General features: G+C 46.7%; 2 protein-coding genes, 1 long non-coding RNA gene and 2 pseudogenes across 6 annotated transcripts; 1 reads left to right on the top strand and 4 right to left on the bottom strand.

Annotated features, from left to right (window-relative positions):
* Nucleotides 1-502: 502 nt before the first annotated feature.
* Nucleotides 503-7,838, bottom strand: Apol9b (apolipoprotein L 9b). 3 transcript variants are annotated; one of them, XM_030248781.1, is made up of 4 exons: nt 7,737-7,838; nt 3,089-4,073; nt 2,295-2,420; nt 503-1,796 (listed from the first exon to the last, which is right to left on the bottom strand). In XM_030248781.1, the coding sequence occupies exons 3-4, from the start codon at nt 2,375-2,377 to the stop codon at nt 947-949; spliced, it is 933 nt and encodes a 310-aa protein (XP_030104641.1). In that variant the 5' UTR covers nt 2,378-2,420; nt 3,089-4,073; nt 7,737-7,838; the 3' UTR covers nt 503-946. The 3 variants fall into 3 exon arrangements, with proteins under 3 accessions (XP_030104641.1, NP_776104.1, NP_001162131.1); NM_173743.4 differs by lacking the exon at nt 3,089-4,073 and having other exon boundaries at nt 7,737-7,813; NM_001168660.1 differs by lacking the exon at nt 3,089-4,073 and having other exon boundaries at nt 7,639-7,764.
* A 6,072-nt stretch (nt 7,839-13,910) lies between these two features.
* Nucleotides 13,911-19,162, top strand: Gm36329. The gene is made up of 3 exons (XR_001781707.2): nt 13,911-14,307; nt 15,223-15,354; nt 18,926-19,162. It is a non-coding gene; the product is annotated as a predicted gene, 36329 (long non-coding RNA).
* Nucleotides 17,597-41,179, bottom strand: Apol7e (apolipoprotein L 7e). Of its 2 annotated transcripts, none has more exons than NM_001134802.1 (5): nt 37,916-37,996; nt 24,555-24,628; nt 22,409-22,535; nt 21,614-21,718; nt 17,597-19,436 (listed from the first exon to the last, which is right to left on the bottom strand). In NM_001134802.1, exons 2-5 carry the CDS (start codon nt 24,565-24,567, stop codon nt 18,572-18,574), a joined length of 1,110 nt encoding a protein of 369 aa, NP_001128274.1. In that variant the 5' UTR covers nt 24,568-24,628; nt 37,916-37,996; the 3' UTR covers nt 17,597-18,571. The 2 variants fall into 2 exon arrangements, with proteins under 2 accessions (NP_001128274.1, XP_011244013.1); XM_011245711.3 differs by lacking the exon at nt 37,916-37,996 and adding an exon at nt 40,963-41,179 and having other exon boundaries at nt 17,603-19,436.
* Gm18911 (predicted gene, 18911) lies at nt 33,885-34,882 on the bottom strand (annotated as a pseudogene).
* Nucleotides 35,210-35,761, bottom strand: Gm8233 (predicted gene 8233; annotated as a pseudogene).
* Nucleotides 41,180-51,339: the final 10,160 nt, after the last annotated feature.

Below are 51,339 nucleotides of genomic sequence, written 5' to 3'. Positions count from 1 at the left end.
CTATGTTGGAACACGGACTCCAGGATAACCTAATCTGCCTTCCGGGTCTGTGATCACTCCCGATTGGCTCCAGGATAAGTTCTGTCTTAGCCCCTTTGAGCTGAGAGTTGTGTTTCTGTGTTGACAGTGGTGATGAGCAGCTGGCTCCGACCCTACACTTGGGACTCGCTGTCAGTTCTTGTGTTTTTCAGTCACTGCCCCAGGGGTGGAGGAGGGGTTCAGGCACACTGTCCATCCAGGCTCCATAATCCACAAGAACAAAACACCGAAGAGAAAGGTGGGAGGGGAGGAGGGCCCATCCACACAGACATGGAACCTCCTGAGGGAGCTTTGCCATGGTGTCCTAGAGCTTCCATGGGAGGGGACAGTACCACATCTGGTGCAACTGTAAAGGCCCCAGGCTGGCTGCCAGTGGATACAGGCCATCTGAGAGTCTCAAGGACCCCTGTTGATGTTTCCAGGTTCTCATGCCCCAGGACAAAGAACCGAGTCAGACACATGGTGAGGAACAACAGAAACGGTTTATTTAGGGGACCATGACATGCCTGAGGATGGGTGTCGGCTGGGGAGCTGGGGAGAAGCACAGGCTCTAAAGCACAGGGATGGGGCTCATGATGTGTTTAAAGAGCACACACCTTTCTCTCTGGTTTGCCTTTTGTGGGGTCTTGTTTGCAGTAGCTCAGCTGGGGAGGGCTTTCTAGTCCTTCTCTTAACTGGCTTCTTCCGTGTTTAGTCCAGAGTTCAATCTTTCCAGTCCCTCTCACAGCAGCACATCCTTTGGTCTCTCGTCTCAGGCACCAGGGGGTCTCACCTGATTGTGCTGTGTTCAGCAGCAGGCCTACACACTGGGTCTCTCGGACCTGACTGCAGTCTTGCTCTCCTCTGTCCAGGTCCTCCCCCCTGACCTCTGCCTGTCTTGGGGATGGGGTGACTGACTGGGGCCTGATCAGATCGTCTTGTAGAATTCCATGAGCCCCTCTAGCTTCTCCTCCAGCTCTCGAGCCAGCTTCCTCAGTGCTTCAGCCGACTCTGACGCAGACCCTTCGTACAGATGCTTTGACTCTTTGACAAGGCTGTCCACGTCACTCCAGAGGGCGGCACCTGCGGTGGCGGCACGTTGGATCCGGGCTTCATTGCTCATTGCCAGAGGGGTTCCTTCCAGCCTGGCCCGCACCTGCATAGCCCGTTGGGCAGAGATGCTTCCTGTGGTGGCCAGGATCCTGGCATCTTCTTCTAAACGAGGGTTAGCTCTAACCAGCCTGAGGGCATTCATGTGCTGCTCAAGGGCTTCCAGGTCTCTGGTGATGTCTCTGGTAGCCTGAGGGATCTTGTTGACAATCCTAGCTACACTTGTGCCAGCCTCCCCCAGCACATGAGTGCCAGTCAGAGCAGCTTCAACTTCATCCAAAACCCTGCTTGTTTCCTCCACGATTGAGGTAGCAACATCAGTCACAGTAGCTGCTACCCCCAGCCCCAAGCCAGTTGCTGAGAGCACCAGACTTCCCTCTGCTGTCACAGGTGCCAGAAAGAGACCAAGGAGGCTCAGGATGTCAGAGGCAGCACTGAAGGAGTCAGCCACCACGTTGGAGATGGTGCAGCCCCTGTGTAGTTTCTCAGCGTGGTCAGCCAGGGCATGGAGCTGACTGATATGCTCCACCAGCTCTGCTTTCAAGCGAGGAAAGACTTTCAAAAACTTCTCCCTGCCTTTCAGACCTTTTTGAAGTCTGCCTCTGTCTGCTATGGCCAAGAGCGCTGTCAGTTCCCTCAGAGCTTTGTGGAGGGCCACTGCTCTCTCCCTGTAAGAGCAGAGGTCAACAGTGTGTGAGAGATGGCTTGTGTCTATGTAAAACAGGCTGTGTAAAAGCAATCCACCCCACAATGGTCTCTACTATCACAGCCCAGTTAGGATTCTAGAGTTGTGGGAAGTTCCCCTTTGGCGAGCGATGTTAGGTATTTTAAATAGGTTTTATGGTCTTTAATGGTGTGTCAGTCATCTTAAGACTGGGGAGACAGTCAGCTGTGGAAGTGCTCACCCATATGCATGCAAACCCGAGTGCCATCCCTCAAACCCAAGTCAAAACAGCTGGGCCCGGGTGGCATGGTTTTATAATCTCAGTGCTGGGATAGGTAGAGACAGGTGGATCCTTGGGACCCACTGACTAATGTGTTAGAATATTTTCCAAGGGCTATTGAGGAGTGCCTTTAATGCCATTAACAGGGACTGTGTGGAGTGGGTGTGCCTTCCCCAGTCATGCAGGGGTTAAGGGCCATGCTGGGCATCCCATAGCAGTGACCTGGACAACTTGGCCTTGGATACAAACGCCTGCCAGGCTCCATCTTCAGCCACCAGGCTATACAGGTATCCACTGCTTGCCATGTTCTGAGATACCCAGTGGCTCCCTGGATGGTGTGTCTGCTCTCTACAAGGAAAGAAGGATGCAGTTAGTGCCCAGGGAGCGTCAGGTTCTTAGTGTCATGTCGTGAGTGTTTATCCCATGAAGCGCTGGTGATGTGTTGGTCACCAGCTGAACTGTGTCCTTTGCTTCCTGTGTTCTGGCCGCCAGGCCTGTTATCTATATTTACAGATAAAGTCTCCTTGGAAGTGAAATAATTATGATAAACATATAAACATGGGTCCCTAATCCACAGTCCTGGTGGAGTGACTCACACTCTCTCCCCTTCCTTCTCCCTCTCGTCCCTCTTTCTTCATACAAAACCCCCAGCAGAGGTATTGGGAGGGCACAATGAGCCTGCTCCCTCTGCACACCAGGACTGTCGCCCTCACCATAACTGACTTAGTCAGGGTTTCTATTCCTGTGCACACATCATGACCAGGAGGCGAGTTGGGGAGCTAAGAGGCACTGATTACTGACTTGCTTCCCCTGGCTTGCTCAGCCTCCTTTCTTATAGAACCCAGGACCACCACGCCACAGTGGGCTGGGCCCTCTTCCATTAAACACTGATTGAGAAAATGCCTTAGAGCTGGATCTCATGGAGGCATTTCCTCAAGGGAGAGGCTCCTCTCTCTGTGATAACTGCAGCTTGTTGGCACACAAAACCAGCCGGTGCAGTAACCAACCTAACTCACCTTCCGTACGGACATCAGCATCCAGAGCTGAGGGAAAAGGCAGACCGTGTCCGAGCCCTCACCCTGTGGTGTTGTGGGATCGGAGCCAAGACGACTCATGCACTGGGAGATACCACCTCGCTTTGCAGGGAAATGAACTGTTTTCAGCTTAGAGCCAACAGAGAGTAAAGACTGAGCACAGAGAAGAGGGAAAAAACTCAGCACTGGTTTACATCTACCGCAGACATCCGGCTTCTCAGACACTGTGATCAGAACTGTGATCAGAACTGTGATCAGACACTGTGGTGCTGGGGTTTGCATCCACCACAGACATCCGGCACATCAGACACTGTGGTGCCCACACCCTCATGTGTGACTTGCAGCCTATCTAGTTCTGACCTGTGGGTTTTTTTTTTTTTTTTTTTTTTTTTTTTGCTCAAGAAGAACATTCAGAGAGGAAATTGAATTGATATCAGAGTATGTTGAGTACAGTAAGGCTGGATATTGTTTTTGTATTATAGTCACAGTGCAAGGCTCTATGTAGATTACAGAGCCCCAAATCGCTCTCTTTGGACCAGATTCCAAGAGAAGTCTTTCTTCCTCAATGGGAGCTTTACGGTCTTTAGATTCTCACAAATAACGCAGGGCAGTCATTGATCTGCGCTGACTTTGGGAGCTGTGACTAAGCCACGTGGCCTGCTGTCTTCCACGTCCTCAGGGTCTTCTGGTCACACCAAAGAGGACAAGGTAAAGGGGAAGTTGCCCCTCTTATGCCCCAGATTGGGCTATGAGGTGGATCCCTACAGACCCAGGATCAGGGCACTGGCTTTGGTCCTTGGTGGCCTCGTCCTTGTCTGCTGTGGCAGCCGCCAGGTCTATTCTGAGAGCAGCGCACAGGTAAGGAGCAGAGCTGTGGCTGCCTCGAGAGGCCGTGAAAGCTTCTGAATCCTTGGTCCAGGCACAGAGTCTTTGAGAGGTTTTCCTTAACGCTTGCCAGGTGCTCAGACTGTATGGAAGAAGAGTCACAGTGTGGGGTAAAGTGGGGACCCCTGTAGCAAAGGCAGGCAGGTGGCCATGGATCTGGTTGTTCCAAGGCTCCCTCCAGGGTGGCTGCCAAGACTCTAAAGGACTTAATTCACAGGGCTCAGTCTTTCCCTGAGCCCTGCAGCTACTCCCTAATGAGATCAATCACCCAGCTCCATTCTGTCTCCCTCATCCCAGCCAGGGCGGTGCCCCCTGTGCCCTGTGGTGTCCAAGGTGATAGTGAGAAACTGAGGATGCAGCTGTGAAAAAGAATCAAGTCAACACATGAAAGGCAGAGATGGGAAGAAGGTTCTGGGGGCTCCCTGGGGATGGGAACTGTGTGTGAGGAATGACAGCTAAGTATCAACTGAGCTCCTAGGCTGCACTCCTAGGCTGCACTCCTAGGCTGCATGCAGATGAGGTCTCTGAGAAGAGGGGGCAAGCATGAAGCCTGCTTGCTTGCTCTGTTTCGCTCTGTGAGGACATCTTGTTGTGCACAAAGAAGATCTTATCCAAAGGTAAAGTTAGCGCCTGAGCCATGCTCTGAGGCCTCCCAGTCTCCTGTGATGAGTTCTGTGAATATTTCCCTTTGCAAACTGCATCCCTGCAGGTCATGTGTTATAGCCCCAAGATCCTATGGAACCACCCTGCAACGGAGACCAAGAGTGAAGTCCCTCCCTTACTTTTCTGAAAACAGTACACCATGGTGGGGTCCTCTCTTGGCTTTCTTTCTCTTTAGACAGAAGGATAGAGAAATTCCGTGGACATGGCTAGCCCACATTTTGTGCAGCACACATCTAGACTCCCCCAGGCCTTCTTCTCATAGCCCTGATCTTTCACCAATCTGCCTCTTGCCTTGGTCTCCATGGTGAGCCTTCCCCAGCACTGAGAACATCCACCTCAGGTTCACCTTCTCAAAGGAGCCCCTCTGGAACTTTGGGCTGGCGGACACCAACAGCACAGAAACACTTTGCTTCCATGCCTTTGAAGAGAGCTATGATGCGCCCTGCCGAGACACTCAAAGGTTGGCTTCTCTATTAAGCCATTGCAGCCAGGCCGTTTCCAGGAAGATGGCATCTTGTTAACTTAGCGGCCTCATCTCAAGAGGATAATGGCTCTGATGATACCAGATGTGCAGAAGCCAGGACCACCATCCTGCCTCACTGTTCTCCACCTGGAATTTGCTTTTCTCAGACATGAGGTCACTGGTCCAGTGACTGAGGGACCCAGTCTTGACCAACAAGCACAAGAAGAAGGTTGCTGAGGCCTTTTGGGGGATGAGGCACAGTTGTGAGGAGAGCTGGCTGCACTCCCCCTCACCTCAAATCCTTACCCCCTCCCCCACTTCATCTCCCTTCCTTTTTTGCCTCACATGTCACAACCTTCAACTATCAGGTAGCCAAGCTGGTATCTCAGGCAACACTACATTTTTGTAAAGTGTCTGTGCCATAGGTCTTAGAGTTCGCTGTGAGTCTGTGCAGAGGAGAGGACTCATGGCAGGGCTCTTGCCAAGCGTACACTTGGCCATGCGTTCGATACTCAGTACCACAAAAACACAGGAGCATGTATAATTTTGTCTTTCTCTACCTTCATTGAGTCCTGCTTCTAGCTAGCTAGACAGTGGGCCTTCTTGGAGGAAGGACTCTGTGGACATGGCCCTGGAGGTGTGCAGATGATGCTGTCCTTCTCTGCTCATGGCCACCTGAAGTTCCAGGCTGGGGGCCTCCCTTCTCCATCCATGCACATGATCTCCAAACACTGCAGCACAGGGGTCCCAGCCCAGCCTCTACTGGTGGCTCCCTCACATCTCCTTCACTAGGCCAGACAGAGGTCAGGGCCCCAAGCTCCTCCCCCAGAATCTGTAATTCTCTCCCAGGTTCAGGCTCCGGACTTTGCACCCAGCACAGTGAGTCCCCCACTATTGGGGTTTGGTCTGTTGCTATGCATTGTAATGTTGAATACTGGGCCTGGTTGTGACAGGGAATGTAGAATCATCAAGTGCTATGTGACCTTGCTCCTTGATTTAAAACTATTGGTGGAATAAAGATGTCACCAGCCTATCGCTGGGCAGAAGAGAGATATGTAGGGTTTCAGTTCCCAGGCTTGGGGTCAGGAGAATCACAAGGAAGGATAGAGAAGGTGGAGAGAGGAGAAGATGCCATGGGGTAGGTGAGTCATGAAAACATTGCAATGAGGTCTGGCCAATTGGAGTGAAGAGTGGTCCGGATGGAACATGGCAGCTTGCTACTCAGGGTTATTGATAAAGAAGTAGACACAATGGCATAGAGGGTAGGTATGTGCCCTACTCTCACACTTTAAAGGATTATTATAAATATAAATGTTTTGTGTCTTTTATCTGGGGCCGGAATGATCAAAGGTGGGGTTTAATCTTAATCCCCTGATTGAGATTAATTAACCCTACAATATCCACAGCCTGCTGCAGCCCCTCTCACTTTATCCCATAACCAATGTCTTAGGCTTTGTCTGGGCTTTTCCCTCCCTACAAAAGGCCTCCCTCCTCCATCCATGTGAAATCTCACACACTGACTCTTTCTGGCTGGCTTCTACATTCCCTCCCAGGACTAAATATCGTGACTTCCTGAGACACTTTTCTCTGGGCCATCAGTGTCTTCCATGATCCCAAGAGTGACCTAGTGCCTGTGCCAGAACCAACTAAGTTGGTCTTGTCTTCTTGGGCCTTAGGTGCTCCTGATGTGGGCTCTGGGAGACATTTATTGGACATAGAATCACCAATCTCTGAGGACACAGTCTTGTTAAGGAAAAAAAAGTGATTGCTTTTTAATTTTCTTCTTTCTCACACTCTCCATCTTCTTCTCCCAAAGTTTCTAGAACATTCTTTGCTTCCTCAGGCACAGAAGACTAACACCCCCATCCACACATGCCATTGACCTCATGATTGATAAACAGGTCCTGGGCTGTTTTTATGATCGTTCACATTTCCCTCCCTGACCCCATGCTGATACCCTTCCCCTCTGAATTCACAGGGACCCCTTTCCCTCTTCTCTATCCCACACAGACTGGACAGAAGGCCAGCAGAGGCTCAAAGGAGGCAGGCCTTGGCCCACCGCTCAGCCTCTTTAACAGACTCCTCAGCCCCTAGTCTTCAATTGCCCTGGGCACGGTAAAGACACGCTCAGAGACAGTTCATGACATAATCTTTGGGCTTCTTTTATTTGCCAGTCAACATTTATTCCAACATTGTCTTGGCAGCAATAATCCTGGCCCAATGTAAGGATGCTCATAAAAACTGGTGGATTCTGAGCCTCTTTTTCTCCTCCACATCCTTCAATTTCTATATTTCCCCAAGTAGGGGACTCCCATAAATCTGTTTTCTGTCTGGGGCCTGCTGTCCAGATCATAGGCATCCTGAACCTGAGCTGAGCCCCAGAGCACTTGGTGATCCCATCGGAAGGATTGCCCATCCTGTCTTGTGTTAAGTGCAGAGGGAGAGAAACAGCCAAACACCAACTTTGCAGACAAACTGCAAGGCCAGTTCGTCTGAACTCAGGGCTGTGGAAGACACCTACCTTTCTTGAGTTGATCCCTAGAATGAGGCAGCTATCTCTCTTTCCCGAGGTAACATTGTGAGGATGAGGAGGCAGAGGAGCGAAGAGGCTCAACTTACCTAACAGGACCCAGATGGCCTTGGCTTCGCAGATGCAGTTGGCAGCTGCACCTCTGAGTCACAAGGAAAGCAGCCTCTGGCCTTATGCTCCCAACTGGGAAATGGAAACTGAAAGTCTCACCTCCCGGGCAGCCATGGACCAATCAACACACTGGAATGGGCATGTGTAGGGTGCCACCCAGAATAATACTCACTTTGCCAACTCAAAAGAGTGACCTCAGGTCAACATTCCAAATCCTGCTTGGGCCAAACCATCTTGGGTGGGGCTTCCAGTGGTGGGGAGACCCACCAGCACTAACTATGCAGTTCTCCCCTGATCACGTCCAGCATTGCCTGCTCTGCCGAGCCCCACAGTCCCCTAGCACACCTCCATCCCACCCTTCTGCACCTCAGGAGAACCTCTCTGTCTCCGTTGGTTGATGAGGCCAGAGCTGATGCTGAGGGCGGCAGACAGTGTAGACACTTGCCTATGTGCATCCTTCTGTCTCAGGTTCCTGCTCTGTGTTGAGACCCATGATGCATTAACTAACCTGAGAACCCCTGGCATCTTCCACTGGAGACTCCCCTGCTCCCTGGCTGGCTCTAGGACTCCTGGAGTTGAGCAGACAGAGGCGCTTGCTGACAAAAGTCTCAAATCTACAAACTCAGGCAACCTAGTGGCCATGGAATAGCTCAGCTTTGCTCTAGGAAGTAGGGGATTTCTGGACCTAAGTGGCCAAGTCCTCTTACATCAGGACAGGTTCCACTCCACGCATTAGTCTTGGGCTTTGGTGGCCATCCCTACTCAGCTTTTGAGAGAACAGCAGGTGACATGGGATCTTTCACACTACTGCTACCAACACACTTTAACATTTGGGAGAGGGGGCTGGTGAGATGGCTCAGTGGGTAAGAGCACCCGACTGCTCTTCCGAAGGTCTGAAGTTCAAATCCCAGCAACCACATGGTGGCTCACAACCATCTGTAACAAGATCTGACGCCCTCTTCTGGAGTGTCTGAAGACAGCTACAGTGTACTTACATATAATAAATAAATAAATCTTTAAAAAAAAAAACATTTGGGAGAGGCAATGGCTTAGACCTCAGGATTCCTGGACTTGCCAAGACTCAAAGTATGACTCAGCATTGGACCTTAGACTTGTGACCGTACTTAGTTTGATGGTGGGTAGGTAGTTCCGTTCCCAGCACCCATATCAAGTGGGTTGTAACCTCCTGTAACTTCAGCTCCAGGGGATTTGACGCCCTGCTATGATCTCTGAGGGTACTGTAAGCAACTGGAGCACACACTCTCTCTCTCTTACACACACACACACACACACACACACACACACACACACACCACTGATATTTAAAGAAACAGTAGTATTTATGAAATTTAGCATTAATGTTATTCCTGTTTTTCTGCCTCTCCAAAATCCCTTGCTCTGTCTCTTTTCTTCATGAACATGGGTTTAGTTAGACAGTGAGCAAATCCACAACAAGATGCAGAACCATTAAAATGTCCACAACATCTGAGAGGCATCCTTACAGGGGACTCAGAGAAAAGCATAGCATGAACTGGTACATTAGTGCAGTACTGAATAGACACAGGGTAGGGCATCAGGACCCTGCTGCGTCTTTACCTTAAGGAGAGAAATAAGGGTCTCAGCCTCCAGGTACACAAGTGGAGCCCATCCTAATTGGACACCCTGAAGGTCTGCTAAAGGACAGCTTGGTTGACCAGTGATATGGCAAGAAATGCCACCCCGGGTGGCTGCCACTTCGGAGGTGGGGATTCTGAAGCCTATGCAACCTTGTAATGGCTTAGGAATCAGAGGGTGAGCACCATCGCCACCTAGTGGAATTTGGGTGAGGAGGTCAGAGGCATTTTGCTACTCTGGTTTTTGTATCTGTCCAGTCCACATCATGGAGTCAAGGTATTTGGACCTAATTCACCTGATGGCAGAGCCCTGGTAGAGTGTCCTGGTGTTGGATCTGGGTCCTCACATCTGGGACCAGAGTAGATGTTGTTCTTTTCCATCCTCTAAACGTACCAGTTCCCTTCAATGGATGTTCTTCTTGTTCAAACCATCCACCATCCTCTCACTTTCCACCCAAAGATCTTCAATGCACAGTTATCATGAAGGGAGTCCAGTGGTCCAGGCACAAAGGGAAACTTCAGCACTTGATATCTGATGCACCCGGTGCCCAGGGGACATCTCAGAAAGAATGTAGTGTAAGAAACAGGTGATAATTGGCCAAGAAGTGAAACATGTTATTCAGATGAGAGGAGGCTAAAAGGTGACCATGGCTCTGGACTTCTTCAGGACACTGAGAGTCTATTGCAGGCCACCCAGGAACATGGGCCGATGGACAGGGACACAGTGAGGAGCCTTCAGCAGAGTGTCAGACACTCAAGAACTCACTGAGCACTGCCGGCTCCTTGGGAGGACAGAGGGATAGGGATCAGTTTGCAGACCGGAAGCTCTTGCTCCTGGGTAGTGAGGGCTTCCACTCAGATGCCCTGTGGGTGAATGGAGAATTGATCCTCGGTGTGGACTCACACAGAGCTTCCTCATAACTGGCCTCAGAGTCTCCATAACTGGAAACTCTGAGGACAGTCTCTGAAGGTCTCAGCAGAAGGTTCTGGCAGGACTAACCTATCACTCGAGCAGTGGAATGGAGAACGTGTCATTTTTATCCACTGTTGCTCGTCCCTCTCTCATTCCTCACAGTCAGGAAGTGTGCTCCAGACCCGTTCCTTAGTAAGCCTCATGTGAGGCCGTTACTGCTGGAGGTGCCACTGGGCATCCCTGGGTTCAGCACTCAGATTTAGCACTAAACTGTGGGACTTTGTCTAAAGGCAATGGAAGCCTTCAGGAAGCTGAAAGCAGTATTTAACCAAACCTGTACTCTCAAGGGCCAAGAAAGCCCCCGTTGGAACAGGTGCAGGGCCAGTGCCATGGGGAGAGAGTTCTGGAAGCTCTTGCATGAGTCAAGGGGAGTCCCACAGCAGAAAGGTGGAGGATCTGTCTCTCATTGTCCCTCTGCAGCTGGCCCTACATAAACCTGTATAGAGTCCCCTGGGCCTAGCCATTCCTGGCCTTGCATGATGGCTGAGGAATGCCCCTGTGCCCAGCCAGGCCAAACAGCAGGCATGGGTTGCAACCATTGTACCAGTGTGGTCTGTAGATGGCAGAGACCAAAGGGAGTGCGTGACTGAGGGAGAGAGAGTGAGCGCACAGGAGGCCATGGAGGACTTGGTTCCATCATTATATATCATTGATGCAGGTTCACAGTGAAGGGAAGTCACACATCTGGTACTCAGGGAGCCAGTCAGCTGACACAACACAGGCTCAGTGTGTCATGGCAGGGATCCAACTTGGCTTGACTGCAGGAATCTTGAGATGCAGGCTTTAGGAGTGGCAATTAGTTGTCCCTCCCTGCTCTCCCTGCCCAGGCTCCCTGTCATTTCCATGGCACATGGAACCTTTCAACAGGATCTTGTGCTGTCAGTATTAGACACACACCTGACATCCTCAGGGCCAGTGAGACAGCAGCAGCCATTTTTGGTTCTGGTGATTGTCACCCTTATCCTGCTCACCACACAACCCCTCCCTCTAACGCCTGGCAGGCCACCAGGCTTCCTGTTTCCCTTGTCCTCACTTCATCCTTAGCTCCCCATTGAAGACTGTCGTGCCGGGCATCCCTTCACTTTCCGTACATTCCTCTTGTCCCATGCCACCTTCTGTTATGTGGTTGATTGTTTCATCCATTTTCCCTGAAGAGTCAAGAGTATTTATTCAACCCAGGTCTATAGAACACCAGACAGGCAGAGCCAGGTGACCTAAGACATCATCTGGGGCAGCAACCTTGTTCCCAACTCTGGAAGGAGCTGGAAGCGCATGGGCTGTGACTCTTCCTTTCAGTTTGAAATAACTGTAGCATCTTTGAATAATGATGTTTACTTATATTTACTCTCTCAGTGTGTTCGTGCGGGTTTGGTAGGGAGCTGGGTGGCTGCCATGGCAGACTTAGGGTTGTCAGAGACCAGCTTGTGGAAGTCAGGCCTCACCTTCCACAATAGGTTCCCCAGGATCAAATCCACATCATCACGTTTGGTAGCAAGAACCTTCATCCTTTGAGCCATCCTGCCCAGGCCAAAGATGGAGCTCGTGATTGCAAATTGGTTGACATTACTCACCTCAATATGTTTGGCTTCTGATAAAGTCAGTCTGCACCCACTCTCTGGAAATGTGCTGTTGAGTAAAACCTGGCCAGCAAAGGATCAGGCCGTACACGGAGAGCTGGAGGGCCCAGGTTCATCTCATGCTCTCTGGCCTGGACCTGGCTAGTGCTTTGCAAAGTGCAGCCCCAACTTGAACTGTTCTTCCAAGCTGACAGCCATGCTGAATTTGTTTCCTACGTAGCCGCCTGCAGAGGGCGCTGCTGGGCAAAGTTCCACCGAGTTCGGTGTGCTTACAGAAGCAAGTTCCAGCAGCTTCTGTAATGTCTGCTTTAAGAGGTAGCTTTTCCCAATGTTATTATCCCTTGGCAGTTGCGGAGGGGGAGTGAGGGTGTGTGTGTGTGTGTGTGTGTGTGTGTGTGTGTGTGTGTGTGTGTGTGTGACCTGAAGCAAACAGGAATCCAGAAGCTGAAGTTAGCATTTTATCCTGAGACGATAGAGCACAATTGTAGTTCATTTTATTTCTACATGATCCTAGAGCCCCAGGGAGGAATTACAAGTTAAGCTTCCACAGTGTAGAGAGCAGTTTGACCACTAGGTGCACATTAAAAGCAATACATATATAACCAAAAATTCTTTCTCACCGTCACCACTACTGTCCCAGGGATGTACTTTAATTCCATTGGTCCTTTAGATGGCCTGACCCCTGGCAAGGGCTCCACCCACCATCCTGTCACCACCAATGCCAGCCTCAACAGCATCACCAGCTCTGTCACTACCCCGAAGTCACTTAATTGACAAAGGGTGAGTTGGTCCTTTTGCTGCAGGAGAGGAAGGGCCATGGCCACAGCCCACAGCACCCATGGGGAAGGAGAGGGAGGAGCCACTGTGTCTTCTCCATATTCAAAGCCCTCATTCTGGCTTTTACCCATGATCAGTGCCTCGGTTTCCCCAGACATCTCATTGCTGTCTCCTGCACAGTGCAGCCCGTGTGTTTCCAGGCCCCTTCCCCATCCTCTAGCCTTCTCTGCCCCTCCCTTCAGACTCTCGCTGCTGGCTTCTCTGCCCCTCCCTTCAGACTCTCGCTGCTGGCTTCTCTTTGACCCACATTAACCTCGTTCTCAGGCACAGAAACACAAACTCCTCAGTGTTTAGTTCCACACACCTGCTCTCACCTGCTTCCCCTCCCACAAAATACCCCCACTCTTGCCAACTGTGTCCATGCCATCTTCCTTGACCCCTGAGCTGCTTACGGACGGGTGTCCCTGAAGCAATCTTACTGCAGTCTTGTGGGTTTGGATGAGTTCTGCAGACACAGCTCACCTGCCGTTCTATTGCTTCAGCAACCCTGACGTTTGTCTCAATGTGTGGATGTGTTTTGAGTCTGCTACAAGGATATACATGTCCAGTGCAAGGAAGGCGACCCCAGAGGCTGCCCCTCTGACTCTGGCTTCATTGACCAAGCAGGACCTTCAACGGCTTTCCACACCTGACCAGACACCGGGCAGGGAATTTAACAGTGAAGATCCTCCTGGCCATCCTGACTGCACAGACATGTTGCCCAATTGCTTTCAGAGCCCTGTTGATACCTTTCATTGCTGTAGAGACCCTTTTAGAGGCCTTAGCTAGGGTCGCTGAAGTCACATTCATTATGTCTCTGGCTATTGAAACCAGGTGTCTGAGTTCAGCTTCGTCTGACAACTTGCTTGCTTTAGCCACAGCCACATTGGTAGCACAGATGGCAGTAGCTGCTACTCACAGCCCTGGTTCAACTCCTAAGAGCTGCAGACTGCCTCCTATGTGAAGGGGGCCCGAATTATACCAGTGATGCCAGAACCCCACAGGCAGTGCCCATAGACTGGCCACCACGTTGGAGGTGGCACAACCCTACGCTTCTTTCATCTCGTCACCCCGGGCTCAGAGCTTCCTGATGGTCACTGTGAGCTTCCTTGTTTTTGAAGGCTGTCGCTGTCGCCCACAGCCTTGTTTGCTCCGTGCTTCATGAGAGCATCATGTAGCACAGCTTCCTGCTCCTGTGATAGATGAGGCAAAGCACCTGCGCCTCGCTGAACATGTGAAAACCACACACAAAGACTCAAGAGCATGTGCGACCCAGCTGTAGTAAGTGCCAGGCCAGAAGTTGAATTACCCCTGAATTTGGATGGTGTAACAGGGGAATATCACTTGTGAATAAGGAGCCTGGCCATCCTCAGTCTCCAGTCGTGCACGCTGTCTTCTGACCACGCTGACTTTGGAAGCTGTCACACTCTTCTTCTTCAGGGAGCTCTGAGCAGAACAGAGATGAGTCCCAAATGCTACCTGAGGACTCTGCGGCAAAGACTGCGTGTGGAGCACAAACTCAAGCAAATCCCTGCCCTCCCTTGGATGATGTCAGAGCAGGGGTGACGAGGTACCCTCCTCCCCTGCTGCGCCTCTGCTTTGTGCCTTCAACCCCTCCCTGTCCTTCTAGCCCTGCTGTCATGTCTTCCATCTATGCCTCCATTCCAGGGTCACTCACTGTCTCTCCTGACCCCTGGCTGTGACCCTGGTCCTGGACTCTCTGGGCTTTGGAAAGGATGCTGGCACTTGGTTTTCCATCCCTGATGTGTTGCACATCCCAGTCTGTCACCACATCCTCTGAGAGTGAACTCCCTTTCCCATGGAATGGGGCTTAACAAGGACGCTTAGGATTAAACTCAAGCTCCGTGCAGCTGCACCACAGGCTCTCTGCCTTCTAAACCCACAGAAGGATCCTGCTGTTGTTACAGCTCCTCAGATGGGAGGAAAGTGACTGAGCCAGAACCTGGATCACAGGTTGATTTTATCTACACTTTTCTGACTTGTCCTAAAACAAGGTTCTTGAGTCCTCTCTCCTACAAGGAGAAATTTGACTCTAATTTCTTTGTACTAGGATTTCAAATGGAACTTATCGGAGTACCTACTATGTTCTCTCTCTCTCTCTCTCTCTATATATATATATATATATATATATATATATATACATATATATATATATATATAATATATATATAATTATTGCTCTCTTCAGACACACCAGAAGAGGGCATCAGATCCCATTGCAGATGGTTATGAACCACCATGTGGTTGCTGGGAATTGAACTCAGGACCTCTGGAAGAACAGTCAGTGCTCTAAACCACTGAGCCATCCTTCCAGCCTGCACTGACCATATTTTAAGCTCTCCATGTATATTATGACCCTATTTTTTTCTTATAGTAAACCTCAATGTCAATAACACTAAGTCAGGAAGTGGTAACTGACTTGCCTGTGTCACGTAACTCACAGATGTGGTCCTGCTACCTACAGGCATCGGAAGGAAGGCAGTGTCCTCCCGTCCTGTCAGAGTCCTAGTGAAAGGTGATCAGCTGAAGATGCAGCCAAGAGAAGGGATTGAATGGGCACCTGGGAGAGATAAGGAACATGTTCTGGCATCTGAAGGTGGGAACTGGGTATAGCAACAGTAACAGCTAATTTCAATTGTGAATATGGTACATGGGTATGGACTTTTGTCGAAGGCCATCTTTGACAGGTCAGGGGAAACTGAGGCAAGGGCATAGAGTTGGTGATTCCTCACTCAGTAGACTTTTCTCTGAGGGAATAAAGCCCACACTCCCTGTGCCTGGGAAGAAATCTCTGAAGTCTTTGGGGACTGGTGAGGTAGAAAAATAAAAAAGGGGAGAAAGAATCCTGCACACACACTCACACTCACACACACACACACACACACACACACACACACACACACACACACATGCAGACACACATACACGCATACACACACTTATTTACATATTCACACACATGCAGACACAAACATGCAGACACACAGAGATACAGAAATGCACATACATACATATACATACACACTCATACACACAGCACAGTTGGTAGGTGAAGCAAAACAAGCTCCAACACTTTATTTTTTCCCACATCTTATATATCCAAGCAAAATCTTCCAAACAACCTAAAAATTACAATGTGCGCTGGATGTGGTGGTGCACACCTTTAATCCCAGCACTTGGGAGGCAGAGGCAGGTGAATTTCTGAGTTCGAGGCCAGCCTGGTCTACAGAGTGAGTTCCAGGACAGCCAAGGCTACACAGAAAAACCCTGTCTCAAACCCTCCCCCCTCCAAAAAAATTAAAAAAATAAAATTACAATGTGACTATATTCTATTAATCTTTTAACAAATGATTATAAAAAAAAAACCCAGTATGTTCCCAAATACCTTTTTTGAGAAAAACATTTTATATATCACAGGTGAAGAAAAAGGCAAATTATTCCCAAGAACCTACAACATTTGTAACTAAGCAACTTGTTATAGGGTAACAAAGCGTAAGCAAGCGAGATAATTTTCTCAGGCAGTTTGTCTTTCCTGGAAGGCTCCAATTTGCAGTTAGAAAGCAAGAATCGGTTATTTTTTTATTTATCTTAAAAGACAATCTTATAAAAATCTTAACAGAATCACAAATCTAAACATTTATATTTTTAAAAAAATGAGTCATTTCTATCTTAAATTCTCAGAGTGCATTAATAATCTACTAATTATCATTTTTTAAATTAAATTATGTCAGGAAGCTGAGTGCAAAAAATGGGTATAGGAAGTCAATTATCACCTTGATCACAAGCCCAGTTGTAGCAAGCGTGGCGCGTCACTCTTGCTAAATAAAGAGTGGTACCAGCCAGTCTTTTTTTGCTCTTGTTTCCTGACATTAAAAAATCCCTAGTCAACCATTAAAAGGGTGCCTTTCTGAACTTCAAATTGTTTTCTAGGATTTTCTACATCACAGTTACTAGCAAAAACATCTTTTTAAAATTATGTATTTATTTATTCTTTGTATGTGAGTACATTGTCACTCTCCTCAGACACACCAGAAGAGGGCATTGGATCCCATTACAGATGACTGTGAGCCACTATGTGGTTGCTGGGATTTGAACTCAGGACCTCGGGAAGAGCAGTCAGTGCTCTTAACTACTGAGCTATCTCTCCAGACCCCTAACACAAACATCTTAACCTAATGTCTCAATCTCCAAACTCGAAGTGTGGTGGTCACTGCTGACAATCTACATTTCTAAGTTCTTTCTGAGGGTGGTGATTGAATCATTAATCTGCTCCAGTACCAATGTTAGAAAAAGATGAAACATTATTAATGTGAGTACCTATGATACTGCTCAGTGAGGGGCTGGAAGCCCCCTTAGAATCTTCACACAAGACATAGATTAGGAAGGACGTGAAGATTTCAAAAACAGCAAGCAGAGTGATGCTTCATAACAGCAAGAAGTCCTCAGGACTCTGCTTCTCCAAGGTACACCAATCATGGTTGTGCTAACTATTACATGAGTTCTAACACCGTTTGATGTTCCTCTAGCACTGACCTCTACAAGCTTCCATGCTAGGGTTCATGGCTCTGTGAGCAGGAGACCCAGAATCTGTGCATATGCTCTGTCTACATACAGCATCCTGCCCTGGGCTGACCAAGTGATCAATGCTTGGATCTGTTTCCTGAGGCTCTCACAACTCTTACCCCACTTGAGGTCTTCCCTGGGAGTGGCATCGCTGTCAGCCTGCGCACAGTACCCTCAGGGTGGGTGATGGGAACAGCCACTTCCCTTGGTTTTGTATTATTCTATTGTAGTTCATCAAAAGACCCTCACTCACAAAGACCACAGAGACCACCATCATCGCTGCAAACTGCATGAGGATTTTTATTGATCCAACATATTGGGGACTCCCCTCTCAGCACACAGGCCAGAGGAGAGACCCAGAACAAAGAAAGAACACAATTTTTATATCTTTGTAAGGGGCAGATTTGAGCAACAGGGCAGCTGTCTTATTTTCATTGCTACAGCAAGTAACCCTTTCAGGCATTGGTTGGTTTGTATAGTGACTAAGTAACCCTTTGGCCTAGTCCCTCACTTTGCTTGCCCCCATGGTGGGTTATTATGATTTGGTCAGCAAAGTAATAATACATTTTGAACTTATGGGTCAGCTATTAACATCACAGCTATTAACGTCAGGGGAATTCTTGCAACAAGGTCAGGGTGGTTTATGGTCTTTGTCAGAATTCAGTGTGGGGAGGGGTAGGGGGATTCCTCTGGGAGCTGCTATCTTGTTATGGTTATTTCTCTGAGAAAAGCTAATATTGTTTTGGCAGCTTGTAGGCTCAGTCATTTCGACTGCTAAAACTGTTTTTACATTTGTTTAGTCAGCCAGCTTCCTTAAATGGCTTTGCACTTAGCCTGTTAGTATAGTTTGGAAAGTCCTTTTCGAAGGGGGAAGGTACTGGGTGGTCTTGAATTAATTTTGGATATTACAATTCTTCCCTTCACCATCTTCTGGATGGCAATGGAACAAGGCCATCCCTACACTATAGCCAGTGATGGAGAAGGTTAACTCTATGAATCCACCCACAAAGTTTCCAGAGTTCTTAAAAAAAGTCTACATTTTTTCCTTGCATAGCTCTGAATGAGTCATAGGCAAAAGTAGGGCAGCAGGCAGAAGGGAGGCGTGAACGGTCACCGCGATTGTCCACTTGGCTGAACTGCAAGGCTGTATAGAGCCTAGAAGGGATACAGTCAGGGACTCCCATGTGTGCATGGCTCTGTCCAGCACATTCCCTCCCCCAGTCCTCTGCACTACACTGAAGGGGAAATGGTCACTGAATCAGGCTGTCATGGACCCGAATGAGCTCCTGTAACTTCTGTTCTGGGTCCTGAGCCTGATGCCGCAGCTCTGCAGCAGACTCAGCCTTTGCTCCTTCATGCAAATGCTTTGAGTCTCCTACAAAGCTAACTATATCCAGCAGGAGGAAGAAACCTGTGGTGGCTGCACCCATGATCCGGGCTCCTTTGGTCATTGCCAGAGCAGTACCTCCAAAGGCTTCCTTCACTTGTTTAGTGGTTTCTGTTGTTGTCTTTCCTGTGGTCATGAGGCGCTTAGCATTAGTTACTAGGCTAGGGTTGGCTTTGGTCAGTTTGATGGCATGAATATTATTCTTGATGTTTTTCAGTTTCTTGAAGGAATTCATGGATAAGAAAAGAAGTCTGGGACCACTCTGATCCAAAACTTCTTTCATGCCCTTCATTGTGTCTTTGTTGGTTGGTACCAACTTGCTGGCTTTAGCTTCAGCAGACACCACACTTACCTTTTCCACAATGCTTGTGGAAACACTAGTCACAGCCGCTGCTGCCCCCAGCCCCAAGCCAGTGGCTGACAATGCCAGACTGACTCCTGCTGTCACAGGTGCCAGAGACAGACCAAGGATGGTCAGGACTCCAGACACAGCACTGCTGGAGCTGGCCACCACCCGTGAGATGGTGCAGTCCCTGTGCACCTTGTCAACCTTGTCTGCCAGGGCGTGGAGCATCCTGATGCTCTCCTCAAGCTCCAGTTTCACCCGAGGATAAGCATCCAAGAACCGTTCCTTGTGCCACGGGTCATTTTGGATCTCTTCTTCATCTTCTGCATCAGTATCAGCTACGGTCTTACCCAGGGCTTCACTCAAGGCATCTTCCTCTTTCCTGCAAGAGGAGGGACAGCTGAGCAAGGAAGACAGCTTATAAAGTAAGATCTGTCCTGTGGGAGCACAGAGCATTCACTGTGAAGCAGAGGAGAACATTACAGCTCTGTAAGCTTTCTTACCGGGATGATTACACTTGAAAAATCACACCATCTTTAGTTCTTAAGGACAGAATGAATTGAAAATCTACCTATAATTGTCCTTTTAATTTTTTATCTTATGTGTAAGAGTGCTTCTCCTGCATGTGTGTCTGCATACCATATTCACTTCTGGGGCCCATGGAGGGCAGAGGATGGAAGGCATCAGATCCCTAGAACTGCAGTTCCACACAGTTGTGAGCTATTACAGGTTGCTAGGAACTGACTCGAGTCATCTGAAAGAACAGCCTGTGTTCCTCATCACTGAGTCCTCTAGTCCTCTAGCACACCCTTCTATTGGTAGACATTTAATAAGGGAGCCTTCCCTTCAAGGTCAATGTCATCACTACCAAAACACTTCTCCCTAGGAACTCTAAACAAAGAGAGGTGACATTAGAGAAAAGAAATAGCCCCATATTTTATAGAACGTTAGTGTTTGCTGAAGAGGGCACCTTCCTATGAACAGTCATCCCTTGGCCTAAGCTGCTGGAACATAACTTGCCTGCTCTACATTGTCCTGCTGGCCAGGAGAGTCCACATTTGCCTAGAGCCTTGTGCTATGAGACTCTGCAAATTGCACATCCCTAAGAGAGAAACTTTAGATAGGACATTCTTTGAAACTTTAGGTCTTTTTTGGTACTGCAGTGCTGTGTACTCTTGAGCTAATGGGGCAGCTCACAGCTAAGATCCATCCATTCAAAACACAGTGCACAGATTTACCCTTCAGCTGTGAGTGAAGATAAAGGAAGAGGAGTGGATTTCCCATTCACATTTGGGGAATTCCCCATTCACGTGTGGTCCCATTTCCACAAAGTGTTCCAGTAGGAGGCAAAATTCAGGAGTCAGAACACACATGTTCCTAAGCACTTCCATTAAGGAATTCTCAGCCTGATTAAGGCGATGTGTGGTGGGGATTTTACTGTCACTTCTGACCCCAGAGGAAGGAGACACTGAAGTCATGGACTTCCAGGAGGGAGGGAGACCCCAGTCACTCATGCTGATGGTGTATTTGATTAAGGCACAGAAAACTGGACACTGAAGTTAGGTTTCCATGTTCAGCTGTTGATGTGTTTGGCCTTGGCTTTCCTCAGGAGGAGTCCCATGAGGTCAGCTTCACAGTGCCCCTACTCTCTGCTCTTTACTGCCTGTCACTCAGCTCATCTGCTGTGAGTCTCCAGTTGAAGGAACTGACAGACTTGTTGTGTCTTTTGTCTTAGAGCAGCAGTCAGTCCTGAACAGTGCCTTCCTGCCTGTGGTAACGTGTATCAGATTAACTGTTCTTTCCCGTGGGCGCTTTCTTAGTGTGTGACACTCCATGTGACCTTGACCATGAGGCACTGTGTCCTGAGGACAACAGAAGATTCTGCTTAAAGCCTTAGAAGGGACCTGAGGATGTGGCTAAGTTGGTGCAGTGTTTGTCACACAAACAGGAGGACCCGAGTTCAGTCTTCCAGAGGCCACATAGGAAAGCCAGGTTCAGGGCCTGGGCCTGTCATCCCTGCTTGGGGATGCAAGGTCAGGAGGGTCCTCATGCTCTCTTGTCAGCCAATCTGGTCACTGTGATGAGTTCCAGGTAAGTAAAGGCACTTGTTATTGTAATGGGCTGGAGAGAGAGTTTCTTTATTCAGATGCATGGTTCTCTTGCAGAACAAGTGAGTTCAGGTCCCAGACCCTACACTTGCTGGCTCACAGCTGTAGGGGTCTCGAGTCCTCTTGGGCCTTGATGTACTATGGACTTGACTGTACTGTGGGTTAGGGAGCTCACACCTGCCCTCACTTAATTTCAATACTGTGTGTCCTTAAATCCTCCATCTCCAAACACAGTCACCAGAGTTAAGACATTTACCAATGAGTTTAGGGACCCAACTCCATCCCCAATATGAGTGACATCATTAATATAGGTCCTGTGGCAGGCACTCAGACACACACTTAACCAGCTTGTTTCTGAATATTCAATCTCTTACGCATGATCCTCTAACACTGTTCTTTTCCCTTCCTATCAAGAAAAAAAAAAGGCTTCATTTGGTCTTTGGCTGAGTACCTCTCGTTCTTGTCCTGCAGGTCATTTTGGAGCTCATCTTCATCTTCTCCATCAGGATCTGAAAAGATCTCTGCAAGAGCTTCTCGCAAGGCAGTTTCCTCTTCCCTGTAATAGGGGAGACTGATATAAGAAGAATGCTTGTAAAATAAACTCATCCACATGCAAAAACCACACACCCACACACTACTTTAACAGCTAACTTTTGGGGCTGGAGAGATGGCTCAGTGGGTAAGAGCCCTGACTGCCCTTCCAAAGTTCCTAAGTTCAAATCCCAGCAACCACATGGTGGCTCACAACCATCTATAATAAGATCTGACACCCTCTTTTGGTGTGTCTGAAGACAGCTGCAGTGTACTTACACACACACACACACATATATATATATATATATATATATATAAATAAATCTTTTTTTAAAAAAGATAACTTTTGATGGACACCTACTGTGTGTAAGCTGCCTACTGTGTACTGGCCATGTGCTGGGCTCTCCACATGCATTATCTTATTATTCTTACAATGCCAGTCAATAGTGACCGAATAACAAAGAAGGTAATAAACTAACTTCCCATGGTCACAGGAATGCCAATGGCAGGAATAGTTTTGTTCCCTGTGGCTGCTGCCATCTCCCCCCAGGCAGAGGATCTTTCCTGGTAGAGAATATGGTGAGGGAAATATTTGCTGAGAAGAGAAACCCTGAACCCTAACTACTTGGTCTGTCTGGGGAGAGTATTCCTGCCCAGAACAAACCAACCAGGCCTGAACCCTGGTACTGCAGGCATCCCTCGGGGAGGTGACCTGGACAAATCAACTTCTGCCACAAAGTGTTTCCAGGTTTCCTCTTCTGTCAGCAGGAGCTGCAGGTCCTCTGTGCTTATCACATCCAGGAGGTACTCAGCCACAGTCTCAATGAAGCATTCTCTGTCTAGATGAGAAGGAAACATATATGGTTTTAGGACAGTGCACAAGAGTTTGAATGGGTCAGGGACACACTGGTTAATTGTGTGTCTGAGCAATTGCCACATGGAGGATTTTAATGGTGTCACTAGTGATAGGGACTGAGTGTGTTCTTAAAAGCCCTTGTAAAAAGCCCTAACCCTGGTGACTGTATTTGGAGACAGAACCTTTAAGGACAAAATTTTGAGTGTGTGTGAGCTCCTGACCCATCCTGTCAGCACCCTTACAGAAACAGGAAGAAACTGCCGGTTCTTCCCGCTCCTTCTCTTTCTTCCCCCTGTCTGTTTTCTCTTTTCCTGCCCCCGTCCCTCTGTCCAGGCACACAGACAGGACATGGGAACTCTCTGCCAAGCAGGAAGAGAGTGCTGTCCAGGGCCAACCTGCTGCACTTTGGTTGTGAGTGTCAGAGTCCAGAGCACTGAGGGAAGAGATCTTTTCAGCCCCAGGAAGAGGGAAGTCCTAGTGATAGCTTCGTTTTACTGTGTGCCTGGTGTTGGCTCTTGAATGTGGATTCACATCTTTCTCCTTATTTTTGTTTTGTACATATGAATGTTTGCCAGAGTATATGTGTGTGCACCATATGTATGCCTGGTGCTTATGGAGGCCGTTGGATCCTGTGTAGTTGCAGTTTACAGACTGTGAGCCGGATGTAGATATTGGGAACTGAACCCAGGTCCTCTGCAGGAGCAGCAAGTGCCCTTAACCACTGAGCCATTCTCCAGCCCCAAATGTGACCTTCAGCACAGGAATGGTCAGTTTTTAATCCCGAGCACTGGATTAATAAATACCTAGGAGTTCAGTAGCCCTTATCTGGGGGCTGTGACGGGGCTTCTCCATCTAATCAGAGCGTAAAGCCTGAGCTAATGAGAGGCTCACAGACTGAGTGGAGGCACCATGGGAAGAGGGCCCTGCTCTTGTTAGGAGTGCTCTGGGGGTCTCTGGGGTTGATGGGGGTCCTCTTGTCTTGGCTGGTTTTTTTTCATTGCTTTGTCTATATTTTTGTTTGCCATGATGTGAATGGCCCATCCTTCCTTCCTGCCTCTCTGCATCCCTGGATGGAGCAATTATGTTACATAGTAAGCAAAATAAATCTGTCTTCATCAGTTACAACAGTGATAGATGTGAGTAATACAAGCTTTAAAAGGTAATTACAGTGAATGAATGAATGAATGAATGAATGATGGGTCTATAGAGCTAGTGCTGCAAGGTGGTGCATGCGTTTAATCCCAGTGCTTGGGATGCTGAGGCAGGGGGATTGCTGTGAGTTTGAAGATAGGCTGGTCATCAGAGTGAGTTTGAGGACCCAAGGATCTGGAGCAGGTTGCTTCCACTCTACACATGGTGGTTTGAATATACTTGGTTCATGGAAAGTGGTACTATTAGAAAATGTGACCTTGTTGGAGTAGGCATGGCCTTGTTGGAGGCAGTGAGTCACTGTGTAGTGGGCTCTGATGTCCTATGCTCACTCTCCAGCCTAGTATGGAAGAGAGCCTCCTCCTGGGTGGCTGTGGAAGACAGAGTCTTCTCCTGGCTGTCTTCAGATCAAGACGTAGAACTCTCAGCCCCTTCGGCACCATGTCTCTCTGGATGCTGCCATGCTTTTTGCTATGATGATAATGGACTAAAAGTCTAAAACTGTAAGTCATCCCCAGCCCCAAATAAATGTACTTTATAAGCTTGCCTTGGTCACAGTTGTCTCTTCACAGCAGTGGAAACCCTAAGACACCATCCCCCCTGCCTCTTATTCCTTCCATACTCCCTTCTTCTCCTCCTGGCTTCCATTTTTCAGGCTGGGTATTGAGGAGGTGACTCCTAAGAATTTACCCAAGACAAAGCGAGGAAGGGGAGCCACTGTAACCCAGGACTGGGAAACTCTCTGCGCTCCCCTTGGGGTTCTCATCTGTGTCTTTGACTCCCCAGCAGGCACTCAGCACAGAGGCTCTGGAAGTGCAGGCCATGTGCAGGAGTGGGGTACAAGGCTGCTTACCTGGGGTGCCCATGGCAGCTGCTAGGTCTAGGTGTCAGCTCACCAGGTGTCCAGGCTACAGGAGGAAAAGGTACCTGTGAGACAGAATGGGGACAGCTAGGTGATCAGGGATCTGGGACACACAGTACTTTCAACAGTGGCTGCTAAGGACCAAAAGAACTTGACCGGCAGTTCTTCTGTTTCCTTGGGCTCTGTCACTGCTATGTAATGGGTAAGGTCTTGTGACCTCATCCCTGCTGCTCTCTCCTTAATAAGGCAGAGGATGGCTGTCCTGTTGGGGACACTGGAGAAGGCATCAGCTGAGGACACAGCTGTGGAGAAAGAACAGAGTTTGCAGACAGAGAGATAGAGAGGAGTGTTCCGGTAGCCATCTGCAGGGGGAAACTGCATTTATTAATGGTTACTTTGTATACTTCTTGTCTCAGTAACTGTTTCATTGTTGGGAAGAGACACCATGGCCAGGGTAAGGCTTTAAAAGAAAGCATTTAACAGAGGCTTGCTTACAACTTCAGAGGTTTAGTCCATTTATTGTCATGGCAGGGAACATGGCGGCCTGGAGGCAGACAGGGGTGTTAGGGAAGTTGAGAGTTGCAATCCAGATCCACAGGCAGCAGGAAGAGAGAGACACTGGACCTGGCCTGGGCTTTTGAAAGCTCAAAGCCCACCTCTAACGAAAATCTCCAACAAGTCCACCCTTCCTAATTCCTCCCAAGTATCTCCACACCCTAATGACTAAGCATCAAATATATTAGCCCACGGTAGCCTTTCCTAGTCAAGCCACCATCCTTACTCTCAGTGATGCTCTGGGCTCCTTACTCTTAGGTAATGAAGTTCTTACATTTAGCTGATGTGAGTGACTATTCTGTGTTGACAGAGTGAGGCCTTGAACCTGGGACTTTCTAACCCATGTCCCACTTTCAGACGAGCAAGCCCCACTATCAAAAACTACTGCATATCCCCTCTCCCTGTTTGTATTACACGTGTGTGTTACAGTGTGTGTGCTATAAACGGCTCTTCTGTATCCACAGCACTGCCTTGTGCCAAGTACCAGGTCCTCAGCTTAGCAAATTCACTGGGGTCACCTGTGGCTTCCCAGGGACCACACCCTCCTTGCTTCTGTGATATCCTTGCCCCATCAGACACTGGAGTCCTGCCTGGTCCCTGCCCTGCTGTGGGCTGCCCTCGATTCCTGCTCGCCTCTATGATTTCTGGGCTTGATGTTGTTGCTAATCATATGTAAATACTAATGCAGAGAATGTCCTCATTCCTGTCAGTGCCTGCATTTGAGATTATTTCCTTATGGTATTTGTATAAGTGGATGACTGGGTTAAAGGAGGTTCACATCTAAACACAGGCCGTGTGTGAGAGTGTTCACTCCTTCATTCTCACCAGTGATCAGATGATTTTGTGTGTCTGTGTGTGATTTCATAAAGAGAGAAAGAACAACTTTACTGAGATTCCCTTGGAAGTCAAGGAAGGAAAGAAACTGCGTGCGTGCGTTTAGCAGTGTCAGGAGAAGGCACCAGCCCCTCCTCCTGGGGCCTGACTAAATTGAGTCAATGTACTTGTTGCTATGGTGAGAGCTGAAGGCAATGGCTGCTCTCCCTCAGGACCTCTCTCTATTCTTGTCACTGAGGCATTTGTTTTAAACCTTCTCAGGGTGCGCTACTCTTGTTCCTGTTCACAGGTGAGGCAAACAGACCTGAAGTGACCCACCCGGGGTCACATATTTAGAAAGGGGTGAAGACTGGTTCACACACAACCTCTGAGACACAAGATCTTGCTCGCTTCTACTCCCTGACTGCTAAGGTAACCTGGGAAGCCCGATTAGCAACTCTAACTAAGACTTCAAAGTGTGAACTATAGAAAGAAAGCTGACTAAGCCAGACTGCAGTGAGAGGCTGTCTAGAGAATAGAAAGATGGAAGACTGCCTGGAGGAATGGCCTGCTAGGTGGACTCTCAGAGAGGGAGATGGGGAGGACAGCTAGGGAGACTTACAATCAATCCCCGTGCCTTGAGGGGTATTCATAGCAGCTTGAGTGGATGAAAAAAAATTAAAGAACACATGATTGAACTAAAATGCCTCAGAAATGATACCTGTCTTCTGGTGTGAGTTTAGTCTTTCTATTTAGGAGGAACGTGAATGGGCAGTGTAGGATTTCATAAAGGAGAGATGCTTAGATGAGGAGTCCCTGAGTTATGCCAGAGACGGCTCTAGTAGAAACAGGGAACTTGAAAAGAGACTGTGATTTAAACAGACAGACAGTCAGACAGACACACAACTCAAGCTGAGTGATGGTGCAGGCAGTGCACTCAGTAGGCAGATGCAGATGGATCTCTATGAGTCTATCTAATGCAAAAGCCACTGCTGTCCCCTCTATAGATGGGTCATATACCTTCATGTTACTCAGTGTGGGTGTGTCTCAGTCATTATGCATTCACCTAGTGTGTACGATATGATGATATGGATACACACACACACACACACACACACACACACAGGGGAGGGGGATATTGAGAGGAGGGGGTGGGGCTAGGAAGATGGCTCAATCAATACAGAACACAAGGACCTGCATTTGCACTACCAGCAGGTATGTAAAAGGCCAGGCAAGGTGGCACATGCTAAGGAAACAGGAAGAGGAGGATCTTTGGAGGCAGCTGGTCAGCCAGTCTAGTAGAACCGGTATATTCCAGGTCAATGAGAGACCCCGTCTCAAAAAATGATTGGAGTGCAATTGATGAAGCATCTTACACTTTTCTCTGGGTTTTACATGTACACATATGCCACACACACACACGCCATACAAACACACACACTCTCTCTCACACACAGACACGTACATACACATGCACACACATACACAGGAACACACACAAACGCATACACCCTTGGACACAGGCACATGCACACATACATGTGCACACACATAATACATACATGAACACACAAAGCACACATCCTCCTCCCATTGTCATCCTTTGTCTTGCTGTGTACTGTGAACCTTCCTGCTTGCTGGTCAGTCTCCTCTGGTGAGCTGCCCCCCTCCCCCATAAGAAGTATAGATGAGTCCTGTTCTCCCTGCTCCTTACCAGCTGAAAGCCTAGGCAGGAACATTCCTTCCTGAGGTCTCTAAATGTGACAGAGGGGAGCTTGCCAGCAAACCCTCACCCTCTCAGTGGCTGCATGACACCTTCCCTGGGCAAGGAGCCCAGGACTCAGGACTGCAAGCTCCTCCCTTGAATCTCTAAATTCCTCCCTTTCATCCAGCATGTCCCTCCTGCTGCTGTGCCTCTCCATCTTCACCACTCCCACTCCAGCTTCTACCACAAGCACCTTCTAGTGCTCCAGGTCAGTGCTCCAGGCAGCTCTGGAACGCAGCCCTCATCCCCAAGAGAGGCCCCCACAGGCCACCTCCTCCCGGCTGGCTTCTGCAGTCTAGCTCATGAAGTCAGTGTAGTCGGAGCCATGGGCCCTTGGTGACAGACAAGCAAACCTATGCTCAGCCAGGGGGAAAGGCAGGGCTATGCCCTCAGACTGCTGGCTCTGTCAGATTTCTGAGAGTGCCTAGTAATTTCTGTGCCCATCACCCCCAGATTCTTCCATCATTCCCCTCTCCTGCTCCCCTCAACACTGTTGTTTCATAGAGCCCAGGCTGGCCTCAAACTCACTATGTAACTGTGATGGCTTGTATATGCTTGGCCCAGGGAGAGGCACTATTAGGAGGTGTGGACTTGTTGGAGTAGGTGTGTCACTGTGAGCATGGACTTTAAGACTCTCATCCTAACTGCCTGAAGTCAGTCTTCCACTAACAGCCTTCACATGAAGATGTAGAACTCCCAGCTCTGCCTGCACCATGCCTGCCTAGATGCTGCCCTGCTCCCACCTTGATGATAATCGACTGAATCTCTGAACCTGTAAGCCAGCCCAATTAAGTGTTGTCCTTTGAGCCGGGCGTGGTGGCGCACTCCTTTAATCCCAGCACTTGGGAGGCAGAGGCAGGCGGATTTCTGAGTTCGAGGCCAGCCTGGTCTACAGAGCGAGTTCCAGGACAGCCAGGACGACACAGAGAAACCCTGTCTTGAAAAACCAAAAAAAAAAAAAAAAAAAAATGTTGTCCTTTACAAGACTTGCCTTGGTCATGGTGCCTAAAGTGAAGAGATTTATATTAATTGCATTGACAAAGGAAGTCTCAAAAACGCCCAGCAGAGACTTTGTTCTCTGATTAAGTCTCACAAAGAGAAGTTTGAACAAGCATAGCAAGCTTAGAAAGGAAAAATATAAAATATATGGTTCGAGTATTAAAGGGGCACCAGGAAGTGAAATGGAACCAAATCCTATGTTCTAGGAGATAGTAGATTAAGGTAGTGAGACTTTGAGCCAAGATCCTACCCAGCTAAATTTAGATCAAAGCATGGTGGTACACACCTTTAATCTCAGGAGACAGGCATGTGGATCTCTGAGTTCAAGGTCAATCTACAGAGCAAGATCCAGGACATCGAAGCTCAGGCAGTGAACAAGTTGGAAAATAGAAAGCTGGTTATAATGTTATAGAACAAGGGGGCCATGATCCAGCTCCAAGAAACAGCAGCACTTGGCAGCTTCAGCCATGTGTCTCTGGCTTTAGAGTGGAAAATAGAAGGGACTACTGGGACAACTGATGCTGGTTAGCTGGAGCAAAGAAACTGGTGGTGATTAAGAAGAGACCAGTATCACGGAGGTGAAATCATTTGAGAAGTGTTTTCTGAGAGCACAAAGAAGCCGTGTTCCAGAGATAGCCAAGGTTGTACCTCAGGATGCAGCTGGACTTAGTAATGTGTAAGCCTCACCCAGGTGGTACTGATTTTGAAGGCATGATTGGGTTAAGAAGAGCAGCTAAGGCTTGGCACTGTGAGAGGCCATGGAAGGCCATTGGTGAAGGTGCAGCCTCAGTCGAAGTTGATTCCAATCAGATGCAAATTTATCTCTAGGTTGCTGGACTTGTGACCTGGACCAATGCCTAAGTCACATCCTTAAAGTGGGAGAATAATCCTTCCTTTTTAGAGTGGCTGTGAGCATGGGCAGAATTATCTACTTATGGAAGAATCTTTTCTGGCTGAGTTGGATCAGACACAACGGTCCTGTTCCAGTTGTGCACCCGAGTCACTACCAGCTCTGAACCGATACTCTCAGCCCGTAAAGGCAAGGGAGAGTCACCCCTGCTGAGCAAGTGAGGGTCCAGAGGACATCCCAGACAAACTGAAAGATCCTAACAGAGTGTAAAAGGTCACAGAAGCCCTGAAATTGGCAAGATAGATTTCACTGTTAGCAGAACTAGCTTCACTGATTTAGAAAAATAGAAGTGCACAATGCTCTGGCCAAACCTTGAACCCGTGTGTCTGCCAATGTTTTGACCGTTCCTTGAACCCATGTGTGTGCCCATTGATGAAGCCCATTGCCAGGTGTTTGTGATATTGGTTTCTGGGAAAGAGTCGAAAACTCTCCCCAGCAACCATAGCTGGGCCAATCCGGAGTTGCTACACCTGCACCAGACTCTTTCCTTGTACCCCTCCCATACCCATTTCTTGAGAATAGACATTGTTTAGATCTAGAAATCCCCTACTCCCCCCTTCTCCTTTCCCCCTGAGGGCCTATAAAAATTGGGACCCTTTTCCCCTCGTGGATATGAGTCGTCCTCAGAGCTCTGGCTTTCCCTGAATAAAGCCTCATGTGGTTTGCATCAAGCTTGGTCTCTCGTGAGTTCTTGGGTGTCTGCTATTGTCCTGAGGCCTGAGCGATGGCTCCTCTCGGAGTCTTTCAAAACCACACCCTGGGTCCACCTTCAGTCTAGCCCTCTTCATGTACCCACTCAGAGGAGCAACCTCAGACCCTTCTCATCTCTCATTGCTGGATGCACCTCTGTGGTCTCAGCTTCACTGACTGTGGGACTCTGTGGATCACTTCCCAGCTCTCCTGAACCTAGTTCCTCTTCTGTATTAGTTAGGGTTCTCTAGAGTCACAGAACTTATGGATAAAGGAATTTATTGATGACTTACAGTCTGCAGTCCAATTCCCAACAACGGTTCAGTAGTAGCTGTGAATGGAAGTCCAAGGATCTACCAGTTACTCAGTCCCACACAGCAAGCAGGCAAGGGAGCAAGAGTGAGACTCCCTTCTTCCAATGTCCTTATATTGTCTTCAGATGAAAGGTGTAGCCCAGATTAAAGGTGTGTTCCACCAGATGACCTTGAACTCGGAGATTTAACCTTCTGGAGTCCATAGCCACTATGCCTCAAGATCTCCACACCAAGATCCAGATCAGAAACTTCTATCTCCAAGCCTCCAGATAAGGGGTCACTGGTGAGCCTTCCAATTCTGGATTGTAGTTCATTCCAAATAGAGTCAAGTTGACAACTAGGAATAGCCACTACATCTTCCATATACAAGCCACTGCCCATGCCCTAGCCTGGCTTCTTGGTGCACGGTCTGTGACTCAGGAACAAATATGGATGGTGTAGATAATGGTTCCCAGAAGGAATCCCCTACTGAACCTTACAAGAGGCTCACTAGCCGATTAGAACTTCAACAGCTGGAGAGGTTGGAATGTCAAGAGCCTAATTCTATTTATCTCTGACCATCTTTAGTGCCCTGGATAGTCATTTTTTCAACACCTCTCTGTTGGCCTTAACATCCCCTGAGTAACAGATACAAACTTTCAGGTGTAATAACATAGATCACTAGCTTCCACTGACCCGTTTGTTAAGTACGCCACCAGACAGCATCTGCGGTCTGTAACAGAGATGTTTCTGTTTTCCTGTAGTCTCTCTGATGTTTTCAGAAATGTATTGGTTAAGTGGGTTGATATATGACTTTGTTCTCTTGCCAGGAAAGCTTCCTGAAATGGTTACTGTGTTTAAAGATAGACTTTGGGGTAACCCAAATCTGTATCCCTGGGCCTTGGCAGCTCCTGTTTGTTTCTAGAATGAACTATTTCTCATCCCCTTTGAGGGGAGGGTTGTATTTCTGTGTTGACCATGGTAACAAGCATCTGTCTCCCTACTCTACCTAGCCCAGGCTTGGACTTGCTGCATTCATGTGTTCTTTGCCCCAGCATCCATTCAGCTACTGTCCCAAGGGTGGAGGAGAGGGCTCAGGCCAGCTGTTCACCCTGGCTGTGTGTCTCCTTTCTGTGAGGTTGAACTTAGCTCATCTCAGTAAGACACAGGGACCCATGGTCAAAACTGTAAACATGGCTCTGGTTCAATTATAGCAGGCTAACTGCTTCTCCCCACTCTCTCCCTAGTCTCCTAGGACCATATATAAGGCATTATTCTTTAAGGTGTGTGTCCGGCCAAGGCATCCTAGACTTAACCCTGTCCTGACCTGACACTGCCAACAGCTTAAAGTGAGTCATGCATGGGTCTTGATATTCTCTATTGGTAAATTTACAACATTTGTGGAATATTTTTTTAAAAGGTTTATTTATTTCATGTATGTGAGTACACTGCTGCTATCTTCAGACACATCAGAAGAGGACATTGGATCCCATTACATATGGGTGTGAGCCACCATGTGGTTGCTAGGAATTGAACTCAGGACCTCTGGAAGAGCAGTCAGTGCTCTTAACCACTGAGCCATCTCTCCAGCCCCATTTATGGCTTATTTTAATGTTTATCTTAAAGATCTGATCAACTCTTTAACTCAAACTTTATGGCTCAAACTGAGCAGGGATAAAGCTGTAAATCTTAATATTATAAAGCTGTATTAACGTTGTAAGCTGTTAAACATAATTACAACATGAAAATTAATAAGTCACCTTACAAATAATCAAAATCTCTAATGTGTTCCAAGCTATACTTATAACCCTGATTAATTACAGAAATAGGCTTTATTTAGCCATCCATATGTGGTTTTACGAGTTTAAACCTAATAAGGTAGACTTAATGAATACTTAAGTCTTCAAACTCTTCAGAGAACTGCTGAATATGGAGTTTAAAATGTTAAAAAAAAAAAAACTCCCCACAATAAACAGTGACACCTCCTAAAAAGAAAATGTTAAGGTCTCCAAAGAAAATAGATGGGACATCACACTGACAACTTTACCTGGACTGTGGTGAACTATAGACGCTTTGGGTTCACTGCTGTACTCTGCCTGGTCAAACTAAGGACAAGTTTCCCAAGTTCCTCCTCTACAGGAAAAATTCCTCAGACCTGGGTGTGATGGCTGAGGGCCCGCTGCTCTGTGGGACACCTGAAGATTAAATGCTGTTCTCCTCTGACAAGTGAAGACCGGCTGCTTCTGCAATGAACCTCGTGAGCCTCAACCGACTAAGTGAGGCTCTGACAGTTTAATGGGTACAAAAGCCATTAATTAGACCTCCTACTCAAATTAACCCTTCACAGACCTCTGAGGACATTGATGACTAACTGTAGCTTTTACAAGAGCCAACAGTGGGCTGCCTGGTAAGTCTGTTTCATATGTACAGTTCGCCTTGCCGACAGGTTTCACGCTGAGAGAGGTTAAGAGTTCATACAGGTCTAATAAAGTAATTTAAGGTATATAATCACTAATCCAAGAAATAATTCAGGACCAGTCTAAATGTCCCTCTCAGTTCCTATGCGATCGGCTCCCCTTCTCTCAATGCACATCTAAGAAGCTCCTATAAATCTCCAACCCCACACTCCCTACCCTCAGCCAGCCTCCAAGGCCTCACATCCTTCATTCAGTTCCTTTTATACAAACGGCTTCTATCTCTCAGCTCCTCTCCCTTATTAGCAGTCAGAACCCACTGGAACCTTGTCTTTGACCCCAGATCTTCCCTCCATTGCTGTTGCTCCTCCATATCCAGCAGTCTCTAACCCTTAGACTGTCCTTTCCATTAGCCCTGACAACACCACTCGCTTTTCAGTTATAAATCTTTTTGTTTTTCTTTAAATTCCTTAATTTTTTATTCCTGGTACCACTACCACAATTTACAGGGCAATATACCTGATGTATTGAAAAGAAAAAGAAAATGACAAAACTACAACAGATAAAAGACCTCAGGAATTTACATATAATTGACACTACATTGCATTAATCAATAGCTGCACGTTTTGCAAACTGTGGCTATGATAGTCCTGAACAAGAAGGGTTTCCTGTTTAAGCTGCAGTAACTTTCCTGACTATGGATTATTGTTCCTTCTGTGGCAGATTTTTAGTTCCACTAATGCATTTGGGACGACTGTCTCAAAGTAACCTGCAGCTTTCCTGACAACTCCTCCCTCTCTCTCCTGCTAAGAGCTGTAGCCATTTCTGTTTTATTTTAAAACCTCTGCTACCATATCCACCACTTCTACCTCCAGACCCACAGCCACCACCATAGGGACTGCCTGAGCTTCTTCCACCAAAACTGCCCCCCTTCATGGGTCCATAATTTGATTGTTGCTGCCCACTATAATTTCCAAAGTCATTATAGTTCCCACCACCACCATAGTTGCCTCCACCAAAATTTCCTCCTTCATTGTAACCATCATATCCTCCTCCACCACCCTGGTTTCCATAGCTTGGTCCACCACCTCCATAACCTCCTCTACTGCTGTAACCAGGACCACTACCATAGTTGCCACCATCACCTCCAAATCCATTATATCCACCATCACCACCTCCATTACTACCTCTGCTACCACCACCTCCACCACCATAGCCACCTCTTCCACCAAAGTTTCCTCCATGGCCAAAATTTCTTCCACCGCCTCCAAAGTATCCTCCACGACCCATAAAGTTACCAGATCCACCTCCACGACCTCTCTGTGATCCAGCAGACTGCATCTCTGGTTTAGAAAGGGCCTTTTTCACTTCACAATTACGCCCATTAATAGTGTGGTATTTCTGAACAACAATTTTATCAACTGTGTCATGATCATCAAAAGTTACAAAAGCAAATCCTCTTTTCCCCACTCTGCCTGTCTTCCATAACCTCTATGGTTTCAATCTTGCCATACTTTCAAAGTCATCTCTCAGGTTATATTCTTCCGTATCCTCTTTAATACCACCAACAAAAATTTTCTTCACATTAAATGGGCACCAGACTTTACAGAATCCTCTAGAAACAGCTCTCTTTGGTTCTACCACACGCCCATCAACCTTGTGTGGCCAAGCACACATTGCAGCATCCACTTCTTCAACACAGAGAGTAGGTCACAAAACCAAAGCCTCTGGAATGTTTTGTTTGGGGATCTCTCATGACCACACAGTCTGTAAGTGTGCCCCATTTCTCAAAATGTTCTCTTAAGCTCTCATCTTGTGGTTTCAAAGCCCAGACCACCAATAAACAGCTTCCTCAGCTGCTCTGGTTCCTGTGGATCATGGCCCTCCTCCCCCCAGCGGTGGTGGCAATGGCCGGAGTCAGGCTGGGGGCGACTGGGTGGCGGTTTTACCTCCATTATGAGACTGGACCTTTTTTGAATTTTCTTATCAATTTTTACTAGAGGCAACAACTGAAGTATGATTTAATTCAACTAGGAAGGTCTCACTTGGCAGGGAAGAAAACAAACTGAAAACTCCTCACAGTCAAGCCAAAGCCCAGAGCTGATGTTTTCAGATCGACAGCAGAAATGTTTGTTTCCATGAAACAAAGTCACAAGTGCAGTCTGTTTTCGAGGCCATTCCTACTTCATCTCTACTTCTGTGGCTCAGGGAACAATGCTTGTGGCCTTTCTCAGGGCCAGGTAGCCAGCCTTCAAATGTAGGAGAATTCCTCAATAGTGCTGAACTGCAGCTTGCTCTGAGGCTCTGTATAGTTGGCAAGAAGGCCTGAAACATCAGAATACTTCTTACCTGGCTTAAAGGACGAAGGAGCACCAACAATAAAGTAGTTAGGATCCTTTAGTTGTCATGGCAATGGACTTTCAGCAGCGAGGATCTGTTTGAGGTTCTTCCAAGTTCTATTCTTCTTGCCAGTTACTGCACCGCCATGATGGGAGTGCACAAAGTTGGGATCCTTAAATGGCAATGGCTTGGCAGCTTTCTCCACAGGCCCCGAGCTTAACTCTGAGGACGCCATTTTACTCACACGTGGCATCAATGCTGACACCCTGAGCAAAGCCAGAGGCGGATAGCTTTTTCTTCTTACTAGCACCATATCCCCCTCCGCTGCTGTTGTGAGAAGGGCTAGCTGGCCTCTTCTTGATGTTCCTAGCTACGGAGGGGGTAGAAGTGGTAGCCACAATTGGAATTTGAGCAGCCATTCTGCCCGCAGTCCGCCTGTGAGTCCCCACCCCCACCCCTTCCAAGACCTAATTGTCTAAATCCTAAAGACAATTTCTTCTCGATACTCCTCGATGCCACTCCCAAGGCCTTTTGACTTTACATAGATGGATCCTGACACTCAATAGTCCCAACCCTGACCAGGACTGTCCCCCCTGGTTCACTGTATAGATGCCCCACTTCCTTTGCAGGCCTTCTTTCTTTGTTAGCCAACCCGACTCTGCCTCATTTCTAAATCTCCTCAGTTCCAGAAGTCACCAGATCTCTCCTTGCAAAGCTCAACTCTCCTCTCCCCAGGTCACCGATTTAGGAGTCTCTCTCATGCCAACCCTTAAGCACACCACTTTATAGCACCTTGCCCGTCTCCACTCCTGACCGATGCCCTCATAGCTAATTTCCTCCACACAGGGGTCCCTAAATACTCATTCCCTGTACCAAGCCACTTCTGAATCTCCTCATGACCACTTTCCTCCCACCCACAAACAATTCCTTAAACTTAAAACATTATCCTTCCTGCCTCAGCTCTCCACCTCCCAAATCTATGCAGACCTTTCCATTCTTATACTTCCAAACACATAAACACTTCCTAGAATGACCTTTGCCCCTGTCGCCTCCTCTCCAAGAGTCTACACAGGGGCATGCACAGCTGGCTTCCTTGTCTACTCTCACCGAAGCCTCTTTGCTCACAACCTAATGGACACACTCTGGGGTCCCCTCACAGTCTACTCCTACCCCTTTCTCCCCCAACTCCTAACTTACAAAGGACCCCAGTCCCTTCCCCTGTATTGGATTCTCTCCCTACAAAGTTCTCTTACTGAAAAGTCATCACTCACTGTCCTGACCTGTCCTCCCTCTGGTGTATTAGTCAGGGTTCTCTAGAGTCACAGAACTTACGGGTAGTCTCTATATAGAAAGGGAGTTTGTTGATGACTTACAGTCTGTAGTCCAACTCCCCAACATTGGTCAGCTGTGAATGGGAAGTTCAAGGATCTAGCAGTTGCTCAGTCCCACAAGGCAAGCAAGCAAAGAAGAGAGAATCTTCCCTCTTCTAATGTCCTCATGTAGGTCTCCAGCAGAAGGTGTGACCCAGATTGAAGGAGTGTACCACCACGTCTGGGGGACTTGCTTTGTCCCAGATGACCTTGAACTCAGAGATCTCCTTGCCTTAGTCTCCTGGGATTCATAGTCACTATGCCTCAAGATCTCCATGCCAAGATCCAGGTTGGAAACTTGTATCTTCCAGCCTCAAAATCAGGATTGCAGGTGAGCCTTCCAATTGTAGTTAATTCCAGATATAGTCAGGTTGACAACCAGGAATAGCCACTATACTCCGGTCTCTACACTTACCTCTTTGCCTCAGTGTCCCCCAGATCCCCTACACTGCATTTAAACATCTCAGCAGCCTTCCACCCCACCCTCTCCTCCCCAAGGGGGTCCTCTAGCTGCTTCTGCATACACTTTCATACAAATGGCAGCTCCTTCCTGTCAGAGGCCACATCAGACAGACCCCTCCATAGTCACATGGACAGACCAGCTCTTCCAGCTGCCTTTTCATCCCTCACGACTCACCTCACTTCTCTCCAGGCTCCCATACTCCATGGCCCAGGTAACAACACACCTAGGCTTTCCTCAACACAGGATCCTCTCTAACCTCTGCTCTGTGTATTCATCCTCACCTTCTGCTCCTGGTCCCTCAAGGTCACCAGGGGCCCACAATCTCCTCTTTCTTCTCTCACCCCTACTTTTCCTTTGCCTAAATATTTGCCAAATATCCACTGACTCCCCTAAATTCATTACCTGTTCTTAGACATCAAACACTCTGAATAACCACCCCCCTTTCCCAATTGCAATAGCTAAACCCAAGCCAATACCTCTCTGACACACACAAACACACTCACACACGCATATTCTTTCTGTCTCTGTCTCTCCTCCTCATCCCATGTCCCCAAACAAACTCTATGCTATACAATATCCATCATGGAACCTCAGGGAGAAAGGATGCCTTATCATGGGCCTGCGGAGGCACCCTTCCCACCTTACCATACCTGGCTCTATAAAACATATCCTTGTCTCTTTATAAAATACAACACTACGGGGGTATGCAGGTGGGAGAGCTTAGACATTCCCCAACTTACCAGGAGTCTTCAACAGGTGGTCCTCAGCTGTGTGGACCCAGTGACTGACTGTGCATCCAACGCATAACCAAATGCTGTCCCCTGCTTATATACCCAAAGCAGAAAACGAAAGAGAAAGCCCCAAGGTACTCACCACCAAAACAACACAGGAAACTTGTGGCTTGCTGGATGCTACATCTTTATCCCACGCTTCCTGCTGACCTACTCAAAGGAGTGCCCTTTGACCTGTCATTCTAGGTTCTCCTTGGCCCATTTCAAATGGGGGTCTCTGTAGTCTGGAGGGAAAAGACCTGCCTCTACAGACTAGGGGACCCTACACAGATTACTTCCTGTACCTCCTGGGCTCTGCTCAGTCCCTCTTTCCTTGCCTGCAGCCTTGGCACCTCCCCAACTCTTAGATCCTTTTGTTTATGGTGTTACCCCAGGATACCATGCGCAGCGTCTGGACATCTGCTTTTATGGGTTTTCCTACCAGGGGCTCTGAACTTGGAACTACTAAATATCAAATCCTCTTGAGTAATAGGTTCCTAGACCTTAGTAGTCCCTCAGACCTAAGCACAGCTAACTCCATGGTTGAAGTACCATTCAGGCTGTAAACTTCAGCACATAGACAGCACCACATAAAAAATGAAAACAAAGGCCTAGTCCATCAATGTTCATAGTTCTGGGAAATTATCTAAATGTACTAACCTTGCTTTTTTTCTTTCTTTTTTTAAGATTTATTTATTTATTTTATGTATATGAGTACACTGTCGCTGTCTTCAGACACACCAGAAGAGGGCACCAGTTCCCATAACAAATGGTTGTAAGCCATCATGTAGTTGCTGGGATGACCAAGCCCGCTCAGTCAGTCAACAGGTTCTCCAGCGTGGGAGTGATGATTAAAAAGAAAAAAGACAGTTATACAACACTGTAGCATGACCTGGTCTCTCACTCCATCTGCCCTTATGTTTTTGTCTTTGTTTTCCCAGAATTGTTTAGTTGGCTAGCTTCTTTATCTGACTCTGCATCTGTCCTGCTAGTATAGTTTGGAAAGTCCCTTCAGAGGGAGAAGGGGCTGGGTGGTCTTGAATTTACTTTGAATTCTACATCCCACCCCCCTTTTTCTGTGGTGCATTTCAATCCTGAAATGATGTCTCACTTTGTTGCAGCTATTGATATTGTTGTCTGAGCATCAAAACTTGTACTTATGCATTCTCAAATAAAAACTAGTAATCTAGAATCTCTTCATTCTGAGACTGAAGGCAAATTTAATTTTCCAATCCACTTTTATACCATTTTAATTACAAGCAAGGATTTTGGGAGAGCAGTACAATAAGGAACTAACAAAGCAGTAAGTTCTGTGATTACTCCTGTGACAGTTGTTTAAAAGGGTTTGTCACAATGACCAAAATACTTGAGCCCACTTCCATGTCCAAGCCCAAAAACTTACCTGAAGCCTAAGTCTTCAGTTTTACCCTGAGACTAAAATTCCTGCCTTACCCTACTTCTCTACTACAGCCTAAAGTTAGATTCTTGCCGAAACTTACTTCCTTATTATGCCCTAATGTCAGATTCCTGCCTGAAGCCCATTTCCTTGTCCTTGGCCAATGTCAGACTCCTGCCAAGCAGTACCCCAGACGGCTTTCCACACTGGGAATTGAACTCAGGACCTTTGGAAGAGCAGTCAGTGCTCTTATCCACTGAGCCATCTTTTTAGCCCTTAACCTTGCTTTTGGGCTTTTATAGTTCCATTTCTGGCTAACTGTTCTTGGTAACAGAAGTGTGTCTGTTGGAGTTTGCTGAAAGACCCTCACTCCTAAAGACTACAGAGACTGAGATCGCTGCAAACTGCAAGAGGTTTACTGATCCAACGTGTTGGGGCCCCTCAGCATGCAGGCAATAGAAGACCCCAAACGAACAAAGAACACGATTTTTATACTTTGTAAGGGGCAGATTTAGACAACAGGGTTAGCTGGCTTATTCTAATTGGTGTAGCAAGTAATACTTTCAGGAATTGGTTGGTTTACATGGGATGACTATCTTTGGCCTGGTCTCTCACTCCATCTACCCTTATGTTTTTGTTTTTGTTTTCCCAGAATTGTTTAGTTGGCTAGCTTCTTTATCTGACTCTGCATCTGTCCTGCTAGTATAGTTTGGAAAGTCCCTTCAGAGGGAGAAGGGGCTGGGTGGTCTTGAGTTTACTTTGAATTCTACATCCCACCCCCCTTTTTCTGTGGTGCATTTCAATCCTGAAATGATGTCTCACTTTGTTGCAGCTATTGATATTGTTGTCTGAGCATCAAAACTTGTACTTATGCATTCTCGAATAAAAACTAGTAAGTGATTAAGGATGCATCGGCCAAAGGTTAAGAGCAGAAGCAGGATATGAAGGGGTAGTAAACAGGACTAGGTAGGGACCCTTGCAGCAAGGGTCAAGGGTCAGGGTGCCATGCCAGCACACATAAACCAGATCTCCGACCTGGAACTGGTGGGATGTCTTTGGGGTACCCGGCTCGTACACTGCTGCCAGTTGTGACCAGTCTTTCCTTCTGCACCACCTGCAAGACTTTTAACTTAGCATATAGATTATAATTACTACAATATGTAGGTTCAGTCACATCATTTAAGACCGTGAGGGGCTCGGGAGCCTCATAAAGGATCTCAAAAGGAGTAAAACTGAATCGAGAGGGAGTATTTCTGGCTGTAAATCGGACAAGGGGGAGGAGCACCACCCAGTCTGCTCCAGTCTCCATGGTTAATTTTGTCAAGGTCTCTTTTAGGGTTCTATTCATCCTTTTTACCGCTCCTGAGTTTTGAGGTCTGTCCCCACAATATAATTTCCATTCACCCTCTAAATACTTGGCCACCCCCTGATTTACGTAGGCAACAAAGGCAGGGCCATTATCTGACCCTATTGCTTTTGGCACTCCAAACCTTGGAAAAATTTCTTCAATGATCTTGACGACCATCTGAGCAGTCTCATTTTTACAATGAAAAGCGTCTAATCATCTTGAGAACATACCCACAAAACCCAGAAGGTATTTATACCCATATCCAGGTCTTACCTCAGTAAAGTCTACCTCCCAGTAGATGCCGGGTCTGTCTCCTTGGTACCTCTTTCCTGGATCCATCGTGGTGCGTCAGACACTGTGCACCACCTGCTCCACAAGGTGTTTTAACCCTGGTACATGGTACTTAGTCTTGGAGAATGTCTGAATGAGCTTTCTTACCCCTAAGTGAGTCCACTGGTGCATCTGTTTGATCATAGCCTCTGCTTGTCTTTGTGGCAGGATTTTCTTTCCCCCGGTGGTGTACCACAGTCTCTTATTTTTGTTGAACTGGTGACTGGAATCGTTGGAAATGAGAGCTAACTCTTCTGCTGTGTAGGTAAACTGGGGGACTGGTTTTTTCGAGCTCTGTTGTCAGGAGCACCGGCAGGGTCATGGCTGCAACCACTCGTGCCTCTTGGACCTCCATGTTGTTGCCCCTTGCTATCACAGTATCTCCCTTCTGGTGACTAGGACAGTGGATGATGCTTACCTTGGCAGGGTCATGGAGGACCTTCAGCAGAGCCAGTATTTCTTCTTTGTTTTAAATTTCTTTTCCTCCTGATGTCAGTAGACCCCTGTGTTGATATATGGCCCCATGGACATGGGCTGTGGCAAAAGCATACCTGCTATCCGTGTAGATGTTGAGTCTTCTTCCTTTTCTTAATTCCAAGGCCTTAGTGAGGGCGATCAGTTCTGCCTTTTGGGCCGACGTGCCCTCCGGCAGGGCCCGTGCCCAAATAACTTGGTGTCTGTCTACCACAGCTGCTCCAGCATGTCTCCTCCCTTCTTTGAGATAGCCGCTTCTGTGAACCAGGTAACGTCTTCGCCCTCTAGTGGCTGGTCTGTCAGATCTTTATGCCACCCATGTGCCTCTGCAAGAACTTGCTGACAGTCATGGACAGGGGGCTCTAAGTCTGGGTCTGGGAGCAGGGTAGCTGGGTCAGACTTGCGAGGTGGGGGCAAAAGTGACTCTATTAGAGTTGAGCAACAGAGTCTGGTAATGGGTCATGCAGGCATTGGTCAACCATCGATCTCGGGGCTAGTGGATCATGCTCTCCAGGGCTTGAGGGGCTGACACTACCAGATCCTGTCCCATTGTCAACTTGTCCGCATCTCTGATCAACACCGGAACAGCCACTACGATCCGATCCACAAGTAGGCAGGCCACCCTCCTGCTACTGTATCTAGCTTCTTTGACAGGTAGGCCACCAGCCTCTTCCAAGGACCCAGCTTCTGTGTTAGCACCCCTTTTGCTATCTCTTTACTCTCAGCCACAAACAGGTGGAAGGTTTGGTCATGAGGGGCCCCTCTTCTTCTTGGGGCAGTCTCTTGCCCAGTGCCCTTTTTCTTTCCTTTTTAAAAAAATTAGATATTTTCTTCATTTACATTTCAAATGCTATCTTGAAAGTCCCCTATATCCTCCCCCGACCTGTTCCCCAACCCGCTGGTTAGTTCATATTGTTGACCCTCCTATAGGGTTGCTTTAGCTCCTTGGGTATTTTCTCTAGCTCCTTCTTTAGGGGCCCTGTGTCCCATCCAATAGATGACTGTAAGCATCCACTTCTGTATTTGCCAGGCACTGGCATAGCCTCACAAGAGATGGCTATATCAGGGTCATGTCAGCAAAATCTTGCTGGCATATGCATTAGTGTTTGGGTTTGGTGGTTGTATATGGGATGGATCCCCGGGTGGGACAGTCTCTGGATGGTCCTTTCTTCTGTCTCAGCTCCAAACTTTGTCTCTGTAACTCATTCCATGGGTATTTTGTTCCCCATTCTAAGAAGTATCGAAGTATCCACACTTTGGTCTTCCTTCTTCTTGAGTTTCATGTGTTTTGTAAATTGTATTTTGGGTAGTCTAAGTTTCTGGGTTAATATCCACTTATCAGTCAGTGCATATCATGTGTGTTATTTTGTGATTGGGTTACCTTACTAAGGATGATATCCTCCAGATCCATCCATTTGCCTAAGAATTTCATTAATTCATTGTGTTTAATTGCTGAGTAGTACTCCATTGTGTAAATGTACCACATTTTCTGTATCCATTCCTCTGTTGTGGGACATCTGGGTTCTTTCCAGCTTCTGGCTATTATAAATAAGGCTGCTATGAACATAGTAGAGCATGTGTCCTTATTAAGATTTGGAACATCTCAGGAGAGGTATTGTTGGATCTTCCGGTGTACTATGTCCAATTGTCTGAGGAACCTCCAGACTGATTTCCAGAGTGGTTGTACCAGCTTGCAATCCCACCAACAATGAAGGAGTGTTCCTCTTTCTCCACATCCACGCCAGCATCTGCTGTCACCTGAATTTTTGATCTTAGCCATTCTGACTGGTCTGAGGTGGAATCTCAGGGTTGTTTTGATTTGCATTTCCCTGATGATTAAGGATGTTGAACATTTTTTCAGGTGTTTCTCAGCCATTAAGTATTCCTCAGTTGAGAATTCTTTGTTTAGTTCTGTACCCCATTTTTAATAGGGTTATTTGATTTTCTGGAGTCCATCTTCTTGAGTTCTTTTTATATATTGGATATTAGTCCCCTATCAGATTTAGGATTGGTAAGGATCCTCTCCCAATCTGTTGGTGGCCTTTTTGTCTTATTGACAGTGTCTTTTGCCTTACAGAAACTTTGCAATTTTATGAGGTCCCATTTGTCGATTCTTGATCTTACAGCACAAACCATTGCTGTTCTGTTCAGGAAATTTTCCCCTGTGCCCATATCTTCAAGGCTTTTCCGCACTTTGTCCTCTATAAGTTTCAGTGTCTCTGGTTTTATGTGGAGGTCTTTGATCCACTTAGACTTGAGCTTTGTACAAGGAGATAAGAATGGACCAATTCGCATTCTTCTACATGATAACCACCAGTTGTGCTAGCACTATTTGTTGAAAATGCTGTCTTTTTTCCACTGGATGGTTCTAGCTCCCTTGTCAAAGATCAAGTGACCATAGGTGTGTGGGTTCATTTCTGGGTCTTCAGTTCTATTCCATTGATCTACCTGTCTGTCGCTGTACCAGTACCATGCAGTTTTTATCACAATTGCTCTGTAGTATAAAATTAGATCAGGCATCGTGATTCCCCCAGAGGTTCTTTTATTGTTGAGAATAGTTTTTGCTATCCCAGGTTTTTGTTATTCCCGATGAATTTGCAAATTGCCTTTTCTAACTCAATGAAGAATTGAGTGGGGATTTTGATGGGGATTGCATTGAATTTGTAGATTGCTTTCTGCAAGATAGCCATTTTGACTATGTTAATCCTGCCAATCCATGAGCATGGGAGATCTTTCCATCCTCTGAGATCTTCTTCAATTTCTTTCTTCAGAGACTTGAAGTTCTTATCATACAGATCTTTCACTTCCTTAGTTAGAGTCACACCAAGGTATGTAATATTATTTGTGATTATTGTGAAGGGTGTTGTTTCCCTAATTTCTTTCTCAGCCTATTTATCCTTTGTGTAAAGAAAGGCCACTGATTTGTTTGAGTTAATTTTATATCCAGCTACTTCACTGAAGCTGTTTATCAGGTTTAGGAGTTCCCTGGTGGAATTTTAGGGTCACTTATATATACTATCATATCACCTGCAAATAGTGATATTTGACTTTTTACTTTCCAATTTGTATCCCCTTGATCTCCTTTTGTTGTCTAATTGCTCTGGCTAGACTTCAAGTACTATATTGAATAGGTAGGGCGAAAGTGGGCGGCCTTGTCTAGCCCCTGATTTTAGTGGGATTGCTTCAAGTTTCTCTCCATTTAGTTTGACATTGTCTAGTGGTTTGCTGTATATTGCTTTTATTATGTTTAGGTATGTGTAAAGGGCTGCAATATATGTGCCGCCACTAGACCCGCCAAAGTCACCAGTCTGTCTCCCGGGGCTTTTGCCCAACCCCTGGGGGCTTTAACCTATCCCCAGGGTGCATGAGGATCATGGGTGTTGCTACCAGTCCTAGTTTAGACACGTCACCAAAAGTATTTAAGCCACACACTTTCTGAGCCTTCTTTGTCTACCTCACTATGTTTAAGAAGTAAAAGTTAACCACGGAAGAACCTGGCGTGTCCTGTGTTTATTTCCTGCGGGACAGGGATTAGCTCGGGATACTTGGTGCCGAAATCCGGGGGAAAAAACGCCTTAACAACTCGCAGCACCAGAGGAGACCCTTCTAATCGAAGCAGGTTTAGAACCGCGGTGGATCTAAAACTCTGAGAGCATACTGGATCCTTGTAAGTAACTGTGATCCTTCTTAATCCCTCCCCTTAACTGAAAGGTGGCACTGAAAGCCTTTTGTTCTCATGCTGGCTGTGTTAACCCTATTTCTCCCGGTTTGATCCTGCACTCACCAGAAGTGGCGCTGAAAGAAAAAGTTTTGAATGCTGTTAAGCACAGTCAGACGGATGTATATAAGCTGCAGTGCTTGTCTCATATTTAAGCCTCTCGTAGATAAGGGAGCAGTATGAGAAATTCACATTCTGTAACTACAGCTCTACACTTTGTTTTAAAACAGCGAGAGATAAAAGTTTCTACAAAAACCTTAGAAACATTCATTAGGGAAATAGAACATATATCACCTTGGTACGCGTGCTCAGGGTCGTTAACTCTTTCCTCTTGGGAGAAATTAAGGGAAGACTTAGCTAAGGAACAACAGAATGGGAAATTAAAGGCAGGGACCATGCCATTATGGAAACTGGTGAGATCGTGCCTGGAGGATGAGAGATGCCGTCCAGCAATAATAACAGGGCAGGCAATATTAGAAGAAGCACAAGACAGTATGGCAGAAACGGAGTGGCATGAAAGGTTAAGAGCTCTAAAAAAGGAAAATGTGCACAAGAAAAAAAGCCCTTCCAGAGACCTTGAGTCAGAGGAAGTGAAAATTTTGAGGATAAATCCTCAGGGAGAGAAAAAGGAAAAGGAGAAAGTTCAGAAAAGGAAAAGCCTTTATCCGGTAAAGGAACTAGAGGCTTTGAAGCTTGATAGTTTAAAAGCAGATGAGCTTAGCTCCTCTGAGGAAGAGGAGTCACATTATGAGGCAGCTCATTATAAAAAAGAAAGATACCATCCAGAGGAAAGGCGAGTGAAGAAATCAGAGAGAAAATTAAAAGTTACTGGAGACACAGAGCAGGCCACCTCTGGGCCTTCTAGTCTCAATACACCTCCACCTTATGTGGAGAAATTTTATTCTGATTCTTTTCTTTCAAAGGAGGAAAAGAAAAAATTATATCAGGCATTTCCTGTCTTTGAAGCTACAGATGGAGGGCGAGTACACGTCCCCGTGGAGTATACTCAGATAAAAGAACTTGCTGAGTCGGTTCGCAATTATGGAGTTAGTGCCAACTTCACTATCTCCCAAATTGAAAGATTTGCTACTTTAGCCATGACCCCAGGAGACTGGCAGACAACAGTGAAGGCTGCACTCCCTAATATGGGGCAATATATAGAGTGGAAAGCATTGTGGCATGACACTTCTCAGACACAGGCCAAAGTCAATGCCACTGCTGAAGGCAATCAGAGAAATTGGACATTTAAATTATTAACAGGACAAGGGCAGTATGCTAATAATCAGACGAATTATGATTGGGGAGCATACACTCAAATCTCCACTGCTGCCATTAAGGCGTGGAAGGCACTTTCCAAAAAGGGAGAGTCTGGAAGATACTTGACAAAAATTATACAAAATCCTCGGGAGTCATTCTCAGACTTTGTAGCTAGAATGACAGAGGCAGCAGGCAAAATTTTTGGAGACTCTGAACAGGCAATGCCTTTAGTGGAACAGTTGATTTATGAGCTAACCACTCAAGAATGCAGAGCAGCAATTACACCCAAAAAGAGCAAAGGACTGCAAGATTGGTTAAGGGTATGCCGTGAGCTTAGAGGTCCCTTATCTAATGCAGGGTTAGCGGCTGCCATCCTGCAGGGCCAAAGGCGTTCAGATACAAATAGTAATAACAGGGTCTGCTATAACTGTGACAAGCCAGGGCATATGAGAAGGGACTGCCAGGCACTCGTAAAAGGGAAAGTGCTAGGGCTATGTACCAGGTGTGGAAAAGGCTATCATCGAGCCAGTGAGTGTCGTTCAATTAAAAACGTCAGAGGCAGATTTATTCAGTCTGGACCTCAGGCAGAAAGAAGTGAAGACAATTCAAAAAACGAGTTTCTGGGCCCCAGGTCCCAGGTCCCCAAAACATATGGGATCCCAGCTCACAACAGGCGGACACTACAGTCCACAGAGCTGCAGAAGTCTCTGTGCCATCACTCCATTCATGCTAACACCCTCAATTGGGATGCAGCCCATTCCCACTGACTTCAAAGGGCCTCTGCCATTCAGAAGTGTTGGCCTAATACTGGGCCAGGCCTCCTTGGCTTTACAAGGCCTCATTATCCACCCTGGAGTCGTAAATCAAGACTATGAGGGGGAACTTCAAGTTCTTTGTTCCTGTCCTCAAGGTGTTTTTTCTATAGCACAAGGAGATAAAATAGCTCAGCTAATAATCTTGCCAAGCCTACATGGCTACTCCCCCTCCCCTGGTGTCCTTCAAGTTGCTAGAGAAATTGGCTCTGCTAAAAATGATTCTGCTTACTTAATAATGCCTCTTGATTCCAGGCCAGCTTTAGAGTTAGTTATAGAAGGGAAACACTTCAAAGAGATTCTAGATACAGGAGCAGATAAAAGTATCATCTCTTCCCACTGGTGGCCAAAAGCTTGGCCCGTTACTCAGTCATCACATTCTTTACAAGGGTTAGGTTATCAGTCCTGCCCCACTATCAGCTCTCGCACTCTGAGCTGGCAAGCACCTGAAGGTCAAACGGAAAGGTTTACTCCCTATGTCTTACCACTCCCAGTTAATCTTTGGGGGAGAGACATTTTACAGGCACTAGAAATAACCTTGACTAATGAGTACTCACCACAAGCTGTTCAAATGATGAAGAAAATGGGCTATAAAGAGGGAAAGGGATTAAGAAAAAGAGAGCAGGGTAGACTTGAACCTATTCCTCAAGAGGGTAATAAAGGAAGACAAGGCTTAAATTTTTTCTAAAACCAGCTGTTGAGGGTTCTATGCCCATACCATGGATTACAGAGGAGAGTGTATGGGTTCCTCAATGGCCTCTCTCCTCTGAAAAATTAGAAGCAACCACAAAACTGGTCTCTAAACAGCTACACTTAGGTCATTTAGAGCCCTCTACCTCACCTTGAAATACACCTATTTTTGTAATTAAGAAAAAATCTGGCAAATGGCGTTTATTACATGATCTTAGAGCAATTAATGCACAGATGCACCTGTTTGGATCAGTTCAGCGAGGGCTCCCATTGCTCTCCGCCCTACCTAAAAATTGGGAAATTATAATTATAGATATTAAGGATTGTTTTTTCTCTATACCTTTATGTCCTCAAGATAGGCAAAGATTTGCATTTACCATCCCAGCCATTAATCACTTAGAGCCTGATCATACGTACCAATGGAAGGTCTTGCCTCAGGGGATGACAAATAGCCCCACTATGTGTCAGCTGTATGTGCAATTGGCACTTAAGTCAGTTAAAAATCATTTTTCCATCGATTCTTCTGATAAATTATATGGATGACATACTGATATGTCACAGAGATTTACAGTTATTACAAGAAGCATATCCTATATTAATAAAAACGTTAGGGAAATGGGGACTGCAGGTAGCCACTGAAAAGGTGCAAGTTGCTCAAATAGGCGCCTTCTTAGGGTCACTCATTTATCCTGACAAAATTGTTCCTCAAAGATTAGAGATTCGCAGAGATCATTTACACACCTTAAATGATTTTCAAAAATTATTAGGAGATATAAATTGGCTGAGACCATTTTTAAAGATTTCCTTTGCTGAGTTAAAACCTTTATTTGACATTTTGGAAGGAGAGTCTCATATCTCCTCCCCTAGAGCCCTTACTCCTGCTGCAAATCAGGCCTTGGAGACAGTAGAAAAAGCTTTGCAAAAGGCTCAATTACAACGCATTGATGAGTCACAACCTTTTGATTTGTGTGTCTTTAAGACAGCCCAGTTGCCAACCGCAGTCTTGTGGCAAAATGGACCTTTATTATGGATTCATCCAAATGCATCTCCTGCTAAAATAATAGATTGGTATCCTAATGCAGTTGCACAACTTGCACTTCGAGGATTAAAAGCAGCTATTACTTATTTTGGACAAGATCCTAAAATCCTAATTGTACCTTATACTGCTGCACAGGTTCAAACCTTGGCAGCTACATCAGATAATTGGGCAGTTTTAGTCACCTCCTTTTCAGGACAGATTGACAACCATTATCCTAAACATCCAATTTTACAGTTTGCTCTACATCAGGCTATGGTGTTCCCACAAGTAACAGCTAAGGACCCACTTACAGATGGGATTGTGGTGTACACTGATGGATCAAAAACTGGTATAGGTGCTTATGTGGTTAATAATGAGATAGTAACTAAGCAATATAATGAGACCTCACCTCAAGTTGTGGAATGTTTAGTGGTACTAGAGGTTCTTAAGGCATTCCCAGGACCGCTTAACATCGTATCAGATTCCTCCTATGTAGTAAATACAGTTAACATTCTTGAAACAGCTGGGGTAATAAAACCCTCCAGCAGAGTTGCCAATACTTTTCGACAAATACAGTTTGTTTTATTAAATAGAAAATTCCCTGTTTATATTACTCATGTTAGGGCACACTCAAGGCTCCCTGGTCCTATGTCTCTGGAAAATGATTTAGCAGACAAAGCCACTAAGGTTATAGCTGTTGCTCTGTCTTCCCAGGTAAAAGCAGCAAAAAAATTTCATAAGCGCTTTCATGTGACAGCTGAGACTTTACGTCGCCGCTTTGCATTAACTAAAAAAGAAGCTAGAGAGATTGTTACTCAATGTCACAATTGTTGTAAATTTTTACCTGTCTCTCATGTGGGGATAAACCCTCGTGGCGTCAGGCCATTACAGGTCTGGCAAATGGATGTCTCGCATATTTCCTCCTTTGGGAGAAATCAATATTTACATGTTTCTATTGACACCTGCTCTGGTGTAATGTTTGCCACACCTTTAACAGGTGAAAAAGCCTCTCATGTTATACAACATTGTCTCGAGGCATAAAGTGCTTGGGGAAAACCCAAACTCCTTAAGACAGACAATGGACCAGCTTACACCTCTCAAAAATTTCAACAGTTCTGTCGCCAGATGAAAGTGACTCATCTGACTGGTCTTCCGTATAATCCTCAAGGGCAGGGCATTGTAGAACGTGCCCATCGCACCCTCAAGTCCTACCTTATTAAACAAAAGGGGGGAGTCCAGGAAGCTCTACCCACAGTGCCAAGAGTAGCTGTTTCTATGGCACTCTTCACTCTTAATTTTTTAAACCTTGATGCTCAAGGCCATACTGCGGCTGAACATCACTGTTCAGAGCCTGACAGGCCAAAAGAGATGGTAAAATGGAAAGATGTTTTGACTGGTCTCTGGAAAGGCCCGGATCCTATATTAATAAGATCCAGGGGAGCTGTTTGTGTTTTCCCACAGGAAGAAGACAACCCATTCTGGCTGCCGGAACAACTGACACGGAGAATTCTGACACCTGAAGATGACTCCCGGATGGATCCCTTGGAAACTATCTCTAGTCCTCGTGCTACCTCTGTGGATTTGGGTTCCTAGTATATTTGGAGAGTATAGATGGGCAATTCTGTCTGCTTTCCCTAAGCCCATGCCTGTTCGTCATAATACAGCTGTTTTTCCCAAGTTTTTTACGACCAATAAAACTTTAGGCCTGCCATACCTACCATTTGACCCTATCTGGGCACCACTGGGAGAAAAATGCTCTTTAAGGGAACGAGGTTCTCTCTGTTTCCAAATTTATAAATTAGGAAATTGTATCACACTCACCAGCCGAGCTTTGGGAATGTTTATTAAGCATCGAGGAGGCGTGGTGAAAATAACCTAAGACACTTCCAACAGAGATATAACCCTTACAAATCGGACCTTCTGGCATGAGGCAACTTGGGTTAATGGTACATTTCTACCACCTAACTTTTCAGACAAAGAACGTACCAATCAACCAAAAATGGCTCCTCATTGTAGCTTGGAAGATGAAGGGCTGATCCTGCCTTGGTCTGATTGTCAATCCTCTGTCACTCGTTGGGCAGATCAGAGTAAAACCTTTTCCTTTTCTCCCAACATGATAGATGACCCAGAGCAAAAATATGTTATGAAAAGGGGACTTTTCATACAGGACTTTAGAATGCATCCTTTTCATAAATGGGTACTTTGTGGGATTAATGGTAGCTGTACAGATCTTAATCCCTTGGTTTTCCTCCAAGGAGGAGCTGCTGGAAAAGCGATTTTTAATGGTATTTTAAAATTTGCTCAGTTTCATCAAGTTCTGTTACCTGATAGAACCATTTATCAAAATTCTA

The sequence above is a fragment of the Mus musculus genome, chromosome 15, assembly GCF_000001635.26.
Source record: "Mus musculus strain C57BL/6J chromosome 15, GRCm38.p6 C57BL/6J".
Classification (NCBI taxonomy): domain Eukaryota; kingdom Metazoa; phylum Chordata; class Mammalia; order Rodentia; family Muridae; genus Mus; species Mus musculus.
The sequence above is the reverse complement of the archived record's forward strand: the minus strand, read 5'-3'. Positions and strand labels throughout refer to the sequence as shown.

Bases quoted from the DNA above. Each gene is read 5' to 3' on its own strand.
- Apol7e (XM_011245711.3), bottom strand. The intron at 21,719-22,408 runs GTCACCTCCCCG...CCCCTATTACAG, and splicing joins GCAGAAGTTGATTTGTCCAG to GGAAGAGGAAACTGCCTTGC. The intron at 19,437-21,613 runs GTACTCAGCCAA...CTCCTCTTGCAG, and splicing joins CTGCAGGACAAGAACGAGAG to GAAAGAGGAAGATGCCTTGA.
- Apol9b (XM_030248781.1), bottom strand. From the start codon at position 2,377: ATGGCAAGCAGTGGATACCTGTATAGCCTGGTGGCTGAAGATGGAGCC. The intron at 1,797-2,294 runs GTCACTGCTATG...CTGCTCTTACAG, and splicing joins TCCAAGGCCAAGTTGTCCAG to GGAGAGAGCAGTGGCCCTCC.